Source organism: Papaver somniferum, chromosome 11 (genome assembly GCF_003573695.1).
Source record: "Papaver somniferum cultivar HN1 chromosome 11, ASM357369v1, whole genome shotgun sequence".
Taxonomy (NCBI): Eukaryota; Viridiplantae; Streptophyta; class Magnoliopsida; order Ranunculales; family Papaveraceae; genus Papaver; species Papaver somniferum.
In genome coordinates, this window is record NC_039368.1 from 104487737 (window position 1) to 104559825 (window position 72089).

Sequence of the window (72089 nt, forward strand, 5' to 3'; positions counted from 1 at the left end):
CTGCTTTATTAGTTTTCTCTTGTTTTTCACACTTTTGAGCTATAAACACCTACTTTGAGAACGTGAATAATATGAGGAGATAAACCCCATTGCTGAGGCGATAGAGGAAGCTATTTTTCCAACAAAAAGCGGTACAATCTATTTTATTTAATTTATTGCAATTATTATTATGATTATTTTCCTTGAACTATTATTGAATATGATTTTTATTTGAGTGATTGTGATCTATTTTGATGGAGTATGCTTAGTTTATAGACTCATGATGCTTCATACTTGGTATTTACAATTATTACTTTTGAAAATCTATTAGTTGCAATATTTTAGAATCAAATTAAACGAGAAAATTGCATGAGTATAAATATTTGGACCAAATCACTTTGAACTTGGAAAATAGTGGAATCTTAGCCTCAGTGTTCTTTTAATATTGATACCAACTTTGTCGGTGTTTTTTATAATTATTAGCGAGTTTTCTATTTAGTTTTGAATTTAAGTCTAAAGTTATCCTTCACAAGTTCGAGAATCGAATCACTTTTTACCACTATCTACAACTCACATCAATTTTTGGCGCCGCTGTCGGGGACTTGTTTTTAGAGTTTTAGATTTTTTTTATTTTTTTTATTTTTTATTTTTTTTTGTTATTTTTTTGTTCTTTTTTATGTTTTTGGGTATTTATCTTGTGTCTACAGGTTCTGGATCATTAAGAAAATTGAGCAAAAGAGTTTGGTGATTTCATAAAGACTTGGAGCTAAAGATTAAAGCAAAAACAACAGAAAAGAAGACAATTTTATTTTAGACAATTTTAGTTTAGAGTTTGTTTATCTTCTTTTTAAAAAAAAAAACTGTATTAGGGTTTATTATTTTTGTAATTTTTCTTTTCTTTTTGGACTTTTGGACTTTGGGACATTTTTTTTTATTACCCTACGGAAGGGTACTTTAAATATAAACTATTTGCAGAGAAGGGGGACAATTACGATATTGTCTCTGCACCTTGGGTTCGTACACTTGACATCGGAGTCAGTGGCCCGAGTCGACTACAACCGATTCATCCCCCGTCTGGAACGGGAGGTAAGATTCTAAACACTCGAGAATCCCCTGTCAATGAGTTACTGGACTCCTTCGTATGCATATATGTTGAGGACTGAATACGGACATTTATTTTTCTAGTAAAAGGCAAGGCCTGGCCATACAAGATAAGGGTTCGGATTTCATCACCGTTCTTTTCTTGTCCGCTTTAGAAACACGTAACCTACGCAAACCTAAGCCTAAAAGTTTGACTAGAACGAGACCGATAGGGTAACGAGCTTAACAGGAAAGTCATTCGAAAAATATTGGTTACTCTTTTAAGCATACTTCGAAGTTCTTGACGGTTTCTGTAAGTTGAATGCGTGACTGCGCCGCCTTGTAAAACCGGTGAGGCCTTGGGTATCAAATATCCACCGAGCTTCCCTCGCCTCTATTCAACTTACTTTAACTCGGATTGATTCCAGAGGGGTTTGCTTAAATTGTAACGAATTCCCGTTCGAAGGATTAGAAGCTGGTCTAGAAACAATCTAAGTGGAGCCATCATGCTTTTTGTTTGCTAGAAATCAATAGGTTTGATTTGGTTGAGTCGGCCTTGATCTGTGTTTGCTTACCCTTCCAATTTAGAAAATTCTATTGTATGCCTGAACATAAAAGAGAAGCACTAGGTAGATTTGTTAAAGAGAAACCTAGTAGTTCGAAGCGTCTCGATTACCTTAATCTAGAGAGTCCGACTTTTGAAGAGTCTGTTTTTGAACGTCCTTTGACTGAGGAGAGAATCCATGTTGCTCCGATAGCGCCAGAAATGGAAACTTTGAAAGCTTTGTTGAATCCAACTAGGACTACTCGCCCCTCATGTATCAGGTTAGCTGAGACGGAAGCAACTTATGAACTTAAACCTGGGACCTTACAACTGCTCCCAATCTTTTTAGGGAAAGAAAATGAAAACCCCTATTTCCATGTTAGGGACTTTGAGGAAATTTGTAGTACCCTCAGGATTAGAAACCTAGATGATGATGCTTTGAAACTTAGGTTATTCCCCTTTTCCTTGAAAGATAAAGCTAAATCGTGGCTATATAGTTTGGCTTCCGGGTCAATCGAAACGTATGAACAACTTACATCTTCCTTTTTGAACAAGTTTTTCCCTAGGCACAAAACATCGTCTATTAAGACGCAAATCTGCACGTTTTCTCAACAGGAGGGAGAAACTTTGTATAGGTATTTGGAAAGGTTCAATGATTTATTAGCGCAATGTCCTCATCATGGTTTAGAGAAGGTTAGGTTAGTTCAGATCCTTTATGAGGGTTTAGATTATCCCACCACAACCACAGTAGAATCTTTGTGTACTGGTGGATTTGAGAACCAAACAGTTGATGACGCGATGACATATTTGCATGAAGTCGCCGAAAAGACCCAACAATGGGAAATTAGTATGGGACCCCAGAAAACAATTCTTCTCGGCAGAGGAAACGTTAATAGGATAGAAGGAGGCTATGAATCAGATGCCAAAATTGCTGCTATAGCAAAAAGGTTAGAATCTTTAGAAGTGGGTAACACTAGTGGTAGAGTGGAGCCTTTTTGGGAAGGCCAGAATAATGAAGAGCAATCCAATGCTCTATATAATAACACTAGGTTTGATAATCGTCAGAAGTTTGACCCATATTCAGAAACCTATAATCCTGGTTGGAGAAACCATCCGAACTTTTCATGGTCTAAGGGCCAGAGTCAGGGTCAGTCTAATAATTCTAATGCTCCCCCAGGTTTTGGCTACACTAGGAATACATCAGGCCCAGAAAATAAAACGACTAGCTTAGAGGAATCTATTAAGATGTTAGCAAAAACTCAGGAAATGTTAGCACAGAGCCATGTTAGTTTTCAACAGGAAACCAAGCAGAATTTTCAAACTAATGCTCAGAGCCTTGCTAAGTTAGAACTTCAAGTCGGCCAAATAGCTAAGACCTTAAGTGAGAGAGATAATGGTAGGTTCCCTAGTCAGACTAATCCCAATCCTAGAGGAGTTCATGAAGTAGGTACAAAACCATCGAATCAATTGAATGCTATTAGAACCCTTAGGAGTGGTAGAATAGTAGACAATCAGGTAACCATGCCCGATAGTGAACATACTGTAGTTCACCCCTCAGGACTAGCTAAGGAAACTGATAAAATTTCTGATGATGCCAACTCAGTTCCTGAGAGGTCTGATTCTGTGCCTAGAGCCCCATTTCCTCAGCTATTAGTACCAACAAAGAAGGAATCGAACTTTAATGACATATTGGAGGTTTTTAAGCAAGTTACCATAAACCTTCCTTTATTAGATGCAATTAGGCAAATTCCTGCTTATGCCAAGTTCCTTAAGGATATGTGTACGCGAAAGCGAAAACTTAGCGTCCATAAGAAAGCCTTTTTAGCTAGTCACGTAAGTTCAATTATTCAAAACACTACAACTCCAAAGTACAAAGACCCAGGTTCCCCTACCATTGCTTGTACAATAGGTAAACACCGGGTAGAAAAAGCTTTACTTGACTTAGGAGCCAGTGTGAACCTACTTCCTACTATGTGTACTTACAGCTAGGACTTGGTGAAATGAAACCTACTCAGATAACACTGCAGTTAGCTGATAGGTCTGTTAAAATTCCTCGAGGTGTTATTGAGGATGTCCTTATTGAGGTCGACAAGTTTATCTATCCAGTGGATTTCGTGGTCCTAGATACTCAACCTGTCCCTGACCCAGAGAACCAGATACCTGTGATTTTAGGTCGCCCGTTTTTAGCTACGTCGAATGCGATCATTAACTGTCGAAATGGTGTGATGAATTTATCTTTTGGTAATATGACTATAGAGATGAACATTTTTAATGTCAGTAAGCTACCTTATGAGCTAGATGCACATGTGTTGAAGAGGTGAACATGATAGAAGCCTTAGTTCAGAGTCATTACCAAACATTTTATTTGAAGACCCATTAGAAAGTTGTCTATCCCATTTTGGTTTAGATTTTGATGACGATAGCACTATTGAAAAGTGAATGCTCTATTAGATTCTACCCTGTGTTAGACACTGATAGATGGAAAGCTAGGTTCGAACCGTTACCAGTTTCTGAGACTACCCTAATTCCTTCTTTAGAAGAGCCCCCAAAGTTGGACCTTAAACCACTACCCGATACTCTAAGTATGTGTTTTTAGGCCCATCTGAGACTTTACCTGTGATTGTAGCTTCCGATTTGGATAGTGATCAGGAAAGTAGCTAGTAAAAGTACTTCAAGACAATAAGGAAGCTTTAGGGTGGACTATAGCAGACATTAAGGGTATAAGTCCTACTGTGTGTATGCATCAGATTCATTTAGAGGAAGACTCCAAACCTTCTAGGGAGATGCAACGTCGACTGAACCCTAACATGAAAGAGGTAGTTCGAAAAGAGGTGCTTAAGTTGTTAGATGCGGGTATTATTTACCCAATTTCAGACAGTAAGTGGGTCAGCCCTGTTCAGGTTGTCCCCAAGAAATCAGGTATCACTGTAGTCCAGAATGATAATAATGAATTAATCCCAACCCGAGTGACCACGGGATGGGTGTGTGTATGTATTGACTATAGGAAATTGAACAAGGTCACAAGGAAGGATCACTTTCCCCTTCCTTTTATCGACCAAATGCTAGAGCGATTAGCTGGACATAGTCACTATTGCTTCTTAGATGGCTACTCCGGTTATAATCAGATCGTTATTGCCCCAGAAGACCAAGAGAAAACCACTTTTACCTGTCCCTTTGGTACCTTTGCGTATAGACGCATGCCTTTCGGGTTATGTAATGCCCCTGCGACTTTTCAGCGTTGTATGATGAGCATATTTTCTGATATGGTAGAACGGTTTTTAGAGGTCTTTATGGATGATTTTTCAGTGTTTGGTTCATCTTTTGATGAGTGCTTGCATCATTTGACATTAGTGTTGACTAGGTGTAAGGAAAAGAATTTAGTGCTTAATTGGGAAAAATGCCATTTCATGGTTGAATCAGGAATTGTCTTAGGGCACATCGTTTCTTCAAAGGGTATAGAGGTAGACAAAGCCAAAATTGACCTTATTAAGACTCTACAGGTCCCAAAAACCGTAAAAGATATTAGGTCATTCTTAGGGCATGCAGGTTTTTACCGTCGATTCATTAAGGATTTTAGCTTGATTTCTAGACCTCTTTGCAATTTGCTTGCAAAAGATGTTAAGTTTGTCTTTGATGATTTGCTTAAAGGCTTTTGATAAGCTTAAAACTTTACTCACTACTGCCCCGATAGTCCAGGCACCTAACTGGAACCTACCCTTTGAAATTATGTGTGATGCTTCAGATTATGCTATAGGCGTTGTGCTAGGTCAGCGAGAAAACAAATTACTCCATGTGATTTACTATGCTAGCAAAACTCTGAATGATGCCCAAATGAACTATACAACTACCGAGAAGGAATTGCTAGCCATCGTGTTTGCCTTGGATAAGTTTAGATCCTATTTATTAGGTTCTAAGATCGTAATCTATACTGATCATGCTGCTTTGAAATACCTTTTGTCTAAGAAGGATACCAAACCTAGATTGATTAGATGGATCCTTTTGTTACAAGAATTTTGTCCAGACATTAGAGACAAAAAGGGTGCAGAGTGTAGTAGCAGACCACTTGTCTAGGCTAGTTGTTAGTTCCCCTAATAATTCCCTTCCTATAAGGGATAGTTTTCCTGATGAACAATTGTTCTCTGTTTCCCAATCACCTTGGTATGCAAATATAGTGAATTATCTTGTTACTGGTCGAATGCCTCAACATTGGGGTAAGCAAGATCGTTCTAGGTTTTTAGCCGAGGTTAAGCATTTCTTTTGGGACGATCCTTATCTGTTTAAGTATTGTCCGGACCAGATTATTAGGAGATGTGTATCTGAGAGTGACCAGTCTAGTATTATCTCCTTTTGTCATGAACATGCATGTGGGGGTCATTTTAGTGCTAAGAAGACTGCTGCTAAGATTTTGCAGTGTGGATTTTACTGGCCTTCGTTGTTTAAAGATTCCCATAGTCATTGTGTTTCTTGTGAGCGTTGCCAGAAGTTAGGAACCATTTCCCGTAGAAATATGATGCCTTTGAACCCTATTTTAGTGATTGAGGTCTTTGATGTGTGGGGCATTGATTTTATGGGTCCATTTCCTATTTCGTTTGGTTATCTTTACATACTTGTCGCTGTAGACTATGTGTCTAAGTGGGTTGAGGCGGTTCCGTGTAAAACGAATGACCACAGGGTCGTAGTCCAGTTTTTGAAAGAGAATATACTTACACGTTTTGGTACGCCGCGAGCTATAATTAGTGATGGAGGTTCACACTTTTGTAATAGACCGTTTGCTCTTTTAATGAAACAATACGGTATTACCCATAAAGTAGCAACCCCATATTACCCTCAGACTAGTGGTCAGGTAGAGGTTTCCAATAGGGAAATTAAACGTATTCTAGAAAAAACAGTTAATCCAAATAGGAAAGACTGGTCGTCGAGGCTTACTAATGCCTTATGGGCTTACCGTACTGCGTTTAAGACACCCATTGGAATGTCACCTTATCGTTTAGTGTTTGGAAAGGCATGTCACCTGCCTGTTGAGTTAGAGCATCGAGCCTATTGGGCTGTTAAGAACTTAAACTTTTCACTTGACAAGGAAGGAGCTCAAAGAAAGCTCCAGCTCAATGAGTTGGACGAGATTCGTAGAGATGCATACGATAGTGCTAAGGAGTATAAGAACAAAATGAAACTTGTGCATGATAGGAATATTTTACGAAAGTCATTTTCTCCAGGTCAAAAAGTTCTTCTGTATGACACTCGGTTGCATCTATTCCCCGGGAAGTTGCGCTCTCGATGGACCGGTCCTTTTATGGTCCGTACTGTTTTTTCTCATGGAACTGTTGAGATTGAGACACCAGATGGTAGTAGTTCTTCGAAGGTTAATGGGCAGCGATTGAAGCCCTTTTTAGAGCCTTTTCCTACAGGTGATGTTGAGGAGGTCCCTCTGGAGGACCCTGTTTACCTTGATTGACCATCGAGACGATTTTGTATGTTGTATATTATTTTTGTAGGTTTTTGGTTACACTTCACCCAGGTACTATCTTTCCGACTTCTCTCTTTACTATTTACTCATGTTACTTATATTTTTGGTACTGTTCTTTAATTAGAAACATTGAGGACAATGTTAGATTTAAGTTTGGGGGTGGGGTAGAACTTTTTGTTACCTTTTCGTTGCAATAAATAAACTCCAGAACCTAGAAATTTATCCTTATTAAGGATGGCACTACCCAATCTAAGTGGATGGAAGCATTTTGGTTGTAGGAGTTGAGGGACCAAATCTGATTAGATGGAAACATCTAAAGAATCTATTCATAAAAGCACAGAGCTCAGGTGTTAGAAATAACATGGTAGTTTCGCCATGTCTCATTGAGTCCTTTTCACTTCTATTTTTTTTCTTTTTCTTTTTTTAAAAATATGTTTCTCTAAGTGATTACGTGGGGCTCACGATTCAAGTTGTTACCATTGTTAGGGGGAAATAGAGTGATTGAGATAGCCGTAAAAAAAAATTGAGACCAGACCATCAAACCAACTGGAATAAATTCAATAAAGTCGACCACTGGAACCTTTGTATATTCCAGTTGTGTTGACCTAGAGTTAGGATTATCGACCACTGGTACCCTTGTATATGCCAGTGTGTTGATATTAGTCAGACCGGTATCTCAGTCCATTAGGATAGGTTCATTATGGCAGTGGCTTTTAGACAGATATGAGAAACACCGTTCACCTTAGTCAACATCAAAACCATCTATGTTTTTCTATATCCATCTTCTTAATCTATCCATGTGATTTGTTTGATTCTGAGTTTGGATGCGACTATCTGAGTAGAGCTCTGTCACTTTATATGAATTTTAGTATGCTTGAGTGCGAACTCGTGTATAGCAATTGGAATTTCGCATCAGGGTACTTCCTCCTATAGTCAGTAAGTATGCCAACCAAGGAGATTCTTTAGTGCCTTCCAAGGTTCTGTGTAGATAGATAGGGTCTGGAGTATAAAGGTTTTGTGGGTATACCTCTGGTAAGCCCTCCGGAGACAACACTCCGCCACTAGAGACACCTAGGGGTTTAAAGGCTTATTGCATACGTTAAATGCAATCGACGATGCCTGCGACAGTGAGTTAGGATTTTATTTTTGATTTACTCAAGAACAAGCAAATAATAAGTTTGGAGGTATTTGGTAGACACATTTTCGTGTCTGATATGATCTCAATTCTATGTATTTTTAATGCTCAATTTTGTATTTATTTGGCTTTTTATGTCTTTGTAGGTGTTTTTGGAGATATAAGCTTTTGCGGCGAAATTGGCTCGAAAAGTGTTTTTTGCGCTCGTGGGAGAAAATTATTAAAGGCGCCCCTAAAATGGATAAGGGTCACCCAGTTGATAATGGGTAACCACATTCTATTTACACCACAGATGTTAAAGGCACCCCAGACTACGGTAAGGGCACTTCACCTTCTTCACGTTTAAAGAAGAAAATTTTTTAGGTCCTAGAAATACCATTAGGTCCTAGAAATAATTTTTTAGGTCCTAGAAATACCATTAGGTCCTAGAAATAATATATTAGAGAGAGTCTAGTCCAGTTGACCCAGTTAACTGTCTGTTTGGTCCTTTTTGGTAAAATATATTATAGTTTGGTCCTAAAAATTATGGTTTGGTCCTAGGATGATGTCATGGATGATGTAAATGTCATTGTGTGGTGGCAGAAATACCCTTTTGGGGCCACATATATAGACAAAATCACTAAAAAAATATCTCATTCTTAGATTTACATTCTCTCTCCTCTTTATTTTCAGATTTGTTTTCTCTCTCCTAATTTTTTCAGATCTAGTTTCTCTGTTCTTGATTTTCTTTCTCAGTTTTTACTGCTGGTGTTTGATTTTGATGAAGATGATGGTGTTGAAGATGAAGATGACGAAGAATCGTATAAATATTATGAAAACGACGAAGATGAAGATGCGTTTTTGATTGCTTTGCTACTGTTGAAGACGAAGATGAAGATAAAGATGCGTTTTTAATGTTTCTGCTGGTGTTGAAGACAAAGATGATGAGATATTTGTTTGCTGCTCGTGTTGAAGATCCCGATTTGTTGATGTTTTTCGTGTTGATGATGATTTATGTTTGTTGCTCGTGTTGGAAATCTCGATTTGTTGATGTATTTCGTGTTGATGATGATTTGTTGATGTTTTTTCGTGATGATGATGTTTGTTGCTGCTGTTGAAGACGTCGAAGAAGATGAAGATGATGTTGCTGATGTTTTTATATGGAGTTCATTCCAAAAATGAAGTCTGGTTTGTATATGTTTTTATATGGAGTTCATTTCTGGAATGAAGTCTGTCTTTTAAGGTTTTTATATGGATTTCATTTCTGGAATGAAGTCTGTTTTTTTAGGTTTTTTATATGGACTTCATTTCTGGAATGAAGTCTGTTTTTTAGGTTTTTATATGGAATTCATTCTAGAATGAAGTCTGTTTTTTTAGGTTTTTATATGGACTTCATTTCTGGAATGAAGTCTGTTTTTTAGGTTTTTATATGGACTTCATTTCTGGAATGAAGTCTGTTTTTTTTTAAGTTTTTATATGGACTTCATTTCTGGAATGAAGTCTGTTTTTTAGGTTTTTATATGGACTTCATTTCTGGAATGAAGTCTGTTTTTTTTAAGGTTTTTATATGGATTTCATTTCTGTTTTTTTAGGTTTTTATATGGACCTCATTTCTGGAATGAACTGCTACAAGAAAATAAGTAAAAATTAACACGGAAGGGTATTTTTATCAGTTTAATATTTTTAAATAATTATGGACCAAACAGTAAAGGCGTTTTCCTAAAGGACTAAACATACATGGGCCCACCTAAAAAAGGACCAAATGACTATTTTCCCGGGAAAAATATCCATCCGCCTGCGGAACTTTCTTCATCAAATTCGGACAAGTTTTATTGAGACTTAATCGTGGATTTTTATTTCTTTGGGCCTATTAACAACAAACAGGGAAGGTACAGGCGTTTGAGTCCATCTAATTGGGCTGGGTAACCAATTCTCGACATAACAAGGGACGAGAAATTTTCTCGGCTTTTCTGGGAAGATATAGAGGAAGAGATTTAATGGGAGAGATTGACGGGATTCGATACCTAACGGCATGTTTAATCCAAACAGGAATGGTAAAGTTCTCAAATTCGGTAAAGTCGTGAAAGTAAAACAGGGAAGGATATCTTTCAAAACAGGGGAATTGGTTTTATATTTGGAAGTTACGTTAAAAGAATAGAGAACTGTGTTGATTTGGTTTTATCCTTAAGAGATTCTGGGACGTAAGATTTGACTAAAAGACTCGTAAACAAAACAAAACTTGGACAAGATTAATCGCAACTTGGCATCGAAGAAAAGAAGGGAAGAAACAAAAGATTCATGTGAGATTTTACTGGTCGAGAGGTGTATATAAGAGCTGCTGGGAGTTCATAAAGGGTGTCTAGAGTTTGGGGGTCGATAGAATCGGAGCAGAGAAGCGTAGGTGAAGTTGCAGGAATATTCACCTGTTGCTGGTAAAGAAGCGAAGCTGAAGAACATTGGACAGAGCAGGACAGTCGCAGAGGAAGTCTTATTCAAACAACACAACAGAAATATCGTTGTTCAACAGATCTCATATATCACAAGCTTGTCATCTTTTCTCTGTAACAGTTCAAAACCCATTGTAACAGCCTGTTTGTAACGCCTTTCTAGCGTTGCAAACTGTCTGCATTATTAGTTTTCTCTTGTTTTTCACACTTTTGAGCTATAAACACCTACTTTGAGAACGTGAATAATATGAGGAGATAAACCCCATTGCTGAGGCGATAGAGGAAGCTATTTTTCCAACAAAAAGCGGTACAATCTATTTTATTTAATTTATTGCAATTATTATTATGATTATTTTCCTTGAACTATTATTGAATATGATTTTTATTTGAGTGATTGTGATCTATTTTGATGGAGTATGCTTAGTTTATAGACTCTTGATGCTTCATACTTGGTATTTACAATTATTACTTTTGAAAATCTATTAGTTGCAATATTTTAGAATCAAATTAAACGATAAAATTGCATGAATATAAATATTTGGACCAAATCACTTTGAACTTGGAAAATAGTGGAATCTTAGCCTCAGTGTTCTTTTAATATTGATACCAACTTTGTCGGTGTTTGTTATAATTATTAGCGATTTTTCTATTTAGTTTTGAATTTAAGTCTAAAGTTATCCTTCACAAGTTCGAGAATCGAATCACTTTTTACCACTATCTACAAATCACATCAGTTTGCCATCTCGGCTTCGATCGGTGGGCTCCTGGGAGGTGGTAGTCTTATGACATCATCCTGGATCAATGCCTCTAAGAGTTCGATCACCTCCTCGATCGGGAACGGGAAATCTAGGACATCTTCTTCATCTTCGTGATGAAGCATGGGAGCCTTGGCGGCATCCCTCCGTGGCGGAGCCGTCCGTCGTGCTGGTGCCATGTGCTTAGGCTGTTGGTCTGCCGCTGGGGCCTTTCTTTTTCCTCCTTCGTCTATTACGCTGACAGAGGAGGGGCCGGCGTTGTATTACTTGTTTTCGAGACGTCTACTTCCTCGAGTTTCACATGCGTTTCGCCTCTAGTTGGCCTGGTTCTCTCTAACAACGCTGGTGCTATTGTGGCCGATCGTTTGGCTGCCTCATGGAGTTCATAGAGTGTTTGGAACCGCAGGTTCTCTAGTAAGGCACGATAGATTGGAGCCATATCGTTGATGCAGGAATTTACTAATTGTTGTTTGGTCACGTTTGGGTCGTGACAGTCTAGCGCTTGAACCCTGAATCTCTTGAAAAAATCATTTAGATTCTCGTTATCTCGTTGGAGCATCCTTCCTAGATCCGAGAAAGTAACTTGCTCAGACACAAAGAAGTACTTCTTGTAGAAAGCCGTAACCATGTCACCCCAGTTGGGGATGATGTTGTAACATGTGTATGCTCTTCCGGTAAGCGACTTCGAAATCTCCGTCAGACGGAGAACGTGATTGTATTCGTGTTCGCCTAGGGACTCCAGGAATCGAGAGATATTTTCACGTGCATTATCGGTATCGTCGTATAAAGTGAATTGAGGAGAAGAGTATCCTCTTGGAAGAGGAATTCTTTGTATTTCAGGCGGGTAAGGGAGTTGATGCTGATGCATGTCTATATCATCACTTTTGGTCGATTCTGAAGAAGTTGCTCCAAATCTTCTCACGTGAAAAAATTGGACAGTTGCTTTCTCTCCAATGGAGTTCTGGCGCGAGTTTCTTCATCTCCAAAGGTATGCCCTGCTGAGGTGCCGGCGCCAGGGGTATTAGAGGTGTTCCTCATCGACTCTGGATGTCGCGACTCATGTGGTAGCCGCTCCGTTAGGGTCTTGAGAAAGATAAGTACCTCTTTCTGAGTCGAAGCCATGTCCGTCTGGGCTCTAGCAAGAACTTCCTGTCTTTCCATCAAATCAACGATGGTGATATGGGGTTGGCTTCCTCTGGCTTCTCCGGTTTCTCGTCCTGATGGCGGAGTAACTGGAGGTGTCATACTCGACGAAATATTAGGGTCGGTAGCAGCAGCTCTGGCCCTGGTGACTGGTGGTGTAACACCTGAAGGAGCGCTTTCCGTGTTGCTCGGATTAGAAGGCTGAGTAGAAACATTAGGGGCGGCAACATCTCTGGCCGTGGTGATTGGTGGTGTAACACCTGAAGGAGCGCTTTCCGTGCTGCTGGGATTAGTATGTGGCGTATTGATGTTACCAGAAGGAGTGTTAGTACTTGGGACGGGTTCCGCGTTGGTGTTCTCAGGGCTTGTTGCTGACCCGGATCTGAGTTCTACCATGTTGAAATTGGAATTGAAAGGTGAAACTAGAAATTAGAAATCGATATTGCAACCGAGAGATCGATCTCCCATCGAGGTCGCCAATTGTTTGAGGGTGAAAACGGTTTCTGCTGATTTTGGTAATTTCGTGTATGGGTGAGAAACGAGTCTAAACCCTAAACAATGTACTGCACGGGAGTACTTTAGATTCGAGAGATCAATATGTACAAATCCGGCCTAAACCAAGAAATGGCTGATCCAGACTTGTTTCGGTCACAAAGTGAAGAGAGTGTTAAGACCAGAATAGTTGGTCTTGGGGAGGGAAGCGAAGAGAGTGTTAAGACCAGAATTGTTGATTCTGGAAGAGTGGTTATTTTACGACTTGTATCAGAAAGTGAAATGCTAGCAACGTGGAAAGCTAACAGGTGATTTCTGAGTCTTGTATTCTCCTGACCCAAAAACTTGTTGTTTGGTGGAAATAGGTGAGACCTATTTTTACAAGTCGCAACAAAATGTACCCTGGCCTCGTAAGAAGTGGAAACAGTTGAGTAATGGAAGAGAATGGTAACGGGTAACGCATGGAATTGATGTTTCCATAATGAAGGATACATTTCACCATTATTTCCTGTCATTACTAACCGCCTTACTCTTATGACACTTTCTTATAACGGGCGTACTGCACGCCGCATTGCTGTAAACCGCCAGACCAATACCCTGATGAGCATCCCCCAGTTTGTGACATGTCTTGATGTCTCTAGTGTTTTCATGGAAAACGTGTAGCATGTTGCTATTGTTTGGCAAGTTAAAATTGAGAGGCTTGCCGGTTCGATGACGACCTTCGACGGCCGAGATTTTGCATCTTGAGAGAAAGGGTAGTTGTTGATTGTGGATACCTTTCGTTGTTAGCCAGTGTCGTGGCCACGGTGCTGGCATGGCTTGCGCATGCTCTTGGCTTGGCCAATCAGGGTGTCATGACCAAAGAGTTGGCAGCGTAGCCAAAGGGTTTCCACAAGTCGTGTGGTTTGCCGGCAAGCTTGTACGGATGAGATTTATGTCTCAGGAGGAGGGGTAGTCGTTGATTGTTGCAACCCTCCGTTTGATAGCCAGCGGCATGGCCGACATGGATCGTGCATGCTCTTGGTGGGGCCAAATTAGGGTTTGGCGCAAACCGCGAAATTTTGGCATCGAAGCTAAGAGGTTGCCACAAATCGTTTGGTTTGGTGGAAAGCTTGTACGGCTGATATTTGCATCTCAGAAAGAGGGGTAGTCGTTTATTGTTGCAACCCTACGTTTGGTATCCAGATGCATGGAAGCATCGCCAACATGGCTCGTGCATGCTCTTGGCGTGACCCAAATTAGGGTTTGGCACAACTCATTGGAGTGTTACTGTTTGCATAGATGCAAACTTATAAGGCTAAGTGATCGTAGGTGAAGCTTTATTCACTGGACCACGTTACTTCCAGGTCGTAGTTGCGCAAAAAAACTGCGAGGTGCATTTGCAGGTGCTGACACTTTAACATGATAGTTTCACCCTTTAGATTTCCTTTTCTTGCAATTACGTACAAACTGTCTGCCATCATTTTAGAACCAAAACCAAAATGATCGTTGATGAAGCTTTATTCACTAAACTACGTTACTACCAGGTCATAATTGTGCAGAAAAACTGCGAGGTGCATTTGCATGTGTGACATTTTAGCATTATAGTTTCACCCTTTAGATTTCCTTTTCTTGTAGTCCAGACTCCAGAGGAACAGAACAGAAGACATGAAAAATCTCACCCAACTAACAGCTTTTCTTTGTATATAGTATAGATGTTTGATTACAACCAGAAATCGTAGAAACATAAATGGTCTCGCCAAACTAATGGCTTCCCCTTGCAATGGTCGAATCTCCAAACATAGGTCCATAATGTTTTCTTTTCCTTTCTATCAAATTGTTTATTCTATCTATCATCACCAGTAAAAGATAATCCTATATTCTGGAGATTGAGATTGATTGGGAAACTAAATCTATACAGCTCTCTTTTGTAATGAACTTTTCCCAACATAAAAAATCTACAAGGAATTAGTTGATGTTATTTAATTGAAGTTTTGCATGCATGACTTCAAGTACAATGAATCAACACTATTGCTGACAATAATATTGTATTTGTGTGTTATATTTCTACTACATGAATATAAATTGTCATTATTAATCCACTGACATTTAATCATGTTTAGGGCAACACTAAAACCAAATTAGCTTTTAATCTCTAGAAACAGTATTTAATGCATAAAGAAGAAATTTAGGCAACTTTAATACTACTGTTGAGTTTGGTCTTTCTCCATAGAAAAGTTATTGAAAGTGGAATTTGTTGCTAGTAGTGGAGTAAGAAAGCAATAATAACAAAAACAAGTTTACATATCTAAGAGGAGTTGATAATATACGCTGTATAGATATTAATAGCATTGCGAAAGAGAGGCAAAAGAAGAAAAGGGTCTAGATTCTGGTTTTGACGATAAAATATTGGTTATGGATTTCATTGACGTCGACGTTAATTTCTTTCTAAATAATCTTTTACTTTTGACTAGTTAGTGCGAGGATGAATGCGCGCACTCTATGGCGTGTCCATGTCCAAGAGAAAGTCTTTTCCATGTCCATGCACCTCTACTAAGTAGGAAGACTATTTTTCTTGCATCGAGTTTGCTACTTATCAGGGCCAACGACTTTGTAAATGTTGCACTTATCGGTACGACTAGTAGTAGTATATGTCACACAAAAAAAAAAAAAAAAAAAAAAAAAAAAGTAAAACACTAATACTGATGCCTTTCTAGTAAAATGATAATCAAAACTTATGTACTGATATCAATCATTCGAGTTCTATACCGATGATATTTGAATATTGATTCAGAAATCAAATGAAAAACTGAACAAAAATTAACTCGTTAGTCGCTGATAAAAAAAACTCTGAATATTGATTCATGAACGACTTTGTTACCTTTTTCTTTATCGTTACTTATCGTTAAAGAATTTGATGCTGACAAATTTCAAACTGAGATTACTGATATCATCACTTAATGAATTTCCATATAATGCAGTGACATCTACTATTATAGTTCGTATTAAGGCTAAGTCTTATGGGAGAGATTGGCTGGAGAGATTGGCCAAAATGCGTAGCAAAATGTGAAAAAAACGTTGGAAAAGAGTTAACACTCAATCTGGTTACTTCTCTCTCCTATCATTTGCTCGCAGTTTCACTAGCAGCGAGATAGAAACGCCGAATGGTTCGGCGCTCAAAAAGTGTCCAAAACGCTGAATGGTTCGGCGTTAAGAAAATCTAACGGCTGAGATTTAAAGCGCCGAACCGTTCGGCGCTAAGAAAAAGTGCCCAAAACGCCGAATGGTTCGGCGCTCCCTGATGACGTGTATGGCCAATCTCGCAACTAGATATCTAGCACATAAGACTTAGGTGGTCGCCCAAACTGACGTGGATGGCCAATCTAGCAGTTTCCAAACTCTCCCATAAGACTAAGCCTAAATGTAGAAGAAGATCACCCACGTGAGTCATGTAGCTAGTCTTTCCAGAGAGGGGTCCAGCACCCTCATCACTTACCATCACTCTTTCTTACCTACGTGTCCATGTACCGATGTAAACGGTAAATTTCTCGATATGTTCCGAAAACAGATATTTTCTTCTAGTAAATCATCTTTGAATTTGTAAAGTTGATGTCGATGTGGTGTTGGTTGAGTGTGTTACTTAGTATTATTTCAAATCAACAGCTTTATCTTTCAAACTCAAGAATCCAACCACAAAAAATAACAAAAACAAAAGAAAAAAGAAAAGTTATCATTTAATGAAAAAGAAAGAAAGAAAGTAATAATTCCATTAAATTTAGTAGATGGAAGTAGACATTTCCTCGTTTTTCATCTCTCAGTTTTCTTTCTCTGTTCGTCGTCCCCACTTGCAAAAGATAAAGGGTTTTCATTTCACACCTCTCTCTTTCGGATCTTTTATCTCATTTCTTTCTTCTTCTCTGCATCAAATGATTTTGATAAGGATAGAGATTGAGTCAAATCAGCCAAGTTCCCTTGTTTTGATCTATTCGCAGGTACTCCTATAACAGAGATTGATGGATTCAAAGAAAGAGATGAGATTGAGATAACAACTTCACAACTAACTTAAGCACTTCACAGCTTTGTATCTCACGTTCTCACCCACACAAAACCAAAACTAATTTATGGGGTTCTAAGTTTCTCATACTAGAGACTAGAAAATAATATAATAGTAATAATAATAAGTGTTTAATTAATAATAGATAAAATAAATAAAAATGAGAATTAAAGATGGGTATCTTTTTTATAAAAGACTTTTTAACTTCCATGTCTCCTCTTTATTTCATTTCCCATTTGAGTAAGAAAGAGAGAAATCAAGAAAGAAAGAAAGAAAGAGTTGCAGGAATTGTTTCTCTGACAAAAGCTCCACCCCCCACACTCTCCTCTTAAAAACCAAATAGGTAATACCCCAAAATTGATCATCACTCAACACTCACTACTACTTACTCCTACTATTTCTATTTATTTATTTATTTGTTTTGTTTTGTTTATTTAATATTGTTAATTATTTTGATGGAGATAGAAGTATACTCATAAATTAAAAAGAAGATCAACCTGATTATTATGATGAGAAATGGGAATTTCTGATACTATTATTTCCTAGTAAGAGATCTAGGCTATAAGATTATTTTTCTTTGTATTTTAGTAATTAATCAAATGGTCCTTGCAAAAGATCTTTCATGGGCTTTGTGCCATACTGTGAGTAAAATCGGCTTCTCTTTTTGTTTTGATGAATGAAATTTTCAGACGATGAAACACGTGCAGACTAGATTTCCCATCACACTGCTACTCCTGCTGAGAGAAGCTATCACTCGCTCATAATTTTTTTTTTATTTCCCCCTTTCCACTGCTTGAAATATATATATTATTAATCAATTCTATGTTGTCTCTCTTTGTCTCTACATATAAATATAATATTGTGAAAAAGAATTTATGGGCTTCGTTGATTATGTGATATATAAGTCTGAGTGATTAAAATGTTGCAGATCCTCCTCGCTCGCCAATCATTTCAATGTTTCGCCTTTCTTACTTTCACTTTCTTTCAGGATTTCTCTGGAGCAGCTGCAACATCAACAATCGGTGTAAGAAGAAGTGGTGGGCTGAATTAAGATCTAACTCATAGGTAGTTCAATTTCATATCATTGGTTAGAATTCAGAAAATTAATTGTAGTATAAATTTACTGAATATCTGAAGATTAATTGAGGAAAAATTTCAGGTTTAGTCGGATTGGCTGTGAATAGTTTTCTGTCGGAGAAGTCACCTCTACTTCTTGAGAGGGCGTAAGCGCTAAGGGGCACTCATCCCCCGTGTAATATAATTAAGAGAAAAAAACATTTGATCCTTCGATGGCGACGTATTTTCATGGAAATTCGGAAATTCAAAATGATGGATTACAGACACTGTATCTGATGAACCCTGGTTACGTTGGATATTCTGACACACCTCATCATCAGCAACCAGGAGGAAACATGGCAGTTTTCTTAAATCCGAATGGGAATTCAATAAATCAAGCCAATTTATCACAAAACCAAACTCAGGGTCATCATTTTGTTGGAGTTCCTCTTCAACCAACTCCATCTGCAACAACATCTCAAGATCCATCTCTACATGGGTTTGTTCCACGTGTCCAGTACAATTTATGGTCATCCATCGAACAACAAATGAATAATAATAACAATAATTCAGCAACAGGAAATACTTCATCAATCGATGTTACAGATTATACATCACAACTTGGTATCAGAAGATCATCGATGATTCCACCGTCATCATCTCAGCAAGGCCTATCATTGAGTCTATCACCACAACAACCAACTGGTTTCGCAAATTATCATCGTACGGAAACTAATAATATCCCACCCGCATCAGTTATAACTCCAACTAGTGGTGCCGGTGGTGTTGATGAGGTTAGAGCTTCCGGTGGTTCTTCTCCTTCTGCTTCAGGTGTTTCTAATGGAACTTCAAATATACAAAGTGTTCTGATGGGTTCTAAATATTTGAAAGCTGCACAACAACTTTTAGATGAAGTTGCTAATGTTGGTAACGGAATCAAGACTGAATTATCAAAAGGAAGTAAAAGTCAGGTTAAGATAAGTAGAGGAGAGTCAAGTACTTCTATGACTGGTGGTGAAGGTTCTTCAATGGGTGGTGGTGGTGGTGGTGGTGGTGGTGGTGAATCAAGTAGTATGAGAAAAATATCAGACCTTACAACAGCTGAAAGACAAGAATTTCAAATGAAGAAAGCTAAGCTTGTTTCCATGCTTGATGAGGTAAATATAAATATTGAGTACACTTTCATAGATATCGTTTTCGCTACATGTTTGATCTTGTGAAAGCGAAACCCTTTTAAAAAACAACTGTTTTAGGCAAAAGAAGAGATTTATAAGCAAATTATTTCGCAAAAAGTATAGGTATCTGGGTCTCTGTCAATTTTGTATTACGTAAGATCTTTGGAGAAATTTGGCTACAAGTTTCCGTCAAGCGTTTGTTTTTTCCAAAAGTGTTTTATTTTGAGTGGGATTTTCAGGTAGAACAAAGATATAGGCAGTATCATCACCAGATGCAAATCGTAGTCAATTCATTTGAACAAGCAGCGGGATTTGGTTCAGCGAAAACATATACAGCTTTAGCTTTACAAACCATCTCCAAGCAATTCCGCTGTCTAAAAGATGCCATATCGACACAAATCCGAGCAGCAAGCAAGAGTTTGGGGGAAGAAGATAATTTCGGTGGAGGGAAAGTTGAAGGTTCAAGACTTAGATTTGTTGATCACCAACTTCGACAGCAACGGGCACTTCAACAGCTTGGAATGATACAGCACAATGCTTGGAGGCCGCAGAGAGGGTTGCCAGAGAGATCAGTTTCCATTCTTCGTGCTTGGCTCTTTGAACATTTTCTGCACCCGTAAGTAGACCTTTATTTCATCCCTTTCGATTCGCTTATTTTTAACTCTTTTCTATACTGAATGTCCAAATTTGAATTGCAGATATCCCAAGGACTCGGACAAGGTCATGCTTGCAAAGCAGACAGGGCTTACTAGGAGCCAGGTAATTAATGAATAAATTCATGGGTTTCTATGTTTTCCTTTTCTTTTGTTCTCTCAGAATTATCGGAAATTCGGCTCAAATAAATTTCAATTCTTAATGATGCAGGTATCAAATTGGTTCATTAATGCCCGTGTGCGTCTCTGGAAGCCAATGGTTGAAGAAATGTACATGGAAGAAGTGAAGGACCGAGAACAGAACGGATTGGAGGACAAAACAGGGAAGAACAAATTGACCAACGACGAATCAGGTTCAAAGTCTACGGAAAACAGTCCGCGCAGTTCAGACCAAACTAAAGGCTTTGGTTCTAAACAAGATAAACCCACAGACTCGAGTGTTCCTCACACTGCAGTTTCTAATTTATCGATCCCTGCTTCGACCATGGAAGAAAGTTTACATGCCCAGGCTGGATTCTTTTTAGGTTCATCAAATGCAGAAGGGACGGTGCAGGGATATCCCAAGAAATCACGGAACACCGAGTTGCAAAATCCTCAAAATACCGTTCAACCAATGGATATGGAAATGAAGCCATCCGGAGAAACAAACAGAGAACTCTGCATGAATTTCGGAAACGAAAGGCTAAACAGAGATGGTTATTCACTGATAACAGAAGCAGCGAATCATGGAGGAGCATTCGGTGCTTATCATCACCAAATGGGAGAGATGGGAAGGTTTGATCCTGAACAGTTTGCACCTAGATACTCCAATGGAGTTTCTCTTACATTAGGCCTTCCACACTGTGAAAGCCTCTCTATGTCGAGTGCGCAACAGAATTATCTCACAAACCAAAATGTTCAATTAGGAAGGAGGCTCGAGATTGGCAATAACGAACCAAATGACTACTGCGGGACTTCACCACCTTCTCACTCTACAACGGCTTATGAGAACCTGAACATGCAGAACAGAAAAAGGTTTGCCGCCCAGCTACTACCAGACTTTGTGGCCTGATTAAGATGAGGTAAGAACATGTAGGATTTAGGTGATTCAATCTAGCTAGCCATTGCTGAAGCTAGAGAGACAAAATTATCTGGTTCCATAATCACATCCTTTCGTGAATTCTTCATTCCTGCATTAGCAGGAAACGAAATACGTGTTGTGCTGTTACTGGTGTTAGGATTAGTGTATAAAAGGAAAAAGGGGCTGGCTTGTCATACAGGGTTTATACAAGTTTAGAATCGTCGTTTGTATTAGGAGTTGATAAGTTTACAAGGTTAAATGGTGAAGAATAGATCGAAGATTGTATATTATAGTTTGATTTTTCATACCCATGAAAAACATAGCTACATTTATATAGAAGATATATAAATCATAATAATGATGATGATGCATATCTGAACAAGCTTGTTATACAAATATATGTAATATAAATTTTGTAGAACTAGTCGATCAGTGCTGGTATTTTTTCTGTTTTCTGTGTACTCCCTGCATATTCTCCATTCTCTGTAAGAAAATACAGCGACCACGCAGGTTCATGGGTGCCTTTCTTAATCTGGTAGACTTAGTAGTGTCCCGTAGTGAACATCGTAGACGTTTCTAGCAATCAAAACAAAAACGTACACAAAAGAAGAGCAGATTCCATTACGTACTAAACATCAGTCACTTTTTTCCGAAGATCTGGACTTTACTTAAAATGTCGCTGTTAGAAACCATTGATGCGATCAAATGAACCTAACTGATTAATTGATGTACAATTCCTTGGATCTTCATTCCTAGTGGGCTCCATTGGTATACGTTGCAAATGAAATAGTGAGAAAATCAATAAAGGAATAACGTGAAATGATTCAAAATACCTTCATCATTTGACAAAGAAAAACTTATATATCCATTCAGTATCTTCCTCAGGATACTACAACGTCGATTAGCCACGAAGGGAGACGCATCTTACAAAATTCAGCACACACGTACAGGATGAATGATAACCTCTAATTCTAATACTGAGACTTCTCCGAAATTTCCATAACTTGGAAAAAGTGAGACTAAAGTTCCACGCAAGTCCACTTTCACATTAAGCAGGTGCTTTTCCAGCCTGGAGGCCTTGAATTTTCTGTTGTAGTTTATAGATCTGCAGAACAAAAGTAATCATCTCAAATCATGGTTTTTGGATTGAATTTACTAATTTATCCAAACCTTCTGAAATGGTCCAGTGCATAAAGAAATACAAAAGCAAGAAGAAGCAGAAACAATGAATATGAGAAGAAGAATACTAATTAGAGAAAAGAAGAATTAGAATGGGTGACCGTACATTGTTGGTATAACTAGTTTTCAACTATGTCTATGTCCTGTACTTCTTGCTTCCCTTCGGAGAATATTTCACCAAAACAACTACGCAATTGCTTATTTAGCATAATTCTTTTATATAATTCCTTCCAAATTTCCCAAATTTTTCGACACATTGTTTTGAATATATTCGATACTAGCTGATCAAGAGAAAATGTCTTGGTTGTGGATATTACAAGAATGACTGCTATTACTTCTAACTTTCAAGCTCAACAAAGGCAAACGTTTGTCATTTGGCTAGCAACAAACCTCAATTATGCGAACCAAAAAATCAGAATGATATGCACCCAAGAAATTTGGTACAAAGAAGCAAATCAAAGCAAAGTATTAAAAGGTATACTAACCGCTTCCTTCTTGCTGTTTTGTTTATCTTCTAAATCTCGAACGGTTGCATCAAGACGCTTCCTACATTCAATTGCAGGGAACAAAAGGAGAGAATCAAATACTCTTAGAATCTGAACTCCACTTACTAGACTAATAGTCCTTACTCTTAAAGAGCCCTTAGCAATTGAAAAACATACAACATAAAAAATAAATGAAGCAAGATTCTAAATCCAATGAAAGATACATACAGTTCGGCCGAAATATATTCAATTCTCTTACGCACGTTAGCATTTGCCTCTGCCATATCCTGTTTCACTAGGACTGGCCCAATCAACTTGAAAACATTAGCATCTTCATTCAACAGATCCAACTCCTACACCAGCAAAACAACAAGTTTAAGATTCCTAGTAACGTTTATATTAAGTGGGGTTAACATATTCCTTAGACTCTTAAGTCGAAAAAACATAAAATTGTATGGAACTGATAAATATCTTTACCTTCAGGACTAGCTCATTTTCGCCCAATTGGATTGTGTACTTCTTTCTAACTTGATGATTCTTTGCAATGTCTGGTAGAGGTACAAATGTGTTTTAAGAATTGAGAAAAAATAATGAGATAAAGCATGTATAATAACTTATGAAGTAATCCAGTAACCAGGAATCGGATTCAATAACTTGAACCAAACATTCTATTAGGGTGTTTAGATAACACCAAATAAATTGCTACAGAAACCAACCTTTTTGAAGTTTGCTAAGATCATTGGCTTTATTTTCAAGATCTCGCTGTAATTCCCGGAGTGCAGAAGCGGAACTCATTTCTCTCTTGGCTGGTAAGGCAAAATAAAGAGTTGCACATTAATCCTAAGTAGGGTACTAGCAATTTGTCTGATAATATGTTTTCAATTGCAAAACAGAAGTGGTAATCATCATAGAAACTGTTTACTCAAAAGTATCGGATTCATAGAGTTCCTAGTTTTAATAATAAACATATAAGAACCAGTAGCAGAAAGTGAAAATTCAATGCAACATATCTCCGACGAATCAAAACGCATTCCTCTAATCAACACTAACAAACTAATAAAATAGCATCCCCTGGATCAAATTCACAATTCATGAGTAACACATATTCGACAAGAAAACCCTAGTGGGAATTTGAGGTTTGAATCTCAGCAGCAGTGGGGTTTAGGGTTATATTTAGAGTTACAAGAGAGATAAGAGAGATACAAACCTGTGCTTTTGTCTTGAGATTATGATCTGATTCTGCGTCTCTTTGTAGGGTTTCAGAATGGGGGAAAATCAAAGGCTTGAAGCTCCTTGAAAGTTTTTACTCCAGGAAAGTATAAAAGGGTATAAACGTCAATATGATTTACGATTCAGCTCTAGTCAGCCTCGAGCCAGATTTATAGATGCGAGTAAGCATATAGCAAACGCCTCTTAATAAAAAAAAACCAGAAACAAGAATTCAGGATTTTGAAGTGAAGTGGAAGTCCGAGATCGAAATTTCCAATTTGTCCTGTAAACAGTTGAAGATGGCAGCAGCAGAAGATTTGAATTGGAGCATACAAGTGGAAGATTTAGTAGATAATGGCGATACTAAAGGAGCAATATCACTTTTAGAATCAGTTGTTAACAAACTTGAAACCCTAAATTTATCATCATCCTCGTCATCTATTGATCTGAAATTGGCAACAGCTCTTACTGATTTAGATAATCTATATTCTACTCAAGGTTTCTCACTTAAAGCTGATGAACTTCAATCTCGTTCTTTTCTACTCAAACAGAAGAATTCCCACAAGATAAAGAATAACGATTTGGGTAAGAATGGGGTTTTAGATACTGTTTCAGCTTGCGACGGTTCTCCTGCACCACCTTCAGATGCTGATGATTGGGAATCTATTGCTGATCGTCCGATTGATGAAATATTAACCCCACCACCACCAGTACATGATATAGGGATATCCAAACTTACGTTGGAAGATTCAAAACCGGAAACAACAACAACTAAGCGTCGAGGAAGGGGAGCATTCATGTATAAGAAGAATAGCTTGTATAGTGACCAACAAACTGGTAGTGTGAACAGTGAGTGTTCTGATGATGATGAAGTTGAAGTTGGTCAGAGTAACTCAGACGAAAAATTAAAATCTGGAATTGGTAAGTGGATCATTTGCACTTCGCCTTGTCCAGTTGCTTCACGGTTTTACGGACATACAGTATGTTTTTATGATGTCGCAGCTTATTTGTGTGCTTTTCTTATCACTTTGTTATGTTGTTTGCTTGAGTTTTTGGGCGGACTTGCTATGTGCTTGTAGAGACCATGTATTCTGTGTGAGAAGCTACCTTTAGAACCTTACGATCAAATAATAGATAACCCTATAATACTCATTTTAGAGGTGTCAGGAATTCATACTAGAATTTGTCTTGGAGTTAGTTGCCAATCTTTCATCCTTTAGTAAAATACGTAAGTGACACTTGATGATGATTTATTTCTTTGGTATTTCAGCAAATTTTGGCACCAGTCATGTTCTTGTTCTAGCTGATTTTCCACCCAGCACTAGAACAATGGAGTTAGAGAAACTTTTTGAGAGCTTCAGAGATCGCGGGTTTGTCATTCGCTGGGTCAATGATACCGTTGCTCTTGCAGTGTTTAAAACACCTTCTATTGGTAAGTGCGACTTTATAAAATGCAAAGTTCTTATTCAATTGTTGCATTATACTTATGCAAAAGCATGTATCCTAGAACAACCATCTTTTCTGAAAGATAATTTCTAAACATTATTTGTTATTTGCAATATTGTAATGCCAATGCAGCACTTGAGGCTTGCAGCAACGTACATGCATCATTCAGAATACATGTGCTACAGGAGAATGATAACCTTTTGTGCTCAATTTCAAGAAGAGGTATCTGTAACTCTCCCTTCTTTCCTCCATCCCTCCCTCCTTTATTGCAAGTATTTCTTAATTCAGTTCCATCTTAGCTTTCTGGCTATGGTTATTTGTACTTCTCTGTTCTTGCTATTATATTCTTGGAGGTTTATCTTAGATTCTTCCAACAGTGAAAGATGTTCAAGATTACTTAGCCGTTGGTCTAATGACGAAACTGCTGCAATTTTTTCCAGATTTAGAACCTCCTACACCACGACCAAAGACTTCTGTCAGAACTGCTCAAAGATTGATTGCTCAAGGTATGGGAAGAAAGCTTTCTACAGAAACCTTTGGGTCAGCTGAGTTGAGAAAGCAGGAGGAAGCCAGAAAAAACCGCATTGTTACAAGGCAAACCTTGAAAGATGAGGCCTGGGGCGATGATTAACATGAAGCTTTTATTATTCATTTTGGGGAGAATGTATTCAGTTATATCAGGAGGAAAAAGAAATGGAACACTAAAAAGAGAATAGGAAATTTGATTCTCTTTTCCTTCTTTTCCTCCCTTCGTTTCACTGCCCGATTTTGTATGCTCTTAATGCAGTGTATTTGCTTGACCTACTTCTGCAAGCTGGTACTGGCGTTACATCAATTACAGTTATAATTGAAGATGGTCTAATAATTATTGAAAGGTAGAAAAATCCCAATTTGTAATGCAAAAACCCCCAATTTATGATAGCTTTAATCGCTCATGGGATATGTGTATGGCACCCTTAAGTTTTGACAGTATAAACAACTCTGCAACATACAAATTTACACTTGGAAATTACATCACCAAGGGATACCATCCGTACAGAGATCTTCCTCTTTCTGCAACTTAATTGCTAGAAACAAAAATGTCAAAAAGAAATGACTTAAGTTAATTCCTTGGCGGCGTCTCTGACGAGTTGCTCGTACATCTCATTTTTCCTATCTCATTTTTCCTAAAAGCGTTAGTCTCCTCTTCGCAACTTTGGATCTGTAACACCAGACCTCAAATGCCTCAGTCAAGTCAGGGTACTGAATATGATGTGTTCCCAACCACTGAGTCAAGATCTCCGCCTGATCTCCAGATGGTAGCGCGAGCACCATTGAAACAAGGGAAGACTCCAAGCTCTGCCAAATTTCATTGTCCACCTTGAATGGTGGCGAACCTTCCACGTCAACACTCCACGAAGTGATCAAAGGCTTAGAGAGCCTTACAAATGGAAGCCATAGCTTCACCATATGGAGCCTCTTTGCAGTTGGAAGTATGACAGTACCATAAGCAATTGCTTCCAAAACCTTACCTCCCACCTCTATAATCTTTGCCAATATCGCCAGCATGTCAACATTGTTCAAGTTTGCGTCAGTTACCCAATTAGTGATACTTTCTGATTTCTCCACCCAACTGTTAACAAATTCTCTCATTATCTCCAACTTTATCAAAATCTGACATGCCCATGACAAATCCGATACCACCGATAGTAGCTCACGCGTCTTGTCTATCTCCAGAAGCTGACCCAAATCTTCCAAATAGCCATAGAACGAGGTTAAAAGACAATTTATGCTTTTTCTTACCTCAACTTTTAAGTCATCGTCTGCTATTAGTAATATGGGATCGTCATCCTCTGTTAGCATGTACTCTAGCTGCTCTTGAGCTGAGGACTTGAGATCGGACATGTCCGGAGTAGGTGATGATGTGGCAAAATGAAGAGTTGAGAGAAATATTCCTCGTATGGCTGTTGCATCAACTGGTTGTAGCCGAGCAAGGATGGGTTCTGCTTCTGGTCCTAATGCAGGTATGATTCTCAGGATTTCCTCTTCCTCAGCCTCCTCCCATGAGACTGCTTCCAAGTAATCAACACAACCACGAACCATCAGTGGGCACCCAAGTTTGATGCCCACTTGAAGGATTCCAAGTGCATTTTTAACACCATTCCAGTTTTCAGGGAGCGAGTTATCTGCAACAACATAGAGGAGGCGTAGCGCATTTACGTGGTGGTTGAACTCAGAATCTTGACAGTATACTTCGACACAACTACGTGAATCCAGAATCTGGCATGTAGGCCAACTTTCAGATAGGCGGTCAGCAAAATATTTGCACTTCTCTACGAGGATACGGGAATGGCAATAAAACCAGTCATCTCTACCCTCCTGTGTTCGTATACGAACAACAACATCACTAGTTGTTCGATCACCAATAATGCATGGCACAGCTATTTCTTTATCCTGATAAAGAATGAAAAGAAAATGACAAGTAAATGGTTGCTGATAAGTCGTTATGGAGCAAACACAAAATCCAACTTCAGATGAGATATACCACATTTATGGGCCTTGGACAACATTTCAGGTCTTCTTTATGAAAATAAGCACCCGACTCCTAGTGACAACTACAATCCTGAATTACTTTCCATATACAATTGCTACTATAACTCTACTCGGACATAAAGAAGATCCGATTTCTAAGAAGCAGCAATAGGGAAGTATGGAACAACAAAGAAATGGGACTAACTGATCAAAAAAAATAAGAAAGGGGACTAAAATGTTCCACATGGTACATTATAATGTCTTAAATGTGCTTCCTTTCCTTTACTGTTTCACATGATAGCTGAATCCAAAAGTAAAATTAATTCATAAAGATCAAACTCACAGGATAAATCTCCATTGATGCCCCTGGCACTAATAGCAACATCGTTCAAGTACCCATTGAACCTGTAAAACAAATGAGTAACTCTTAAAAGATACAATATGAAGCAAGCAAATATCACTACAAAAACATTACTAATAAAAGTGGGTTCCTATCTTTTAATTCCAAATATATAGCAAATGTTGGTTGAAACATGCTAGTAATCACAACTAATCCACCTTAACAATAGTTATATGATTTCAATTATAGAAAATAACCCTGAGGCAAATGACAAACACTAGAATTAACAAAATTTAATGAGTGTTCAAAATTTGTTGGTATCAGCAGTTCAGGTGTCCATAACCCCAAAAGAGACATCAAACTACAGATCTATTTATCGTATATGGTCAGATGCAGAAGATTAGGCAAACCCTAATTTGGGAGTGAACATTCCTTTTCTTGTTAAGACTAAGCATAAGAAAAATAGAGAGAGTAAATAAAAAGGGGAAATTGAAGGGACTAATAATACCTTGACCTTGTCTTTCCGTTTTCTTCAGCTTTCAGTCTCACCCCGTAAATCTAGGCTCTTTCTCTCTGGTCTTCAGCTCTTCCCTCCAAAATCAGTAAAGTTTGGAGCAGGTAAGAGGAACTGTTGGATATTTGGCACAATAATGCTAATAAAAATCCAGGGTGGACCGTGATTTGAAAAACCTCGAAACCAAGGTTTGAAAAACACCCGTTTTTACCGGGAAAACGGCCGGAAAAACGGTCACACCCATGTACCATGGCCGTGAGGTCCCCGAACCCCGTGCCTATATAATGCCGATAAATAGGAAATAACGGCAGTTTTTAGGACCGTTTTTCCGTTTTCATACACGTTATAACCGTTTTTCTAAAATTGAATTTTACGTTTTTTCCATCTAAATAACATTTTAACGTAAGTTTTTTAGATCATTTTTCCCGTTTTCAAGTCAGTTATAACCGTTTTTTAATAAAAATAATATAAAAATATTTTCTTACAATTCTTTATATTTTAAATTATAGATTAAAAAATTATAACTAATATTTAAAAAAATAAAAGAATAAAATAATAATATATAAAAAAACGTTAGTGAAAAATACTAGAACCCCCTACTATATGGGTTCAATATATAGAAACCCCACTAAATGGATCCTCCCCTATCAACTCCATACTTTCACTTTTTGATATTTCTAGGCCCAGAACTTTAGATTTCAGGGCTTGGTAATAAAGTTTAGGGATTGGGGGAAATTCGTAATACCAAAAATGCCCTTTACTATATATACCAAATGAAATAGGCTATAGGTTCATTTTCACTTTCTCTCGCTTCTCTCTCGTCTTTGCTCTGAAGAAAATTAGGGTTCTTTTATCAAACCGAAGAAAACAATTGCAGAGAACAAAAAAAAGATTCTCGCTCCATCGATCTTCGCTGAGGACGTTTACGTATTACATAAGAACGAAAGTAATCGATTTATAGATTTAATCGATTTGATTCAAACAGGTTTAAGAACTGATCATCAATCTACAAGTTCGAATCAGAGGACGAACTTCAAATCTCTAAAACTCCGGCACAAATTCAATTTGAATCTGAGTATAAAGATAAGTTTATCTTCTTTTGTGCTTCATTTGATACATTTAAGTTGTTCGATTTTGAAAAAGAGGGAGAGAGTAAAAAGCTAAGGTTCCAGTGAAGAGGTCGATTTCGAGAAATTTCAATGACAGAAGTTATTAAAGGAAGTAGTGGAAAACGAAGGGGAAAGACAACAACTGAAGCTTTAAGTACCGAGAAATGAAAAAGAGAAGAGGATGATTTAGATCTTAATCTTTCTAGGTTGTAATCTTTATCTCTTTCAGTAATTTCAATTCTCGGATCTGTTTATGAAAGATCTATTGAATAATATTTTGTTTTCTGAATTTTATTTTTTTGATATTTTTCAGTGATATTCAAGGTATCACTGAAAAGCTCATAAAGATATAAGAAGAAGAGTGAACAAACGATTGCTAGGTAATATCTCTTTTTGTTTGAATTATTTTCAGATATGAAAACTGCGATAAAGGAAAAAGACGATTTCGGATTTGATTTTATTTGATGAATTTAGGGATTTTATGTGTTATAATTTCCTCTTAAGTTTTTAATGTTAATTCGCAAATATCTGATTTCTATTGAACAAATTGTGGTGGAATTTCATGGTTTGAACTTATTTTCTGAATCAGTGTGTCTTCTGAAGTCAAGACAATACTAAGTGATGCCAAATCAAAACTCGAGAAAGAACGGTGAGAGCTTGAAAAATTTGATGTTCTTTTAGACCTGATTGTGTATTTGGTTTCGTCACTCTCTTGTAAATTGTTTTATGATGTTTTTAATTACATGCAGACTTTTTGAAGGCACTTTCAAATAGCTCTAAAGAGGTATAAACACATAACAAATTTGTTAATATTTTGGGTTTACAGACAGTATTCAGTCCCTTGTGGATGACTCAACTTATGACCATAATCGCGGTGTAGCTTTTTGGTGGCTTCAGGTAACAGGAAATATAGGGACAATTCTCGGTGGTCTGTTGTCAGTTCTTCTAACTTCCACATCATTCATGGGTATTGCTGGTTGGAGAATTTCCTTCCATCTTGTTGCAATTATTAGTGTTATCGTTGGAATTTTATTGGGATTGTTTGCCAAAGACCCTCGGTTTGTAGATAAAAGTAGTACAAATGGTTCAAGTTTTGCAAAATCATTATTGTTAGAGTTCAAGGAATTGTTTCAACCAACAAAATCGGTGATGAAAATCCCGTCCTTCCAGATTATTGTAGCACATGGAGTTGGTGGATCATTTCCATGGTCAGCTTTGTCGTTCGCACCAATGTGGTTGGAACTTATTGGCTTCACTCACAAATAAACATCACTTCTCATGGGTATGTTTACAGTTGCTAGTTCTATTGGGGCACTTCTCGGAGGAAAGATGGGGGATGTACTCTCCGTCCGTTTTCCGAATGTAGGCATGATCATTTTATCTCAGATAAGTTTTATGCTGCTAGGTTTGCCTGATGATACCAACACTGCATTCAGACACGACCTAATTTTGTTCATCATGGGTTTGTTCATAACCTGGAATGCTACTAAGCTGATTCAATAAATCATTATATAATCATTTACGTTGTTGCATTATAAGTTAAATATTTAGTGTTTTTGCTTTATATGTACAAAGATATTTCAAATTTACATGCCATATGTATATGTAATTGTTGGTTACACATGCCAATATGCATGTGTAACTCCTAATTACACATTCTACATGCATGTGTAATTCTCGGTTACACTACCCATATCCATGAGTAAGTCCTAGTTACACATGCTAAAATGAACAACAAAATTATTTTTTTGCATCAATTGATTTTGCATTTCTGAATCTAAGTGCATTGTTGGATATCTTTGCTTATGCATTTAATTTTTGTTGATTGCTTCAGAAGGGCTTAAGCACAAAGTGTTTGAGGTATGTTTTGCTGATCTACAGAACGATGAGGATCAGTCCTACATAAAGATGCGACTGAGAGTGGAGGATGTCCAAGGAAAGAATGTTTTGACTAACTTTTGGGTAACCATTATAAACTTAAGGTCTCTGGTCCTACTTAAAGAGTGAAGGATCAGTCCCACATAAAGAATGGTTTGACTAACAAATTAAGGTCTCTTTTCTGTAAGTGGCGGACTTTGATTAAGGCTCATGTTGATGTGAAGACAACCGACAACTTCACTCTGAGGATGTTCTGTATTGGCTTCACTCAGAGGACCACATATGCTCAATCAAGCCAAATCTGTCAGGTAAGGGTTTCAGCTTCACTTTACTCTCTTCCTTGAACTGATTGGCCCTTGCTTGTTGTTCTTCTGGTGCATCCATTTTATTTTTGTGGAAATATCACATGTACTAAAAACGTTAACCGATACATGTACTAATATCTCCATTTTATTATACTGAAGTATGCCATACGTTGTTGTTGTTGATCCTCAGTTATGTCCGAGGATATACTAACTGGATGTGTAACTGCTAGTTACACTAACTGATTGGATGTGTAACTTCCGATTACACATGCCATATGCATGTGTAACTTCCGGTTACACAAGTCGTATTACACATCTATTTAAGCTTTTATTGCAACTGATCTCTTAATTATAATTTATTCACTTAGTTCCTGCAAATTAGTAAAGTAGTTTATTTGCCAGTTGTACATTTTTTTTCCTTTTTAAGTTTCCTTGTTATTGGGATCCGACCATAAAAACAACTTTTTCGTAGTGTGATTGCAATTCAGGAGATTTCATCTAACAAGAAGAGCAAATACTACATTTTAATCTGATATTATGATACCTTTTTATCTTATTACTTTTGCAGGAAAACTATATGTAGAACAAACTTGTGAGACTTGGATATCTTTGCTTATGCTTGTGTAACTCCTAATTACACAATTAGGATGCATGTTTAACTGCACATCACACAAGCCATATGCATGACAATTTGCACGTTTAACTAGCATTGGCAGACTATGGATGTGTAACTAGTAGTTACACATGCTAATTAAATATGTAACTTCTAGGTACACAAGCCAAATAAATGTGTATCTACTAGTTACACATGCAAATTAGATGTGTAACTTATAGTTACACATGCTAATTTGATGGGATATGCATATGTAACTTATAGTTACACATGCTAATTTGATGGGATATGTTATAGTGGTTATATTTATGAAATAGAGAAAAGAACATCAAGTCCTAGTAGTAGGGAGTAGTAGTGGATGCAGATTAGACTAATTAGATGCAGGTTATACTTATAGTTACACATAATAATTAGATGTGTAATTTCTAGTTACATATGATGATTGTATGTGTAACTTATGCTAATATGCATGTGTAACTATTGTTTACATGTGTAACTACTGATTACACATGCATTTTGTTTTCCTGGGTTCATATCTACACCCTGCTGAATCAGTTGTGTGATCATTTTTTGCGATATTAATGTGCTAGCACAAGGTTCCCAGGTGTTTGTATTATTCTGCCAGTATAATTACTGTCTGAAGCTTTACTTTCTGTTGCTTAAAATGTCCTTCGTCATCGATAATATGAAAATGGCTTAGGTACATCTAGACTAGCGCTGTAAAACGTCTTTCTGTTAATACAGTGCTAACAACGTCTTTCTGCTGAAGCAGTGATATCTTAATTAAGAGCTGCTCATTCACTTACAAGGTTAACTGTATTATTTTATGACTGGTAATTGCTTGATAGTCACCTCTCGTTTTTGCTAGTGTTATTCATTTAGAGATGGATTTGCTGATTTTATGTTGACATATCTAAGTCAGATGCATGTGTAACTCCTAGTTACATAATTCAGATGCATGTGTATTTGCAAGTTACACATGTTAATTAGATGTGTAACTTTTACTTACACATACTGATTTTGGGTACACATATCAATATGTATGTGTAACTCCTAGTTACACTAGTCATATGCATGTGTAACTGCTAGCTACACTAGCCAGATGAATGTGTATCTCCTAGTTACACATGTTATATGCATGTGTAACTCTCAGTTACACAATTCAGATGCATGTGTAACCGCTAGCTACACTAGTCAGATGCTTGTGAAACTGAAATATACATTGTTTTATGTACTGTTCATTTTAATCGTATAAATACTGATTGCTTGTTGTTATATTTCAGGTTTTAGATAACTTCATAAAAGCTAATTGCTTAAACGTGGTAATGGTCTCGCTGGAACTGGAGTTGACGCTGAATACACAAGTCAGATGCATGTGTAACTCTCAGTTACACTAGATAGACACATATGTAACTCTCAATTACACTAAACAGATGCGTGTGTAACTTCTAGTTACACATGCTAAGAAATTATTGTAAATGAATATTAAAGTAATAACTTTTTTTTTGTGTTTTTTTTTTATGTCTATTTATTTGCATATATATACAAGTGTAACTTTGCATTACACATATCATAAGGATGTGTAACTTCTGGTTACACATGCCATATGCATGTGTAACTTCTGTTTACACCTTCGCACTGTATTTTAATAATTTCGGGCCTAGATTTAATAATTTTGGGCCTAGATTTAAATTTTATTTAATTATGGGCTTGACAATATGCATAAGGGTATCAAGGTCTTTTAAAAACTCGGGGACTAGATTTAAACTTTTTTTAATTAAGGGCCTCATATTATGGGTTATCCATGGGTTGGGCCTGAGCCTAATTTCCCCAAAACGTCATAACAACATTATTAGACCCGTTATAACTGTTTTCACGCACGTTGTAACCGTTAGATAGGAAATTCAAATCATAATCTTTTCTTATTTTCTATTTAACCGTTGTAACGCCCGTTATTTTAAAATAACGTATATAAAACGCGTTTTATTCCTGAATAACATTCTTTTTGCCTGAAATGTGTTCACACCCGTCAAAACACATTATAACGGTCACACCCAATGACCGTGACCTGAACCGTGACCCGTTTTTCAAACCTTGCTCGAAATCGCATGCCTGCTAACAGAGGGTACCAATTTCATATAAGACAAAGTCATTTCTTGTTTGTCCTATATGCAAATTGGTACCATAAAACTGGTACACCCCATTAGCAATGTTGCAAAACCATTCACTTGTATTAAGCTTTTCTCTTTTCTTTCTATTTTCCCTTCTATTGGGTCGTATTTGTAATATTACTTATTTCGTGTAAAGGTTCAAAAATAATTGGACCCTTTATAAAGCCTCAACTATGTGCGTGTTGGAAAATTGGTTGGACGGGCCGAGTGAGTTATTCACTCGACCTCCCTAGTCAGAGGTAGAAACACACGAATTGGACATGGGTACACTACAGTTTCACATACCTACGAGTATGAATATGCAAATGTTTATTGACTATTTTTCTAAATATGTTTAACATTGCTAGAATTATCATATACACCTCTAGGACATCATCAATCACTAAAACACTTGTGTCGCGCATCATGATTCAAATCTTAAGTGTTTAAATGTACACGACATTGCGTATAAGTTCAAAAGCCATATTTGCCGAGAACTATCAGTATACACGGTTCCGGTATCCGGACCATAGTATATATTCTTTTGTGTGATTTCAAGACATATTTCTCATATGGTTACATGGACTCCTTACAAGAATTTCATCTAAATAGAGATAGTATCTGCTTGAATCTCAAGTTATCTTAGCTTAAATTTTTAAGCAACCCCTGGCTTGAATATCTATAAATAGAGAGACTCAATCAACTTGGAAATTTAATCCCTGAAATTTTCGTGTCTTAATTGTTTGCTAGAGTCCTCCTATATTGACCTAGGTTTCCTCGAGAAATATAACCAGGTCTCCAACTGAAAGACTTCACTAAGTGATTTGTGAAGCCAGATCCTGTTATCTTTACCTTAATAGTTCAAGTATATATCCTGATCTTGTTCATTCAATTATCGAGGTTTTGGTAATCCCTTTCAGGAACGAGATAGATAGAAATCGCAAAGTTCTTTTCGTCTCATACTTTGTGATTCCTCAAGATAGATATCTGAAAATCTATTCTTAAGTTGTTAGTTCTAAGGTTGTTCTTGAGAGATGGTTAGGAATCTAGGATTCTCGGCTAACTCAGTGTTAGTGTTCTGGATTTGTGAGGTTTGTTAGCTTTGTCTATTGCAAACAGAATTGCAATCCTTGATCTATTTGATCTAGATGGAAATCAAATAGGCTTATCTGTTAGAGGCAGATTGGTATCAAAAGTCTTCACTTAGGCTGAAGCAACTCTTAAGTTGTAAAGGATGTCAGCTAAGGGAATCAGTTGCATAGAGCCTTGAGAAGTTCAGGATATGTAAGGAGCACGAATGCATCTAAATTGCTTGGAGGATGAATCCGGTCTCAACTACATTCCAGTATGAAGTCTAATATTAGGCTAGTATTTGTAGAAGCTTAATACAGTTTGATGCTCAAATCTGGACGAGATCCCAGGGTTTTTCTGCAGGTGCAGTTTTTCTCGTTAATAAAACTTCTGGATCTTATGTGTTTTCCTTTTCCGAATTATATTGTTTAGATATCTTTATAATTGTATAAATTTTTTTGTACGTAATCAATTCTAGTAGATAAGTCTATATTAATTGTGATCGATTACGAGACTTGTTCTTGTAGAATTCGTATCTTGAAAGATAGATAACTAGTTTCATACTCGACAGAGTTCCGAATCAACTATTTCGACACGATTAGATTGATCTTGGATATAAATTTTTGAGATCGTCAAAGTACTCTTCTTAACAATCAGGTTCACAAACTCTTGTGGCTAGGCTTTCTGAATGAGAAAAGATAGAGATATAAACTCTATATGCATATTGTCAAGGATCATTAAGTTGGTCTACTTGTAATTATATTAGGTTTTGTCCATACAAGTTGCCGAATGAAAAAATTAGTGGTTTACTTGGTACCCTCTCCTTTTCACATATATATGGACAATTTGGGATAGTACATGAATAACACTTTGGATAGTGAATTTAGGAATTTGATTAAAGCATGTTGGTGTTTTTTCACCATGCCGGTTGTGGTTTCACAATGAAGTTTGTTGTAATGTATGAGGAGAATAGGAGAATATATTTTATTCCCAATTATATTTGTAAATTACTTGGAAGAAAATGTTGAAAGAGAAGAATAAATTTTATTCCCCAATTATATTTCTTTATCGTATCTCACTGTTTGTTATATGGTGTCACGAGATAAAGCATAAGGGATGCAATAAAGCAATTGCTAAGGTGAGCATACATTTTTTATTTACGGAACTCGTGTTCGAATTATAAATTTGTAATTAAAAACATGCAGGTTGTGTCTTCATTTTAATTTCTCCTCTTACTTAGTTTGATAGATATAACATTAAACTAGAATCCGATTTATGAACTATGGTACAAAAAGGAACACAAAATATTTCATTCTAATGAGTGCAATACTCAATTATAATAAGGGCGTACTTATATATATATGTTATCTCATTTGACAAGTCTTATTGAATTATATAACTACCTTTCTCCGGAACTTATGTAAAGAAATATTCTGACAACAAACAATGATATATGCAGGTTCAGTTTTTCGTCGGCCCCCCACCGCATGAGGTAATCTAGTACTAGATTTGTTTATCTTTTGACGTATGGTATGAGAATTTTCATGTGTTGATGAGCTCAAAATCATCCATAGGAAAAACTGGTAGACAACGATTTAAAATAAGCATTTCTGGTTTGTTAGTTGTCCTTGGTTTTAAAGCTTGTGTTTAAGATTTCTCTTGCATTTGACATTATAGATGGATGTCGTTTAGAGCTTTAATAATGATTTTTTATCAATGACTTTAAATTAGGTGTAAACTTGAAATGAATGTGTTGTTCGGCTTAGAAAAAATTTAAAACCAACCAATTCGTATTAAAGCAACATAACTGCAGGACAATGTTTAGAAATGGCATAACTGTTGAATGCCTAGTGCATAACCTCACAGTGCGAACAATATTTAGTTAGGAGCCAATGGTAGTGTTTTATTTCGTTCCAACTGCATTTATGAACTCCATATCATGTCAATAATAAGTATAGAGTTTTAGTCCCCTTTCTCATTTTCTTTTTTGTACTTTATATATATTATGAGATATGAAACTCTTCTGATAGTGTTTGTATTCTCGCACAACAATCATTCCAGGAATAGGAAACTTCTGCAGTTCTGCTAGAAGTAAGGGACTGGAGTTGCATCTTAGTTCCATGGTCGTCGCCATTGAGAAAGTTTATATAATTCAAGTTTTTGGATCTTCCACTGAATATCCTCATTTTTCTTTCTTTCCACTTTATAATGGAGCTATTTTGGGAATATATATATCCTAATAAATGATGATATGGAGTGCATCAATGAAATTCCTTGTTAGTATTATACTTTCTGTTTCCACATTTCTTAATACATGGAAAAAGTGACATATATCTAGGATATTGTTGAAATAATTTGGGTATCCCATTTGAGAAGGTCGTGGAAAGTAAATAGGGTACACGAATTGATTGGTCATATAAATAAATAAAAAAAAGTAGTTGATCATCTCATAAACTAAAATGGGTAACTAAGTCAGGTGATCATAAAATAAAAATGGGTAATTTTTTGTTTGGAACATATTTGAGTATGATGTCAAATATATGCATATTACGAATTTCAGTATAAAAAAACTTAATACTAATCAATATTCATTTACAAATGATTTATTTGTAACTTCATATGTTCTAGAGAGAGTTAATGCAACAAAATTTTTGAGCTGGTATCTTCTTCTTTGTTGAGTGGTGATCCATTTTTATTCTTATTCTCAATATCAGGATTAGACATTGTTAAAGCTACCCTTACATGTTGGATACGACTTCAGACATGTATTTACCCCTCCCGGTTGATATATATGGTCAATTGGATTCTATCTAATGCCCCGTTGATATGGAAGCACTTCGCTGACATGTAGATCGCTCCAATATGGTTTTAAAACCGTAATAACCGAGCAACTGTGGAAAGCTACTTGCAAAAAACAATAACTTTAATAAAACACCTATTGAGAAATAATGTAGACATATATCAAAAGAAACCAAAGTACAAAATAAGGTCCACCTCTTTAGTAACTTAATGTAGAAAAAAATATCAAACACAACCACAAGATATATTATGCCCTCAACCGCAAAATTCCACTTTCTTGTTGTGTTTATTTCTCCAACTATATGATTTGGTACTGAAATATAAGTTATAAGTGACGTTCAACCTTCAATGAACACTGACTGACACCATATCTCCATCCATGGAAGTTGTTTTATTTTTTTCAATTGTACATGTTAATATTACAAAGTCAGTCATACAAATGCTTGCACATACTTCGACAAATTAACTCTTTAAACATATTGATACCCTGGTCAAAAAAGTTCACACAGAATCAATCAAATTCATCATATATTTTCAACTCTAATACTCAGAAATTACAATGACAAATTTTACTCCATCAAACGCAGCACTTGCACAGGCATGTGGACGTGCGATCAAATACTAACCAAACTATCAGAATTTTGTCACATCAAAGCCCTCTAAGTTAAACTCAAAGTTTACTTACACTGGGAGTTGAACTTCCTTTTCAGACACAGTTCCCTTCAACAAATCATAATATCGACAAGAAAATTCATCCAATAACAATATTGTGGAACTTCATACATGTAATATAATGGTCAGCTTAGACTACAATGAATCTTTATCCATTGTTATGATGATTTTGTAGACTGTATATAAATTTGAACTATAAAAGGGTGTAATAGTGTATAAAGCAAGTTGTGTAACACATTGCCGAATAGTTGCATTAAAATAGTAAACAAACAAGCATCTTGCGAACCATACTTATACCACAGTATTATAAATAATCAACAACCAAAGTGGAGATCACAAGTAAAAGAATTAGAATGATCGACATTACCATGAAAGAAAACGAGAGACCCAAATGCTCCGAATAGAAAAATAATGTGGCTCATCCCTTCCAAAAGAGGGTGGAATCAAGATCAAAACGGATTAACATACCAATGAGATCGGCTAATAAGGGAATGACCCATTTTGCGGAGATTGTTTATGCAACGTCGATACAAGTGATTAGTTGATTGGTTTTTAGCCAATCATATATCTTATCTACATAGTTGCTCATGCTAGTCACATTTAGACAACATTATTTGATGGGATTTTAAAGGGTATCTGTAAACTCCAACACATTTGGGAGTTTCAGCTCGTTTATATTTTTTTATCGCTCGAAAACTAGAGGCTCGTGATGCGTGTCTGCTTGAGATTTCAGCTAGGATTTAACTAACGATTTTTCTCTTTGGCTAGGGAAGGATGCAACTCTAATAACAAGAGTTTCAACAATTTAGTCACGATCCAGAATTTTGCAGAGTTCGTTTATGAGGCGTCGAGATTGATTGGTTGGTTTCTAGTCAATCTTGTATCCTAGCTGCATAGAGACTTTCGCTAGTCACATTTAGATAAAAAAAAAAATTGATGTGTTTTGGCAGGTATGTGTAAAGTCCAACAAACTTGGGAGTTTTGCCTTATTTGTATTTGTAGCCCGACCGAAAGCAAGATGCTTGTGATGCTTGTCAGCTTGAGCCTTCGGCCTTCAGGTGTCCATATTTATTTGGAATGTGTAATCTCTAGTCAGTATGTGCCGCTGTCAAACGCAAACTATCCGGAAAAATCTTCTGCTATAAAAGAATATGTCACACCCATGACAAGTATCCTCCTAGTGCATCCAGTTAGGATGTTACTGTCTGCTCCAGAAAATCAACACATGTACTTTCGGAGGATACAAGGTTGAATATACCATTGGATCACCTATTTCTCAAGCTTATGAGAGCAAGACGAGGCAGTTCATTCCCGCAAGTGGAAGAATTCCAAAAAGTCTACATACTCCAACATACCATTATGGTCCTTTCACTTATATCGGAGACACGCCACTGAGGATTGTCGCCACTGTCGGAACATTGTACGATGTATGGATGATGGAGACCTGCAGCTATAATGGCCCGATCCTCCACAGATATTTTTCCCACTTAGCCACTGCGGTCCCCAACTATGGGGTTTTTCAACTATCATCATTGTGGTCATCCAACAATATCTTCCCGGGAGTCACTCATTCCTGGATTGCTCCCATCTGAGCACGCTTAACTACAGAGTTTTATGTCAACTCTGGAGCCAATTGTGCTGCAAAGGCCTTGATGTTATGAAAGAAAAATCATTATCTATATTTCATTCGGCGAATCCTACCTGCCAAATCAGCGTATTACAATACCACCACCTTAAATTGGATCATTCCTAAACTGTGGGATATATAATACCCAGATATTCGATGTTCCCTGCACTCATGAGACCAGTATCAGTCGAAGGTGCTTACAATTTGCAATTCTCTAAAACTCCAAAGGAAAATGAAATTCTAGAGGTGGTGAACTTTTTGCAGGTGATTGGGGATCCTAGTACTCTCTTTGTTCTAATTGGGCCATGGATGACAGACACTTGAATTATGGTACTGGAAAAGATTTTTTAGTGGCTAATGCTTATGCAACTAGCTCTAGAAGAGCTATGATTTTGGGCATACCAAAATCTTTCAAGGTATACTGAATGAAGACAAAAAAGGTTGTGAAATAGCAAAATCAGATAACCCCTTAACCCAAATTTTTTTAATGGCAAATCTGCCCTTTACGTATTAGTGTTAATAATCTTGATTAGTGACTAAATATTTTGTTTAGTGATTAAAATAATTTTCAGAATTATAAGAGTTGTTTAGATGAAAAATTTGAGGAAAAAAAAATCAAAGTTTTGGTTTGGTTAAGAAGGAGAGAAAGAGAAGGAGAAAGTGAGAAAATTCTAATTCTTGATTCAATGGAGGATGAGGAGGGTCATCATTCATCTAAAAAACCTAGGAAAATACATATCAACTACAACAATGATCCAGAAATTGCTGATTTCTTAGATTATGAGAATGATTTTACACTCACTCAAACTCAAGCTCAAACTCAAACACAAACTCAAGATGATGATTTTTATGAGCCAAATCCTGATGATGAAGACATTGATGAGGAACCCAATGCTTCTAATACACAGGTACACTTATATCCTATACTTAATCTCACTTCTATAGCTCTCAATTATCAAAAGTTAGGTTTTTTGAATCATGGTTCGGCGAAACAGGTTGAGGTTCGGCTCACATCTATGAGCCGAATCTACCAATTGATGAACGGTTCGGCTTACTGAATCTGTTTACTGCATGCGCCGAACCTATAATTTCCAATTCCAACCCTTTTGCTAGACACTAGTTCGGCTTATATGAAAGTTTCATAGTAAGCCGAACAACATCCTGAATAGCCCGGAATAGAATCATTACTAATTCGGCTTACATATCCAAAATCGTATGTGCCGAACATAATTTGTTTATTTTTGGGTTAAAATATTGTTCGTGGTTCGGCACATATTGAGGATATCGTATAAGCCGAAACCTGTAAATGTTTATAGTTCGGCACATAATGTGATTATTGAATGCGCCGAACCTTGTTATTATATTCCCTTTCTAGTGTTTAACCTTGTGATATTCTTTGTAGATCGTGCTTGGACCTATGGAAAATCAACCTGATCCAGTAGACATAATTCACGAGGATACCAAGGATCACTAAAACATGAAATTGAGGAACATTAACCTGATCGTGCTTGAGGAACACCAATACTGGATTACACCAATAATGAAGGCTCGGCTTATAACTCAAATTATAGAAAAAGCCGAACCTGAAGGACCATTAAAAACAAAGTTCAGCACCTAAAAGCAAAGGTGTTTGCAACACCATAAAAGTGTACTTAAAACTTAAGAAAAAGTGTACCATAAAAGTGTACATAAAAGGGAATTTAACCACGACCCCTCTTCTTAGTTGCACGACCACCTCTTCTTCCACCTTGGTCTTCATCTTCCGACGCATCATTACCGGGTTGGACGGTAGCACCACCTTGGCTTGTACCTTCACCAACTTGTCGAGACCTCTTAGTGGTAGGCCTTTGTTCGGGTTCCTCGGGTCCTTGTCCTTTGTTGATGATTGCATCCCACTTGTTGATGAGGTATTTTTGTTCTTCCACGGTCATTGGTGTTTTGCAACCAAGTTTGGCCTTCATTTTTTTCAACATCTCCCTACCAGCGGCAACCTATTTTTTCATTTTTCAACAACTTATAACCATGAGGTTGAAGACATTTTTACCATAACTAATATATGAAAATAGTATAAAGTGAAGTCATTCTTACCATAATCTTGAAAGCCTTGACTACATCTTCGGAAGTAGACTTGTTGGTGATCTTGATTGGCTTCGCCTTCCCCTTATCAGCTATCTTTTGCCTTTTCTTATTGATAATGAAGGGATGAGAAATTTGGTTATACCAATCCATATAGCCCGGATCCTCTTGACATGGATCATCAAGTAAAGGTTTTAACTTGGACGCATCTAATGTGTGATTGTCTAAATTATTCCAAAAATCAACGGTGGGATCAGGATCATACTTTGGTTCCCAGGATGAAGTGGTGCTTTTAGTTCCCTTACCACTCTTTGGTAACAACCTGAATTTCTCGTCAAACAAAGGAACCTTTTGGACGCATCCTAATTGACGGAGTACTCGCCTAGGATCGTATATAACATAACCACCGGGATACCACAATGGCCCATGATACATACCTACCGGCATATCCTCATATTCAACAACTTCATCTTCTTCATCTTCATTCTCATATGGTTGAAAAGTGACATCATCAACACCAAGACGGTCTAACGTCTCTCTCAAACTTGCCACCAACTTCTTTTTGTTCCTTTTCTTGGAGTCCTCGTACGCGTACCGTGCTGCAGTTGGCTCAGTATCAACATAATCGACATCTTTCTCAAATACTTTGTCCAAGTTCAAAATTGGGAAATGGTCATATATCCACACCTACATCCAAAGAACCACATTAAAAAATCAAAGGAATTGAATTGATAGAAACAAGTTTTACTTGGAAACATCAAAGTAAGACTAAAGTTTGCAAACTCAGAGAACTGTTCGGCTTATATGGATCAAGTATTATAAGCCGAACCAAGTAAGTAAAAACTTCGGCTTAAAAGATTTTATGGTTATAAGCCGAACCATACTCTGAACTCCCAAAAGTTACCTGGAGCAAAGTGAAGTTCCCTCCGATGTTTGTACTTGTCAACCTAGACGCGGTGGCAAGTTGGTCCAGCAGGTAAGCGAGCATAGCCGTTACCCAAGCAAACTTGTTACAAGTTTCAAGATTCTTTACCAATTGGAGATAATTAGCATTTACCTTGTTTACGGTAGTGTCGGGAAAGATGTCTCTACCAAGAGTATAAAACAAGTAGGCAGTTCCGGTTTGCTTCACTTTGACGGGATCCATTCTCAACAAACCTTGTGTGACTCTTTACTTTGTGTTCTCAAACTCCCTTTTCAAGTTAGTCAACTTGATCTTCTTATTCTTATTATTTCTGCCACCTGGTATGCAAACGGTATCGACATCTTTAACTGATCGACAAAACTCCAACTCAGTTTTCTGTGAACCCCAACCAAGGCATTCCAGGTACAAATTGTATAGCTCATCCCAACTCATGTCATAAAAACCAGCATCCACACTTACACCCCTTGCTTTAAGGCCTGTAATCTTACTAGCCTCATCAGGAGTGATTGCCATCTCTCCAAAAGGTAATTGAAATGTGTAAGTTTCTGGACAAAAGCGCTCGGTAAATGCAGAGGCAGACACACTATCATATTCCTTATGTCCATAATTGATGATAGGCCATAAAGCACTGCGTTGTACGTAAGCAATCACCTCAGGAACCTCTTCATCAAGACTCCATTCCGCTGCCCTCTGGTGTCTCAATACTCGGACTGCACGGTTGTGATCAGGAGTCTCATAAATTTTCTTCGCCCAAGAATCAGCATAACCAATCAACACATTTCCTCCATCTTCCGGAAGACCATCAGGCAAACCATCTGATCGAGGTGTAATTACGTCATCTTCATCAGGAATGTGTAAACCAGTGATCCGTCGATCATCATCGTTCTTCTCTTTCTCGGGTTCTGCCACCTTCTTACCTTTCTTGTCTTTCTTGGGTTTTCCTTGGGGTTGTGTTTCTTGATGAACTTCTTGATTATCATCAACTTCTTCATCTTCAGTTATTCCTTCTTCTTGTCTTTCAATTCTTACTTGTTCAGATTCTTCTTCTAAAATTCCTCCTCTAGCTCCCGCTCCCAATTTTTTCTTACCTCCTCCTCTAGGATCGGGAGTTTTAGAAGTAGAAGGTGTTACCTCCATCTTCTTCCTCTTTGTAGCTGCATTGGTCCTGACACAAGTATGAAAGTTATAAGACTAATTCGAACAACAAAGAGATTTGGAAAGACAAAAACTTGTAAGAAAATAAGAAGGCTCGGCTTACCCGAAATAACACATATGAGCCGAATCATGTCTTGAAATTTTTATTAGCTTACACAGAGAGTGGATCGGCTCATACCACAAAACAATTATAAGCCGATCCTATATATTCGGCTCACAACTGATACCGTCGAATAAGCCGAGTCTATGGTTATGAACTCAAACATGTATTCGGCACAACATGATATCATATAAATAATCCGATCCTATACACTTGTAAAATTTATGAAATTTTAAAAATGATATTCGGCGCAACCCTAATGCTACCGAATAAGCCGAATCTAGACTTATGAATTGAAACCTTTATTCGGCGCAAAACTAATACAACCATACAAGCCGATCCTAAGCACATGCAAAAATTCTGAAATTCAAACAACAATTATTCGGCACAAAACTAATACTACCATACAAGCCGATCCTACGCACATGCAAAATTTCTGAAATTCACAAAACATATTCGGCACAAAACTAACACCACCGAATAAGCCGATCCTAAATATAAGTCTCTGTGTCACTAAGTTCGGCTCAAAACGGATTTCAGATATACGCCGAGCCGTTCATATGCACTTTCAGGGTTCAGTTTCAAGAACAGCTCGGCGCACATCTAAGATTTGTTTTGCGCCGAACCATACCCTGTAACCGCCGCAAAAACATGATTTTGAAGAATTAAATCAATCAAACCAATCAAAAACATCAAATACGAGATGGGTTTGTAAAACTAACCTTCTTATTCTCATTTCTGGAGTTGGTTCTTCTTCAATCTCTTCTTCCGGTTGATTTTGTGGTTGATTTTGAGTTTCTTCTTCACTCTCTAAATCTTCTTCTTCTTCAATGGGTTGTTCAATCGCTCGATTAGAACGAGATACTGGCTTACGACGAACCATTATATATATGAGTTTAATCGTCGACTAAATTTTCACGAATCGACGATTAAATTTCGGTGATGATACGATGAAAAAAAAAAGAGAAGGTGGGTTCGGCTGTGGAGGATGAGGAGGAAGAAGAAGGGGTTGAAACTGATTTTAGGTTTATGATTATAGATTTTTGTATTAAGGTTAGAGATAGATTAGTAATTTATAGGATTTAAGGGCATATAGGTAATTAAACCACCCATAGGGTACCCCTTATAAGGTCACCCAAGTTAGGACTAGTCCTTTGTATGCCTTGAAAGTTTTTGGTATGCCCAATATCATGGTTCCTCTAGAAACTGATGGGTTTCTTTGCTTTTTTGATAACCAACTGTGGAACCCAAAAATGCCTTCAAAGTTTCTTTTTGGGTTTGGACTTTATGTTTCAGTAGAGATCCAATGGTTTATTTAGTACATGTCTAATTCAGAAAAATAATGAACTATAATTTTGGGCATACCAAAATCTTCCAAGGCATACTGAATGAAGACAAAAAAGGTTGTGAAATAGCAAAATCAGATAACCCCTTAACCCAAAAAAAAATTAATGGCAAATCCGCCCTTTACGTATTAGTGTTAATAACCTTGATTAGTGATTAAATATTTTGTTTAGTGATTAAAATAATTTTCAGAATTATAAGAGTTGTTTAGATGAAAAATTTGAGGATGAGTTGTTTACACAAACTCAAGATGATGATTTTTATGAGCCAAATCCTGATGATGAAGACATTGATGAGGAACCCAATGCTTCTAATACACAGGTACACTTATATCCTATACTTAATCTCACTTCTATAGCTCTCAATTATCAAAAGTTAGGTTTTTTGAATCATGGTTCGGCGAAACAGGTTGAGGTTCGGCTCACATCTATGAGCCGCATCTACCAATTGATGAACGGTTCGGCTTACTGAATCTGTTTACTGCATGTGCCGAACTGTTTGCTAGACACTAATTCGGCTTATATGAAAGTTTCATAGTAAGCCGAACAACATCCTGAATAGCTCGGAAAAAAATAATTACCGGTTCGGCTTATATTTAGAAAATCGTATGAGCCGAACATCAATTTGTTATTTTTTGGGTTAAAATATTGTTATTGGTTCGGCACATATTGAGAATATCGTAATAGCCGAACCTCGTTAATGTGCTAGGTTCGGCACATATTATGATTATCGAATACGCCGAACCTGTATGCATCTTTATCTGTGACTAGGTTCGGCTTGAAATTTCATGTCGAACTGTTCATATACACTTACAAGAAGCTTTTGTGAAGAACAGTTCGGCTAAAAACGCAACTCAATTTTGAGCCGAACCCAACACTGTAACCGTCATTTAATCGATGAAAAACAGCAAATAGGAGATTGGGTTTGTAAAACTTGCTTTCTTATCCTCATTTCCGGAGTTGGAGATGTAGTTGGTTCAATTTCTGGTTCAATTGGTGGTTGATTTTCAGTTTCTACACCTTCATCTTCAATTGGTTCTTCTTCTTCAATTGATGGATTAGAAGACGATTTGGTTTTCCTAGTCCCTGCTTTTCTTTGTACGAGTCATTATGTGGTTGAGTTTAATCGACGATCAAATTTTTACGAGTCGACAATTAATCACGATGATGAATTTTTTTTTTCGCAGGAAGGGGAAGAGTTCGGTTAGAGGAGGAGGAGGAAGAAGAGATGGTAAGGGAAACTGATTTTTATTTTTTAAAAAACTGATTTTAGATTTTTGTATTAAAGGTATATAGGTAATTGAACTACCCATAGGGTACCCCTTATAAGGTCACCCAAGATGGGACTATTGTTTTGTATGCCTAGAAAGATTTTGGTATGCCCAAAATCAGGGTTCAAAATAATTATCTTCTTTGCAGCCAACAAATGCATATCTCTTCTTACATTGCAGCATAACTTTTGAGGGTTGATCTTACTTTCTGAACAATTTTGGTATAAGCTGGCTTTCTCTAGTGATGTAAAAAGAACTATTTGGGAATGAGAAGAAAAAAGGAAAAAAGAGTAAGAACAGGTTGAAAATACTTTGGGATTATTTACCATTTGCTATTTGGTGGAGTATTTGGAAGGAGAGAATAACATGTTATATAAGAATGTGTTTAATTTCTTTAAGCAAATTCTTATTGAGAATCTGAGATCGAGTCATTGTTGTATAATTGGACAATCAACACTGATATTTTCTCAGGTTTTAGGTTATCAGCTCTCATCTGCAATTGAAATGTTATAACTTACGCATTCATGTAACTTTTGTTTCGTGTCCCTGTTTTAGCGACTTGATTCCTTCATAAAATTTACCTTTTTTCTTGTTAAAAAATAATGGCAAGAAACAAGATAAAACTAGCTTCCGCTTGTGGGGAAAGTCCACTTTTAAATAATAATGGTAAATGATTATAAAAATAATATCAATTGTCATGCTTACACACTTTTATCGATTCGAATTTACCGACTAGGCTCCTATATACGAAGGTAAAATCTCTAATGCCTATTCCTATGGGTATGACAAACCAATATATTTTTCATACATGCACCCACTATGCACCTGTCTAAATGGCAAACATAATTCGCTAAGTGTCAAATATACCACTTAGAGAGATGAGATAAAATCTCTAGCGAACGATAGAGATTTGCTAGCTGGGTAATTATTTCTGTTTTTCTATTTCTTCTTCTCTCCTAGTTTTAGTTATTATAATAGAATTTTATTATACAAGTGTCTCACTCAATATTTTTTTATATACCTGAAACTTAAAATAAAAACCACCTAAACACACAAAAAAACGATTTTTTATGAGCGAAAAGTCCCCAAAAAAAAAAGAAAAAAAACATGTATTTATCTTACTCAAATCTACTAGTTTACCATAATAGGGAAATATTTTCAGATGCCACGTGGCGTGGCAAATGAAAAAATTTATCATATGCCATGGGAACCGGCGTGACATAGTAAGGAGATCAAATTTTAACATAGAGTTTAATTTTTAATTATAACCAACCTAGAACAACTACGAGAAAATGTTATCTCCATGTTCATAAATGAATTTTTGACTTTTCAAAAAAAAAAAATGAATTTTATTAAGTATTCGTATACGGATGCTCTAATCTGGTCTACCGTTATTTTAGGTCAATCATTGGCTTGATCAATATATCTTGGGTTAGGCTACAGCTTAGTATTAATTTCTTCTCTCTAGATCAATCCACTCTTGACCAAGCCTTCCATGGCCGCAAGCTTACAAATAAGGTATCCACCAACGGAATAATTCTACCGGTACTTCCTCTAAATTAATACTCCTAAGAACAAGAATTCAAACTTTTGTACACTATTAAATTGCGTCGCATTTGGATTACTCTCCATCTCGTTGTCAACCCTACACCAGTTGCATTATTGTGGTTACAACTTACGACTTACACAGCTACCTTTATGTATATCCATTCCATTCGATTCATTAAGGTCTCCATCCGGGGTTGATGTTACAGAACAAGTTGTCGAGCGAAGAAAATAAAGTTCGGGAGATTAATTAAAATTTTGAATCTTGAAAATGAGCATGTGCAAGTAGTACGTACAACAATATGATATATCAAGGAGGAAATCAAATCATTCATGTTTTCTACATAAAAAATAGAGTTTTTTATAGCAATATGGCTAAGCGGAGCTTCTAGTTGATTTTGGCCCCACCATAATATTTTTTTTTTGGTAATTTTATAACATTTTTAGTTCATAATATATTTCGACCAATCACAACAAACAAACGAATTACCTAAAATAACTAAATATAATAAAATCTATACATTGCCAAAAATGTTTAAAAAGTCTATCCTAACAATTAAATTCACAAAGAAAATAAACAATAAAAGATTGTACAAATAAAATTAAAATAAATTAACATCAAAAAAAAATATTGTTGATCACGATTTCATCACAAAATTATAAGAAAAATGTCCAATTACAATTACAATTTTGATAATTAAACTAATCTTAATTACAATTCCAAGCTATTAATTAATATTAAAACTAACTCTAACTACGATTACATTTACAATTCGAAAGAAGTAATGGCGGGTTTGTTTGCAGAATTCACCGTTTCCAGGAATTTATAATCCCATGGGATTTCAAATTCTAGGATTCATGTAAATTCCTTCTATGTTTGGTAACTCAATTAAAATTCTTAGGATCTATAGAGTTTTATTGTATTAAAGTCTTTCTACCGTTTGTCATTACCCCAAATCTTAAAATTGCATATATATGGAATTTAGAGTTTAAAAAAAGTGGGTCCATAAACCTTTGATAAGTTTCCCAGCAAATCTTAGGGAGGAGGGGTCGGACTCCATATGGAGGATTTGCTGGAAAACTGAATCCCATAGGAAACGTGAATCCAAGGATTCGGGTAACCAAACATACAAAGGGAAACGTAATTCTTCCAAATCTCCTGGACCCATAAATTCCACCTTTAAAATTCTACATCCAAACCCACCATAAGAACTTTAATCAAAGTTTAAAAATCAATATACATAGAGTTGTGAATGCTTACCGGATCAAAACGTGCTACCCGTTCCGCAAAAAACGATCGTTAATCCTGTTCAATAGTTCGAAAACTGTCAATAAAAAACATGGAAATAGCATAACATGATTTAAACAAAACTAGAAATGAAAAACCAAAAAACCTCGATATAAAAATATAATCGACCAAAATGAATATTGGTTTCAACATTATTTTTCTTAATATTAATCATTTCAAAATAAAAAAAAAATAGAAACAATTTCCTTTATTTGACGTGTAGAAGATACTTAATAATTTTTTAGGAAATATATCTCAAAAAATAAATATAGTTGTCCAAAAATAATATTTATTTATTTATCTTATAGATAAATATGCTAGATATATTTTTCATTCCATTAGATAAAATATTATATTATGTGTGAAAAAATAATATTTTTTGCCCAAATTTTGTTATAGCCATTTAATATACAGATCAAGAAATATATAACTATGGAAATATTTATATTATTTTTAGAACAGGTATCGACATATAATTATACGAATATTTAAACAAATATTTATATATTTATGATATATATATTATTTCCAAAACAAAGTTGATTTTTATGGCATTTTTGTGGACTTGGCAACTCTATATAAAGCATTCGTGCAAAACCGAATTTTACGATTTCCACGTTGCTTCTCTTTTTTATGATTATTTTGTTCCCTTTCTTGCTATTTTTTGTTTTTAATCTGATCCACTTTTGTTTTCTTGCTATCATAGATCGTGCACCTGTTATAAATGTACGTTGAAGCGGCGCATAAGTCAAAGAATTTAAAGGTATAAATTATTCTGCGAATATTTTTCTAAATTAAAAACAATAATTATCTTTTGATTAGCATGTTTAAAGATGCATAAAATAGATTTTTTTTTAATCTGATCCACTTTTATTTTCTGTTTTGAATGTATCCTCGATCGTGCACCTGTAATAAATGTACGTTGGAGCGGCGCATTAGTCAAAGAATTTAAAGGTATAAATCATTCCGTGAATATTTTCGTAAATTAAAAACAATAATTATTTTTTGATTAGTTGTCTAAAGGATGCATAGAATCTTATTAATGTATATTCATATTGTCTCTGCTTCATGCATATTGCTAGATCAAAAAGTTAAGGTTTGTTTAATCTCAATACAGATCATGTTCAATAATTGTTTTCTTTTTTCTATTTTAAAAAAAAAAAATTAGTATGTTTTTTCGTTGCTGGTCGACTAATCAACAATTTTATGATTATTAAGACAGATTTAATCTCATCACAGATCATGTTCAATAATTATTCTTTTTTTTTTCTTTGTAGTATGTTTTTTTGTTGTTGGTCGACTAACCAACAATTTTATAATTATTAAGGTAACAAAAGAGATCTTTGCACGGATTGATGGTACCGATACAGTCAATAATTTTGTTTGCCTACGTATGGATCAATAGAATTGTTGTGCTATTACACGGTCTCAATGGTGGAATGAGCCGCCATATCCAAGAAATTTTGGGTGGTGACAGATGGAGTCTGTCTTTTTATCGATTCAAATAATTTTTAGCATGCTTTCTTTATTTTTGTTTTTCTCCTTCTCGTGAGGTTTGGCTTGTCCCCCTCATTCTGTTTGCTTTTCCTTTTATTAATGAAATCTCCACGCGAGTCTTTCCAAGAAAAAAAATATCAATAAAATTGTTGCCGCACTCTCTTAGTTGTATGGAGATCATGGATAACGAAGAATGTGTCTCTTGGTTGTAAGATCAGCATTAATGAAAAAAATTGTTGAAATAGCACTAGCTGCAAAGAGGCGCTGAACTTAGTGGTGTATCCAACCCAACTGTCAAGGCCTCAGCCAAAATATCTACTTAAATGGTATAATTATTTTTTGTTAAGTTCTGAAGCTTTCAAATACTGAAACGGTGATACTTTTTTTTACCGTACATAATACGGGGATTAACGATTTTTTTGGTAGAGTAATAATATTGCGATACCCAATGATTAGAATTTTGTCCTTTGGTGCGCAACGACGAGCTCTTTTCTAAAACCCTAAATACATTCCTGCAAGCAATGCTAACCCCACTTTGTATACCGAATAATGAGATTCCACGAAAAATAAGACCAATAGCCATAAAATTTAGAAAATCTTTAATATTCCGGGTATATTTTTTTTTAAGGTCCCAAGAAATTTAGAAAATCTTTAATATTCCTTACGAGTATATTTTTTCTTTAAGGTCAACATATTGGAGGAAAAAAATGAATCGGTAAGTACTATCATTTATTTTTTTCTACACATGAACCTTATCTGCATCAAATCAAATACCGTATAGTTGGACGCATTGTAGTTCAATTTAAAACAAATATTATAATAATTGAAGGTGTGTACGAGTGTTTTAGGCTCTCATACATACGAAGGAGCAAATATTAAACTATAGTGCGGTTGCTGCTAGATATGGCACATATATTGTGTAGCTAGACGTTTTGGAGAATACACAAAAATAATTGTGGTATTAGAATGCAAGCTTCTTATCCTCTAAACAATTTTTGATATATTCACTAGGCCTATTCCTATGCAAGTAGAACCATTATATTTATCATATATATGCACTCACTATGGGTATGCCAAACTGCCAAACATATATGCTTATATCTCAAATATAACATATATACAAACATATGCTATGGAGCCGGGCGATAGAGACTCCATCGCTCGATGGTTTTCCCATCTCCGAGTAATTTTACATATATGATATATAATTTCTCTTTCTCTCCTACTTTTTAATTATTCTAATATACTTTTATATTTAAAAGGTTCAACTAAATATATTATAATACTAAAACTTTTATAAATACCCCACCATACAAACATAAATATATTTTCTATTCATTAGGATCCCACCCAACATAATTAAATTTATATTTTTAATCAAAATTTGCCATATTTACCATATGGGGGAAACTTATTTTCCAAGACACATGGCATTACAAACAATTTTTTTCGACATGTTGCATAGGAATAGGCCTTATAAACCACCAACCATACGCATGTACCAAGCTTCACTATCACACTCAAAAACTGGCTCATAAACTTAACCAAAATTGATGAATTTTCGGCGGGTTCATAGTCGTGACTCAAAAGGTACACTTTATTTATTCAAATGAACGAGAACTGGGAAAATTATCTTCATCAAGAAGAATAATTCACGGGTTGTGCATCAATACATATATGATAATACCAGATTATATACCGTATTGTTCACCAACCAGTGGCCTACAGGAATGTGATCAGTGAATAAAAATCTATTATGATTTGGTTTTAAATTTGTTTCCTTTGGATTAATTATTTAGAGTTTCTCTATTGTTCTTTTGCTGAACTTTAGGTTGTTTTTTCTTAAGAATAAATTTGTTTGATATTTTAGGAACTACAAGTATGCATGTATTGTTTTGGTAGTTATTTTGATAGATTTTTTTGTAAGTCACGAATTCATTAGTTCCAACTTCCAGCATTATGGAGTGGTTTTTCCTGTCATATTATGGAGCGATTTTGCACATCATATGATGTTTTATGGAGTTAGCTAGCAATGACACCATTTGAAAAATCCTTGCAGGACAATCACCTTTCACATCAATTGTTGCTTAACAAGTTATTCAACAAATTAAGACCATTTTATTAACCTTAAGTTGATGAATACTCACAATTCTCAAGGTGCAATTCACCTTTTACCCTGGCACTCTGTAAATGCATTGATCTCGCTGGGACCTATCACTCTTACCAAATGTGCATAAACGTACATGTTCCAAATAATTGAGACCAAATATCTTTAAAATCCAAATAAAATATAGAAACAATTTTCATTAGTGAACAAAATATATATGTCCAACCCTACTTTATATAAACCACAAATCAGATGTTTTAAAAATATGATGGTGCGCGTTTCGAAAGAAAACACATAATGGAGCTGAAAGAATTACGTTTTTATCTTCTTAAACTACTGGAGGAAAATGATATGTTTTTCTCCTTCTTAAACTGTTTAGGACAATTAAATCATGTAAGTGGAAAACAATTCATGTAATGTAGCATCGAAAAGCTCCGTAAGAAGGTATTGAGAATTAGTTATCCCAATACCTACTACCTTCATACCGATATTTTTCAAGAAATCAATGATACATTTGCATAATAGTGTGAAGGAGAACAATCTAGAAATTTTTTTGGCAATATTTAATGATTTGAGGATAATAAAAAAAAAATTCTATTTGTTGTTTTTTTGGTTTTAACATGGAAAACAAGACAAAGAACAGGTGGAAAAATGTTCTACGGCCAAGAAAAAGAGGATGCCAAAGAATGCTAAAAGAATTTCATTTTCAATGCATTGTCTCCCACAAAGTTCATAACTGTTTTAGCCCTTTTTTGTTTTATTTTCTTGCGCACCAACTTAAATATTAGCTTACTGCTTTTTACCATTTTTCTTTTTATAATTTTTAGGTTTTGGTAGGAATTAGTTTTAAACATGAGTCCAATATTCCACAAGGAAGAAATAAACTCGTGCATCGCACGTGTGATAAACTAATTTTAGCAATTTGCATGTTAAATTTGAAAAGTGTGAACATCAAATAACAACCGTTTGCACAATCCAAGTGAAGAAAAAAAAACTGTTTCATTTTGTATGTTCGGTAACATATTTTTGTTTCTAGATATGATTTTCATATCCATTTTTACATATTGTTTCATTCAATGATATCTACAAAAAAAAATTATAAGAAATCTAACAAAAATAAAAAATATTCTTATGTGGAGATCAACAAGAGGGATAAGAAGAGAGCAGATTCCGAGGTACGCAAGGGGAGCTTCTCCAAACCCTAGAATGCAACTTAAGAATTTCTTTGGCCTTCTCAAGAGTTCTGGTTGTAGAGTTGACTTGAAGAACTAAACATAATTTTGCAACAACACCCACTGCTAACATTTCTTGAAGGACGCTAGGAGTTGCAGAAAATTTAGCAACTGAGTGAAGAATTTTCACTGCCTTCTCACTTGCCAAATGCGAAACCCTAAGAATCTTTTTCGATATAACAGCAAGCCCTGCACTATGTTTTAGCAACTCTGCTCTTCCTTCGGCACACCCACATAGTTGATCTAGAACGGTCAGTATCATTTCACAGGCTCTTTTATCGGTTGTTTCAAGAAGAAACTCGATCAAAACCGATACTGCACCGGCTTCGACTGCTTTAATCCTGTTTCTTCCCCATTTACATGTCTCTACTAAGATCTGTATCGAAGCCTTTGAAGCTTGGTTTGATATTTGACTACGTAAACAACGGACCACTTCAACGAATAGTTCTTGTTTTAAACTAATCAAATGATTTGGATCAGCTACTTCAAACATTGGCCTTAGTAATAATGCTGCGTATGCCCGGGATTGGTAGTTTCCATTACGTAATATTTGCATCAAAACTTCAACGAAGTCGATGTTTTTTCCCATGAGATTCTTTAGACCTGTCGTTGAAACTTGAAGGTAATGCAGAATACTTAATGCTTCGTCGCTAACGCTAGTTACCTGCTCATTACTGGTGTTATCGCCCATATTCTTCTCAATGGCTGCAGAACTAGTCACCTTTACAAGTGATGCCAAGAATTCAACCGCTCCAGCTGATTCCATGCAGCGTCTGTTACGATCACTTTCGGAAGCAATAGATCTTAACATTCGAAGAGATCTCATCTGCGACTGGACCGACGACTTTGCATTGTTTAGCAGTTTAACGATTTGCATCTTATCGACTGGTGGTTTCGGTGTTGGTATTCTATCGATAGCATTCATAGTACACCAAGCTTGAATCAATCTTCTAAGAGTATGGTTTGGAGTTAGATCAGTCTCTAATAACAATACCTGTTTCGTAACGGGACAAGTGGTGTTATCCCCGGTGAACAACCATTTCTCAATATTTTCACGATCGTATGTGATTCCTGTTGATACTGTTACTGGATCTCTCATGATTTCTAGAGAGATCGGACAAAGAAAATAGGGTGGAATATCAATCTCAGCCATTGAAGACTGCTAGCTAGTACCTGTTGTATAAGCCTAATGAAGTTGGGAGCCGATTTATATGATGAAAACCGAAAAGATCACAAGAATTATATGGTTTGGAGATGAGAAATCTGACAGTAAATTAATGAAGATGTTAGAAGTGTCTAGAGATGGAGAAAATGTTAGTTGGGAGTTGTGTTTTGATGAACTGTTTTTTGAAGTGAGTTTTGAGAATGAGAGAAGAAAGTTTTTATATGGGTGGGATTTTTGAATAAAGAGAAAGTCAATACACGGAATTTTCAATTTTATGAAACACGAGATATAAACTATACACTACTTAATTAATTATTTAGGGATAGACGAAATAAGGTACGACTTTCCTTTTCATTTATTTTTGTTATTTTCTTCAGAACAAAAAGGAAGAAATAAGGCCAAGAAATAATCAAAAATAGACAACGTTACTTTAACACTACTTACCACTACTTGATTATGAAGATTTCTCTCGTCCTCGACCATGTATTGTGCAGCTTCTCTCTTTTGACTTTATCTTTCTTAGAAATCAAAATTTCTTATTTAGAAATAAATTAAATTGGGGGGTTAAAATATAAATGAAAACACACTCTCGCATCTTCTTATCCCGTGTCGACAGCCCAACTTGATCGTGCTCCTGCATTTCTAGGTTACCCACAACTTCATTATTACATTTTTTAATAGTTATGCTCAGCCTTTGAGGTTTTGGTTGGCTGAATTTAAATAAATTTATTTGACCAAAAATATTCAATATACTTGGTATAATGTGATGTGTAGGTGCATTCACTTCGATTGTGCACTCCAAGAATTTTTAGCCGTTCGATTGTTGTTTTCTTACAAAGATTTCTTGGTAATGTCTCCTTTTAGAGAGAGATCTCATGAATCCTGCAAAGTTACACCATCTTTTATGGTGCTGAATGGCTTGCCATATCTACAATCTAGTTTAGATATTTCATTTCTCAAGGTTCCTTAAATTTTTATTAGAAATGACAGGGACTTTTTTATTGGATGCTAGTCTGGGTACAACTTGGAAGCAGACTAATATGGGTTGGGAAAAACAAACAAGAAAAAATCTGGCGAAAAAATAAAAATAAAATCCTATATTATTTGAATGAAAATAATTTATTTGTTTTGCTTGGTTTCTCAACACCTCGATCCACCAATAATGTAACCAGACGATAATTCGCTAATATTCGATTGTTAATTAGGTGACATAATAAGTTTCGTACTTTAATTATGTTATCTTAGTCGGGGGCACGTGTATGTGATTTTGATGGGAGCGTGCATTTTACCATTGAATCTGCGAACATGACATGAGATTGATCAATAAATCAAATTTTCCAACATTGGGGATAATTAATTAATGTGATCAAATGCCTGTAATAGGATTCACCCAATGTGAATGTGCTTGCACGAAGATATAAAAATGTACACTACAGTATGTGTTAGATTTTTGACCGGCTTTTTTTTATCTGTTTCAGAGTTCGTCTCCGGTGAGAAACTTATTTGCTTAGACATGAGTCATTATATCGAAAACCCTTATGTACTGTAGTTGAACACTTTTAACCATTGAAGCACCTAGAGAAATGAAGAAACATTGACATATCTATTTTTATTTTCTAACTAGCCGGATTTAGCTATTAAGTGTAAATGTATTTTTAGGAATTATTATATACGAGGGAGGAGATGGACATTGTCTTATTATATACGAGGGAGTATCCTGGAATACTAACCACATCTCTCAAGAATAATCCAAACAAATCGAAGAAGAGTTAAGATATTTATGAATGGTACATGAAATCAGAGATAGGAAATCGAGAAGACACAACATATTAGCGTGGTTCGGTCACTCGACCTACGTCCACGGATAAAACCCATAAGTGTTAATTGTATTAGAGATCTCTGAACTCGGAGAGATCAGTTTACATTTACATAAGCAATCATATTTATAGATTGATAGGATAATAAGTAAACCCTAGAAACCTAGAAGATAACAACCAATCTTATCTTGACTAGGTAAAACATGTTAGCTAGGATATACAAGATTTACTAGCTAATTATAAAGACTTAGTCTTGTGAATATTAACTAACCACCTCGGTGACTATGTGTCATATATTCCAACATCTATTTTGAGGAATCACAAAGTCGTAGATAAAGAGAACTTTGCGATTTCTATCTATCTCGTTCCTGATCTGAGATAACAAGAACCTCAAACATTAATAAAAACAATATCCGGATACACGAACTATCAGGTAAAAAGATAGTCATGCGGGCTTCACGAATCCCTGAGTGAAGTGTTTAGGTCGTAACCTAATTATGTTTCTTAGAGGAAACCTAGTTTTAGAGGACGACTCTATAAAGCAACTAAGACATAAAAGTGTTTGTGATTAGGAAATCATGTTGCATGAGTTTCTCTATTTATATATTTTCAAAACTCTAGGTGGATTTGAATTCAAGCTATGATAACTTGAGTTTCAAGTAAACACTTTCTAAGTTTAGATGAAATTATTATTAGGAATTCATGTAAGCATGTGGAAGTCCGCCTTGAAATTACATTAAAAAAATATATACAATATGGTTGAGGGTTCTGGAGCCGTGTGCAATGATGATTCGTATTGGAAAAAATGTCTTTTGAACTTTCAATCATATGCTGTGTTCATTAACAAACAACACATAAACCATGACTCACAAAAACAAAGTGGTTTAGTGAATAAGGTTGTCTTAGAAGTGTTTATCAGAGTTGTAGCAATGTCATACATATTTGTAAAAATAGTTTATGAGCATCTGCTTAGTTTTGTACTTGGTAGGTATGCATAAAGGTAGCATACCTATGGGCTACTACGTGAATTCAGACTATTGGGATACACGTACTGGGTATGTGTACCCTTAGACATTCACGAACTCAACTCCAAGGGATACGCAAACTGGGTATGCAGACCTCCATCTCATTCACCAACTCAGAACCATGGGTTATGCATACCTATTCCACTTTCAAATTCAGATCATTAGGTTACGCCTACCTGCCCTTGTTCAGAATTCAGTATGTTCTGAAAACACTCTTTAAGCAATTCGATATAATCGCAATCGTCGTAGATAATAAAAATCAGTACTTGGGCATTTTACAAATGATCAACTTGAGACAAAAATGGTTCATGAACAACAAATTTTTCTTAACCAAGGTTTTTAAGGATCTATAAACACCCATTGCTTGAATCATATTTCGAGTGATTTATCAATACAAGCTTGACTCGAATTTCTTCTTTGTAATATTAAATCTACTAAAATCATAAAACATAGTATCATAAAGTAAAATGGTTAATGACGTTAGTAAATATGATAATTCAGTCTTCACATACCTCTTTGTCGATAAAGTTCTCCAAATGTCTTTGTTTATTTTTAGTCTTCAATCTTCGAGGGTTACTTAGTGATGTCTGATAGTCAACTACCATACTCTAGTCCTAGTCCGAGACTTGACTTTAATAGACTAGAAATCAAGATATAGTTTTGTGCATCTAACATTGATAACAAGCTTGGGATAGCAAAACTTGCGAGTTTGGCTGAGCAATGCTCTAACAGTTATTGATTGTGGTATTAACTAGAAGTAATTCCTATAAGTTAACGAAGTAATTATCACCGGTCGGTAATTTGTGAAATCATAATAATTACACATCAATGAAACTCAGAATTTTCACCAATAGGTGGAAACTTGAATTTTCCTTAATCTCCTAATGATAATCTGAGGTTGTTATAGAAGGAATAAATATCAAGCAGACTGAATATCTCAGCACTACACTTTTAGCTAAATTAGCATGGCGAATGATAACTAAATCTGATTCTTTGTGGGTTGTTATTCTTAAACACAAATATTTTCCTGATAGTAACCCTCTTCATGTAGTCAATGAGTGCGTTGGGTCTTTCATTTGGAAAGATATTCAGAAAGGTCTTGAACTTATAAAACTTGGGAGATAGGTGATGGCAGAAATATCTCAATTTGGAAAGACAAATGTATTCCAAATAGAAATGGTTTGCTAAATTTTCATTTTGTATTTGTTAATTAACCAATTGTGATCAGGAAGAAGGTAAATGGAATCTGGAAATTCTAAACTCTCTTTTTGATAGGGGAACTGTGAACAAAATATGTGCAATTAGAATACCATCTGCAGATATTGATGCTTTAAGGTGGAAACCATCACATAATGGACTGTTTACTGTAAAAAAAAGTCTACAAATTGGTTATTAATAGTGTGTACGGAAACGAACAAGTTAATTTTCCATGGGAAATATTTTGTAAAACTAGATTACTTCCTAAGGTAAAACATTTTTATGCAAATGCATGAATGATTGTTAGAAGCATACTCTCACTACATATTCAGGGAATAGAGAATGTTTGGTCTATGTGTAACCATGAACCTTAAACAATTGATCACTTATTCTTACATTGTCAAGCCACCATGATTCTGTGGAACTCAATCAATGCTAACCTTGCAGGAATGATAAATGGGCGAGGTATCAAAGATTGGATTTCCAATTTGTTTACCTATGTTGGCAATAACAAAATTGTGCAGGAAATTAAGGTTAATACTTACTCATCTTTTATACTATGAAATATTTGGAAAACAAGGTGTGCAATGGTCTTTGATAAAGTACAACTTCAGGTCGAAGTATTCAAAAGGAACACACAACATGGTATATCCCACTAGGATTTAATTAGATGCATTCATAATAATGATAATAATGTGTCTTCACAGACTAGAAATGTATTTAAGTGGAAATTTCACTAAAATTAATTTTGATGGATCCTTTATAAAAGAATCCAGAACTATGGGATGTAGGTTGATTATGTTTTCACATGCATGTGAATGTGGAGGAGCGTTTTGCATACCAGGATCAGCACAAGATGAAGAACAGACAGAGGCAATTGAAACACTTGAAGCATTACAATGGGCTAAACAAGTTGGAATTGAGCACATGCATCTAGAGGTAGACTATTTGAATGTAGTTAATGCAATAAATGGTGGAGTAAGAGTTGTCAAGTGGACAAGGAACAATATTATTTCAGATCGCAAATTTTTATCAAACTCGTTTAGCTCTTGGATCTGCACCCATGTTCCTAGAGTTTCAAATGAAATTGCAGATACTCTAGCAAGGGAAGCTATGAATTAACATAGTAAAAAAATGTGGTCTGGTGAATTACCAAACTGGTTGAAAACTCTCGTTAGAGAGAAATTTGATGTAAATTTAGTTTAATTTTTATAAATCTACTTTTCGTAAAAAAAAATTAAAAAAGTGCATAATCCCCCTCGTTATTGGCTCATATTTAACCTTAGTTAAAATAGTTGTTATGATTTTTATATTTTAAGAAAATATACATAAGGAATCAGAACTTGGATTATTATTAATGTTATTTTCTCTTTATCACTTTTACCTTCATCGTTATCCTCTTTGATTCTTTCATTTCTGTGTTGTATCACTTCTTATTTCTTTTCTCTTAACTTAAATTAGTAAGGATCCATGGGCAACTATTTTGAATATTACTGTACAAATTTTCTTTTCCATATGAGCCTAATAAAAGAACGATTTAATCTCCAAGATGTAGTAAATTTTATTTGGGTAATCTTAGGGTTTTACAGGCCCGAATTAATTTCAGCCTTTTTTCCTCTTATGTACTGCCCCAAGTGTCCATCAATCTCTCTCTTTCAAGCTCTTGGAGAAAAACAAAACGACGGAAATGGTAAGAAAATGATTTTGATTAAATGGGTGTTCGATGTAACATAGTTCATTTATCGTTCTGTCTAGAATTTGAATTTGCTTAATTTTAGATTAAAATCTTCGATCAAAGATGGAATTTAGGGAGTTCATTCTAATAAGATGATTCATTTATTTTTGGACTTGTGACCTTATTGATGCAAATAAATTACAAGATTATTACTCATTTTTTCAATAAGAATTGGATTGATAATAGTCAAAATCACAATCATGGAAATGCATAAAAGATTTTTAAACAATAAGTAACAAGATTTTTTGTAAAATCATCAATAGTCATCGGTTTGCTTAGAAACTAAGCACTATGAAGAAATTAATTTCGTAGATTAATTTTTATTAGACGAGAGTAAAAAGAAATTAAGCCTCAAGAGATTTATTCCCTTCATCCGGGTTTAGTTGATGAAATTTACACGGATATTAAGAAAGTGATACTTATATACCTTTCAAGTTTATTCAACTCCTTAAGTTTTATTAGTTTCTACACTAATTTTGTGTTACGCAAATTATGAAAATATGTGGAGAAATACCAATTTTATCAAGTGCTAATTAAGGACAAGACAAAAATCTTATTTTATCAATTGAAACCGGATAGAGTAAATAATAGTTATGGTTCTGAATTTCAATCTTCCATCCATAAAAGTTGTACTGAATCAAATTCATAGATAAGTTTATCCAAACTATTTTTAATTCTAAATTTATATATGTAATGATGATTTTAATTTTTGTTTCCAGGGTTTATTTGTTTCCCCTCATAACTAAGGAAATTACTTGAGTTAGATATGGGGTAATAATGATGGAAGGAACGTGCATCCCTGATTATGTGTTGGCGCACCACACACAATAATTTGAGTTTTTTTTGAAATTAGTTAAGGTATTTTTTTAGGAGGGTTATTATAAGAGTTACTTTAGGAATTTTAAAGGGTTCTATTACTTAATTTTTTTAGGATTAATTTTAATTACATTTTTCACATTTTTTTTTAAATTTAATTAGTTTCCTTATTGCTAACAAAAAATAGTGTAATATTTTTATAGTCAAAATATTATTATAAATAATTATGATTTCTTCATCAATATGATTTTAATGATAGGCTTTGATATATAAGAAAAAATAAATTATGCTAGAAATAATTTTTCGCGTTAGAAAACAAAAAATTAGAATATTCAAATCAAACGGAATTTAGATACTCATGTGATCTTCACGTTTGGATTATTGAATCGGTGTCACATATTTGAAGTTTGTGGCACGTTCACACTTTAGGAGAAGTGTTTTTGCGGAATTTATTGTTAACATAAAATATTATATATAAAAATTTTATTCATAAAGATCCGTTGACATGATTATTCAAACAGTAACGTGTATATTACGTTCAAACATAATGAATTGAAATCAAGTTTTGAAGATTTATTCTTCTTTACGTGTTTCACATTTTTATTATATATATTAAATTAAAGTTCTTTACTTCCTTTAGTATTCACCCTCTCGTGAACCATACTAACCTCACGCTAATCCAAAAGATTGATCACCCCTCAAAACCATCTTAATTTATGTCGATTGGGCTTTGTAATGTCACTTATAAAATCATTTTAAAGATACTGGTCAATCGCATACTCCCATTTTTGAAAAGCCCATATCAGAGTGTCATCGCTGCCGAAATTTTTCACTACATCAGAACCTCAAACCGCACTAAAGATCCCAAAATAGCTCTTAAGTTAGATATTCACAAAATAATGTGACTCATTGGACTGGAGTTTCATCAAACAAGCTTTCACCAGTTTAGGCTTCTCACCTATCTTCGTAGATTATATTATGTTATGCATATCAACAATAACCTACTCAATTGATATCAACGACACTCCACATGGGTACATCACCCCAACTAGAGGAATAAAGCACGGAGATCCTCTCTCGTCTATATATTTATTATATGCGCGTACATACTATCCACAAATTTGGGGATTCTTGAAAACGATAAAAAGATAGAAGGGCTTCGCATTTCCAAGATGGCTCCGCCAATACTACATCTCATGTTCGCAGATGACTTATTTATAACATATAAAACAACTCCGGAAGGCACCAATCACCTCAAACATCTGCTACAAGCTTATGGAAATTCGGCGAGCCAACACACCAACACATCAATATCTACAATCATCCATCATCCGAATCTAGAACAACACCAACTGGATGAACTAAAACAAGCCTTGAATATGCCAACAACATCAAACCCCCACACCTACCTAGGAGTGCAATTTAAACATGGGAGATCTTCTAGCCACATCTTTGGCTGAATCCTTCAGCGCCTAACTTGCAAGGCAAAAGGTTGGATGACTAAATGCCTAAACCAAGCTGGTAGATTCGCACTCATAAAATTGTCTTTTACCCCTACAACCAATCACCTCATGCAAACACATACCCTTCCTACACACATCCATAAAAAATAGATCGTATCACAACAAATTTCTTCTGGGGCCATGACTCTTCCATCAAGAAGCTCCACCCACTAAGAAGGGACAAGCTATACAAACCTAAAGTTCAGGGGGGAATAGGCATCAGAAGAAGCAAGGAGCACAACAAAGCACTTCTCATTAAACGAATCTGGAACATACATGAAAAACCTACCTCCGTACTAGCCACATTATATAATTCAAATACCTCAAACAGACACCCATTTTCGAAAACATCCCTCCCCTTCCGTCATCTCCCAGCCCACAATGGAGACAACTAGCATCGCTCATACCAACCTTCAAACATCATCTCTTCCATCAAATTGGAAACGAATTAAACACCCCTATCCAATCAAACTGGATTCCACAATTCATCGACAACATTAACCCATCTCTATGTTATCTCATACAATCGGTTGCTGGCATCATCGACCAGTCAACAAGGAACTTGAATCATCATAAGCGGAATTTACTTCCTCAACCCATAGTTCAACGAATCGTTAGTATTCTCATCCCACAGAACAATCAACCAGACAAGATCATTTGGCCTTTTACCAAAAGCGAAAAATATACGACGGCATCAGGATATAACTACCTCATCAGTGACTCTACATAAACCCATCAAAACCCTGTCCCACCAACTACCTTCCTTTGGACACTCCAGTGTCCCCCAAAAGTACAACTTTTCTCGTGGAAAGCAATTAATGAGGGTCTACCAACCCTCAACATTCTCAACCGCATCCAACTCACCAACTCCTACCTATATCTTCAATGCAGTTATAGACCTGAAATGTCCAGCCACATTCTGCTTCATTGTCAAACAGTCATTGATTCCTGGAATCTCCTACTATTTCATCTCACAAACAACAAAAATCCTACTCATAACATTCCCACCTCACTGCCCCACCAGACGACGGTCTCCCTACTCCTCAAAAAAAAAAGCTCCTGCCCTGGCCACCACTGCTTTTTGCTTCCTTCTTTGGTCCTTATGGATAGATAGTAACGCTACAGTCTATCGCAAACAACTTCCAAATCCGACGAATATAATGGAGATGGACATCAAACTCCAGCAGGAAAATACATGGGCTAAAAACGACCTACCACCAGTTCTTCCTGGGATGTAAACTTATCCAAACCCAGCGCAAACAACGTTAGCAACAACAACCATCTTCGTGGGATGGCTCAAACCCCACTTAGATTGGATAAAAATTAACACGGACGGAGCAGCAAGGGGATATCCCGGTACAACGGGAGCAGGTAATATATACCGAAATGAGGAGGCCGACACAATTTTAGCAATAACACAACCACTGGGTATCACCATTTCACTTACATAGAAACTTGGGCCATGTTCGTCGCTTCTAGAACGACAATGAAACGAGGATGGCCAAAAGTACAATTTGAAACAGACTCGGAGAACTTAATGAGATTTCTAATCTCAGAAGTCTATGCTCTATGGTATATCTCTAATCAGATTGCAGAAATCTAGTATTTACCCAAATTCAACAATATACTATCACGCACGTCTACAAAGAAGGAAATCAAGCAAGGATAAATTTTTGATAGGGGCGTTTTTTGAAGGGGGCATGGGGGACAAATGAGATGTTGACATGTGTATTTTCAATTAATTGTTTTCACAAATCGTGTTTCCAAAAATACCAAACATAAAATATAAACAATTAAGATAAACAACATTTTCTCCAAAAATATATATTTTTTTATATTTTTGGAAACAAAATTTGTTGGAAGCAATCAATTGGAAATACACATGTCAGCATCTTATTTGTCCCCCGTGCCCCCATCAAAAACTTATCCATCAAACAGCGGATGGTCTGGAAACTCGAGCGGCGGATGATTGCTTTTTATGGAATCTAGCAACAACAATGTGGGACAATGTAAATCCCCCACCTATAAGTTCTATTGTAACAGCATACTCTTCAGTTGTTTAAAGATAAGTATCATAATCTTAGAAAAGATCAATTTAGATGGAAGCTAACAAATTCAGGTGATTTTACAGTTAAATCTATGTATGATAAGCTAAATGAATCAGGTCAGGATATAGTTAGTCTAGCACTACCTGAATCTTTTTGGAAATATCTATGGAGTTTAAATATCTCTGAAAGAATCAAGTTGTTCCTTTGGAATTGTCTCCAAAATGCCCTACCAACCAATGCTAAGCTTTAAGAAAAGTCAGAGAGGTAATGCCACATTGCACTATGTGTAATACAAAATTAGAAACCGTTGAACATCTTCTTTTCCACTGTTCTTTTTCTAAGGAAATTTGGGAATCTTCTCCTAATCCAGTTCACCTATCCTTAGATAATTCCTATACAATTATAGATCTCTGCAAAAAAAAAATGGCTAGTTAACCCTAGAACAAACATTTCCTTAGAATTGCTCCTTACCAAAATGTGGTTTATATGGAAAGAAGGAAGTGATCGAGTGTTTGAAAGTAAATCCAAATCAGTTAGAAGTCTAGCAGTGGAAATTCAGAGACACTTAGATTTTTGGACTACAAGGAAAAAGAAAACTGTGAAAAACAAGAGCTTGAATAAAAAGAAGAAACATCACACATGGAAGGCGCCTAATACAGACACACTAAAGATAAATGTAGATGCAGCTTGGATCTCTAAAGATTTACCTTCAAATATGCTTTAATTTTAAGAAATGATGCAGGAAACTGTCAAAGTGGAAGAGCAGGGCAATCCTCAAGTACAGATCCACAAGAAGCAGAAGTTGTAGGAGTTATGCAGGCGACAATTTGGGCTAAGGAAAAACAGATTAACAGTTTCAATATTGAAGGCGACTGTGAAAGCATCTTAAAATACTCACATGGTCATTCTCCGGACATCACGTGGCGTGCTAAAGCCTGTCTTGATGAGGCTAACAGAATAGCACATTTTTGTCAAAAAAAATTGTACTTTAATTATGTTCCTAGATTAGGTAACCAAATAGCGGATATTTTAGCAAAATCTGTAAGGTCTTTAACTTCAGTTGTAGAAAGGGATATCACTCTTCCCGCATGTATTTTCAAACAACTCTTAGCAGATAAATTTAATGTGTGGATATCTCAAACCCCCAGACTAGATGGTCTACTCCAACTGAGTTTGCGACTCTCTGGGAATCCTAATTTCTTTTATAAAAAAAGTACCTCAGACGTTTGGTGATATTTGGCAAGACCATAATTTCACTGTAATAAAAACATATCACCAAAAATAAACTTCAAACAATTTGAGAATAATAATGTCAACTAATCCTTCCGAATAATACATAAAAAAGTTAACAGTTGCCTCATGTCTATTCGTGAAAGTCAAAGTTTCTTAAGATCACACTGCCTAAATTCACAAGAAAAGTATATGCAGTAGCTGCTTTGAAGGCCCTACCACTGGCAGTCTCTTTGGATGTTTAGAGCTTTCAAATTCTGAAAAGGGGATTGGCAGTCCTTGACATAGGATTGCGCATATATCGGTGGACTTCGAGCCTCTGGTAAACGATGGCAATAATTTTTGTAGAAATGCAACGGGCAAAAGCCGCAAAACGTTCTTTGCAGTCAGGGGGAAAAGTCTTTGCAGTCAACTAAATGTTTCATTTTTAAGTCGAAAACTACCCAAGCAGGAATCTCTATGAGATTTTTTTTCCTAGATGTGTACAAAGAATCTCTTAAATTGTCCTTTAATTTGTTATTCTAGTTGCTTTTTAATGCAGATGGAGTAAAATGACTGATGTAATGATAAAACCAACGAGTTAGACAAAATTAGCTGCTTGGATGGATGGATAATACGTAAGATCCAAGTACACAGTTGAATCATACTGAGTTTGGCTTTTGTTGACCAAGGATCGGTTGAAAAATTTTGATTGACAGGAAAAATTATGGTGTCTAATTATGTCGGCTGGGGGACGGTGGGAATTACCCTCGCCGTACACAATATAATAAAAAAGAGTTGGGCCACCAGATAGTTCGATATGGGCTGGCTTGAGAAAGCAACGAAATGAGCTGTGTAGGCGTGTAGCTGGAAGGAAAAAGAAATGCCAAAGAAAGCTTCATTGTGTGGGTGAAGCGTAAACACCGTGGAATGGGGCTGGCTGGAGAAAGTGCGAAAAAGAAAAAGCTGCTTTGGATGAAATTCATGAAAGCACTATGTATTTATGGCACGTGAAATAAATAAATACTAAACAGAGCCCATATTTCGCTTTCTATATTTTCGTTAATTTCCTCTTTTGACAAATATAGGAAGGAACTAGTTTTAATTATTTTTACGGGGTAAAGTCAAACAAGGCTACTTGCTGCTCCACCAGGACCACTACCACCACCAATATGATAAGCCAATGGAATTAAGGAAGAATTAAGCTTGGTCGAGATTAATTAGACGACTTTAATTTGTAACCATAAACCCATGCTTGCCCACCATATACATGTAATAATGCGGGTTTGGATTTTGATTACTAATTATTATGTATTTATGGATCAGTGACTTTTATTCTTAGGATGAGTCAAGTGTTGGGTATCAAACGCCTTACAAAGTGTTCGTCGAACACGAAAGGAGTTGAGCATGAGCTCCATTTTTGTTTGAACATGAGCTCGACATGTCTTATGGGATTAGATTCATGTGCCTTAGATGAGGTCTACGCCTAAGTCTTGGGTCTTTACATGACTTTAAAATGAGCTTGTGATGCTTGGAGCTTGTGAGGCCGCTTGGGGAAAAATATAGACTTTGAGTCTTTTTTGGTTTGAGAGACTAAAAATCAGGCTAACAACGTCTTTTGTCCATACGGGGCTGTCATGGTGAGACATGGAATACTCATCCTTGGCAGGGTAACTCACGCAAGGGTAGTCCACATCGTTTGTATCAATCGATATTATCGATTTTTATCGTGTATTGGAAAATATCTCTACTATATTTAAAATATCGATGATACAAGGATTGAACGATAAAAACGCACATATCATTTGGTACAAACCTATATATCTGATTAACTGATACTGACAATATCAGTAAGAATAGTTTGGTAGAAAAAATTATTTGGATCTGAAAATTTATAAACGAAAAACTTCATCCTAATCATCTTCTTTCTTTGTATGTACCTTGAAAACTCAATTCGATTCAGTAAAGAAATTTCCAACTATTTCATTTTTCTTAATGAGTTTCTGATTCTTGTGGGAAGATTACGTGTGTTATACTCTTCAATATCCTTTGCCTTGTCATCCAGCATACATGCATGAGAACCTTGCTAACTGTGAATCATGTGGGTCTGTATCAACGGATAGGGTAAACTTTGAGTGCAAGAAGTAATTTGCAGAATCAAGATGATTCCAATGTGGGTTGAAATTAGCGGAGACGTTGGTGAAAATTAAGGGGGAATTACTGGGAATAGATAGGGGAACGAGATTGAATTTGTAGTATGAAGCTTTTGATGTTGAGAATTAGTGCATCATATGGCACCAAATTTTTTAGTTTGAAACATTTATAAATATTTAAAATTTTATTCTTCATAATGTATCACAGATAAAAACCGATATAATCTTTTGTAAAGGTGTATAAGACTCAGTCGATACGATACCGATACACGATATTAACTAGTTTGATCTCACGTGAATGTACTAGGAGTCAATCCAGGATTATAACAATGTTAGATGACAAAATATAGAATCTATCAAATAACTTAAAGTTGTAATCAAGGTCCTAGAAATCAATACTAAGATAGAGCTCGGGCCAAGATAAATAAAAAAAAATTCAGCTCGAGCGTGACCTAAGAATAACAAATATATAACTAAAAGCGAGACATGATGACTAATATTGTCACACTTACAAGACATGAGTTCTAGAGTAATAAGCAAAGAAAATATCAAGGGATGTCAAAAGTCGATATTAATTATATTCATTGGGTGAATTCAACCATGACTACTTGCTGCCAGGACCGCTACTGCCAATACAATAAGTCAATCACAAGTAATAGAATTAGACTTCGTATTTTCAGACAAAAGAATTAAGCATGGTCGATATCAATCACACAACTTTAATTTATAACCATAAACACATTTTTCTTGATATGAAAGTCCACCTAACATGCAATAAAGTCTTGGATTTTGATTACTGATTATGATATATATATATATATATATATATATAAGTTTCTCTTTAATTGAGCATAATTGTGATACTCCAAATGTTTTCTCATGTTTAACTTAGCTTAACCGATATGTGCACTAACTCCGGATTGTTAATAAAGGGTACCAAATTAGGGGAAGTAACAAAATCGATGTAAGCCAAAATAGAGATACCCCATTAGCAACTTTATACTATTAGGTTATCCTTTAGTAGGAAATAAATATACCAAATTAGCAACTTTATGCTATTAGGTTATCCTTTAGTATACATGTGCATGACTAGTAAAAACTATGGATATACTAAGTATTTTAAGCATGATTGAAATGTTTCTAACAGAGAAGGCATTAGAGCCTTTCCAATGTTAGGGGTGGAGGTCATAAAAAACATGGCACCTAGGATTTAAAACTTTTTTTTTTATCAAAATTCCATCTCAAATGCAAGGGTCGATGTTCTTAGGAATTGTGACATGGTTATATGAGGGTGGAAAAGAAAGTCTAAATAAGGCCTTTTCCGTAACCTTGGGTGTAAGTCCACATCATCAATTTGTCTCTATGTTAATTTAAAAGTTCTTAGATAAAACCTTGAGGACTGGAGATGATTTTTCTGTTGAAAGGTTTTAACTTTATTTTTTATGTCCATATGTGAATGTCCTCCACAAAAATGTGATATTTAGATCTCCACATAGGATCAACTCCACCCCTAGCATTGGAGATGCTCTTTTGGGTGTATGAGTTGTTTTGTTAGACATTAAAACTGTGGTACATTAATTAAGTATCAATATAAATGGACTGTTAGAGCAACTCTAATGGGACTTGACAAAACTCTACATTTGTTATACCACTGGGTAAAAAATCCAGTTTTGGGAAGTGGCGATATGGTTTATTGTAGAAGGATGAGCAGACCGTGGAAGATTGAGAGACGAGACTCGGCTCTCGTATCAATCCTTTACGGCAACTATCGGATTTCGAACAACTATATTGTTAACCCTATAAATAATATACTCCTTCAAACTCTAAACTCACCAAAATTCAATCTTTTCTTCAATTTTCTCCAATAAAAATCGTTCTAATTTTTATTTTATTATTTTGAATTCATTAATTGAAACTAATCAAAAAACTATTACACTGTTTTTTTAACCTAAACTTAAAGTTGTTGTTGATAAGATATCT

General features: G+C 35.8%; 5 protein-coding genes and 1 pseudogene across 7 annotated transcripts; 2 read left to right on the top strand and 4 right to left on the bottom strand.

The window, feature by feature from the left end:
* Window positions 1–2189: 2189 nt before the first annotated feature.
* Window positions 2190–2289, bottom strand: LOC113325460 (annotated as a pseudogene).
* Window positions 2290–17131: 14842 nt separating this feature from the next.
* Window positions 17132–21446, top strand: LOC113322844 (BEL1-like homeodomain protein 1). 3 transcript variants are annotated; one of them, XM_026571009.1, is made up of 6 exons: window positions 17132–17394; window positions 18040–18116; window positions 18211–19264; window positions 19522–19898; window positions 19981–20041; window positions 20147–21446. In XM_026571009.1, exons 3-6 carry the CDS (start codon window positions 18341–18343, stop codon window positions 20984–20986), a joined length of 2202 nt encoding a protein of 733 aa, XP_026426794.1. In that variant the 5' UTR covers window positions 17132–17394; window positions 18040–18116; window positions 18211–18340; the 3' UTR covers window positions 20987–21446. The 3 variants fall into 3 exon arrangements, with proteins under 3 accessions (XP_026426794.1, XP_026426796.1, XP_026426795.1); XM_026571011.1 differs by lacking the exon at window positions 17132–17394 and adding an exon at window positions 17446–17596; XM_026571010.1 differs by lacking the exon at window positions 17132–17394 and adding an exon at window positions 17623–17692.
* Window positions 21447–21815: 369 nt separating this feature from the next.
* LOC113322847 (prefoldin subunit 6-like) lies at window positions 21816–23986 on the bottom strand. The gene is made up of 6 exons (XM_026571014.1): window positions 23867–23986; window positions 23376–23465; window positions 23137–23207; window positions 22888–23012; window positions 22660–22720; window positions 21816–22100 (listed from the first exon to the last, which is right to left on the bottom strand). The coding sequence occupies exons 2-6, from the start codon at window positions 23452–23454 to the stop codon at window positions 22044–22046; spliced, it is 393 nt and encodes a 130-aa protein (XP_026426799.1). The 5' UTR covers window positions 23455–23465; window positions 23867–23986; the 3' UTR covers window positions 21816–22043.
* A 51-nt stretch (window positions 23987–24037) lies between these two features.
* On the top strand, window positions 24038–26246 carry LOC113322846. Its single transcript, XM_026571013.1, has 4 exons — window positions 24038–24789; window positions 25139–25300; window positions 25447–25536; window positions 25755–26246. Exons 1-4 carry the CDS (start codon window positions 24168–24170, stop codon window positions 25943–25945), a joined length of 1065 nt encoding a protein of 354 aa, XP_026426798.1. The 5' UTR covers window positions 24038–24167; the 3' UTR covers window positions 25946–26246.
* Window positions 26205–28799, bottom strand: LOC113322845 (BTB/POZ domain-containing protein At3g05675-like). The gene is made up of 3 exons (XM_026571012.1): window positions 28674–28799; window positions 28169–28230; window positions 26205–27747 (listed from the first exon to the last, which is right to left on the bottom strand). The coding sequence occupies exons 2-3, from the start codon at window positions 28208–28210 to the stop codon at window positions 26467–26469; spliced, it is 1323 nt and encodes a 440-aa protein (XP_026426797.1). The 5' UTR covers window positions 28211–28230; window positions 28674–28799; the 3' UTR covers window positions 26205–26466.
* Window positions 28800–55190: 26391 nt separating this feature from the next.
* LOC113321398 (E3 ubiquitin-protein ligase PUB22-like) lies at window positions 55191–56812 on the bottom strand. The gene has a single exon (XM_026569303.1). The coding sequence runs from the start codon at window positions 56593–56595 to the stop codon at window positions 55351–55353; it is 1245 nt and encodes a 414-aa protein (XP_026425088.1). The 5' UTR covers window positions 56596–56812; the 3' UTR covers window positions 55191–55350.
* Window positions 56813–72089: the final 15277 nt, after the last annotated feature.

What these genes read in the sequence shown, in the direction of transcription:
- LOC113322844 (XM_026571009.1), top strand. Translation starts at nt 18,341, where the DNA reads ATGGCGACGTATTTTCATGGAAATTCGGAAATTCAAAATGATGGATTA. An exon ending in TTGTTTCCATGCTTGATGAG is followed by an intron (nt 19,265 to 19,521) that starts GTAAATATAAAT and finishes TGGGATTTTCAG; the next exon opens with GTAGAACAAAGATATAGGCA. An exon ending in CAGGGCTTACTAGGAGCCAG is followed by an intron (nt 20,042 to 20,146) that starts GTAATTAATGAA and finishes TTAATGATGCAG; the next exon opens with GTATCAAATTGGTTCATTAA.
- LOC113322847 (XM_026571014.1), bottom strand. Translation starts at nt 23,454, where the DNA reads ATGAGTTCCGCTTCTGCACTCCGGGAATTACAGCGAGATCTTGAAAAT. An exon ending in AAAATGAGCTAGTCCTGAAG is followed by an intron (nt 23,013 to 23,136) that starts GTAAAGATATTT and finishes TTGCTGGTGTAG; the next exon opens with GAGTTGGATCTGTTGAATGA. An exon ending in AAAACAGCAAGAAGGAAGCG is followed by an intron (nt 22,101 to 22,659) that starts GTTAGTATACCT and finishes TTTGTTCTGCAG; the next exon opens with ATCTATAAACTACAACAGAA.
- LOC113322846 (XM_026571013.1), top strand. Translation starts at nt 24,168, where the DNA reads ATGGCAGCAGCAGAAGATTTGAATTGGAGCATACAAGTGGAAGATTTA. An exon ending in AAAATTAAAATCTGGAATTG is followed by an intron (nt 24,790 to 25,138) that starts GTAAGTGGATCA and finishes TTGGTATTTCAG; the next exon opens with CAAATTTTGGCACCAGTCAT. An exon ending in GTGCTCAATTTCAAGAAGAG is followed by an intron (nt 25,537 to 25,754) that starts GTATCTGTAACT and finishes AATTTTTTCCAG; the next exon opens with ATTTAGAACCTCCTACACCA.
- LOC113322845 (XM_026571012.1), bottom strand. Translation starts at nt 28,210, where the DNA reads ATGTTGCTATTAGTGCCAGGGGCATCAATGGAGATTTATCCT. An exon ending in CATCAATGGAGATTTATCCT is followed by an intron (nt 27,748 to 28,168) that starts GTGAGTTTGATC and finishes ATTCTTTATCAG; the next exon opens with GATAAAGAAATAGCTGTGCC.
- LOC113321398 (XM_026569303.1), bottom strand. Translation starts at nt 56,595, where the DNA reads ATGGCTGAGATTGATATTCCACCCTATTTTCTTTGTCCGATCTCTCTA.